The 71155-nt window shown below is 40.8% G+C and overlaps 5 protein-coding genes across 8 annotated transcripts in view; all 5 read left to right on the top strand.

The window, feature by feature from the left end:
• Nucleotides 1–5068, top strand: part of Fbp2 (fructose-bisphosphatase 2) — an 11583-nt gene extending 6515 nt beyond the window's left edge. For both annotated transcript variants that reach the window (XM_050144025.1, XM_050144024.1), the window contains exons 4-7: nt 1–134; nt 1107–1244; nt 2665–2784; nt 3953–5068. The exon at nt 1–134 is cut by the window's left edge and continues 7 nt beyond it. In XM_050144025.1, the coding sequence (XP_049999982.1) occupies nt 1–134; nt 1107–1244; nt 2665–2784; nt 3953–4150 (590 nt within the window). In that variant the 3' untranslated portion in view covers nt 4151–5068. The remainder of the gene's footprint in view (nt 135–1106; nt 1245–2664; nt 2785–3952) is intronic.
• Nucleotides 5069–13582: 8514 nt separating this feature from the next.
• On the top strand, nt 13583–17384 carry LOC126502915 (cathepsin M-like). The gene is made up of 7 exons (XM_050144287.1): nt 13583–13708; nt 13984–14106; nt 14458–14604; nt 15022–15246; nt 15627–15789; nt 16621–16738; nt 17285–17384. The coding sequence occupies exons 1-7, from the start codon at nt 13583–13585 to the stop codon at nt 17382–17384; spliced, it is 1002 nt and encodes a 333-aa protein (XP_050000244.1).
• A 17087-nt stretch (nt 17385–34471) lies between these two features.
• LOC126502785 (cathepsin 7-like) lies at nt 34472–66586 on the top strand. 2 transcript variants are annotated; one of them, XM_050144046.1, is made up of 8 exons: nt 34472–34530; nt 62511–62647; nt 62940–63062; nt 63146–63289; nt 63832–64056; nt 64523–64685; nt 65188–65305; nt 66243–66586. In XM_050144046.1, the coding sequence occupies exons 2-8, from the start codon at nt 62522–62524 to the stop codon at nt 66340–66342; spliced, it is 999 nt and encodes a 332-aa protein (XP_050000003.1). In that variant the 5' UTR covers nt 34472–34530; nt 62511–62521; the 3' UTR covers nt 66343–66586. The 2 variants fall into 2 exon arrangements, with proteins under 2 accessions (XP_050000003.1, XP_050000002.1); XM_050144045.1 differs by lacking the exon at nt 34472–34530 and adding an exon at nt 61404–61460.
• Nucleotides 34473–39774, top strand: LOC126502784 (cathepsin 7-like). The gene is made up of 8 exons (XM_050144044.1): nt 34473–34530; nt 35590–35726; nt 36019–36141; nt 36225–36371; nt 36931–37155; nt 37610–37772; nt 38370–38487; nt 39483–39774. The coding sequence occupies exons 2-8, from the start codon at nt 35601–35603 to the stop codon at nt 39580–39582; spliced, it is 1002 nt and encodes a 333-aa protein (XP_050000001.1). The 5' UTR covers nt 34473–34530; nt 35590–35600; the 3' UTR covers nt 39583–39774.
• A 3810-nt stretch (nt 66587–70396) lies between the features above and the next one.
• The window catches only part of LOC126502786 (cathepsin 8-like), a 4022-nt gene continuing 3263 nt past the window's right edge, over nt 70397–71155 (top strand). For both annotated transcript variants that reach the window (XM_050144047.1, XM_050144048.1), the window contains exons 1-3: nt 70397–70522; nt 70814–70936; nt 71061–71155. The exon at nt 71061–71155 is cut by the window's right edge and continues 52 nt beyond it. In XM_050144047.1, the coding sequence (XP_050000004.1) occupies nt 70397–70522; nt 70814–70936; nt 71061–71155 (344 nt within the window). The remainder of the gene's footprint in view (nt 70523–70813; nt 70937–71060) is intronic.

Genomic DNA, 71155 nt, shown 5'->3' with positions numbered 1-71155 from the left:
AGGATGAGCCTTCCGAGAAGGACGCCCTGCAGCCTGGCCGCAATATTGTGGCTGCTGGCTACGCGCTCTATGGCAGTGCAACCCTGGTGGCTCTTTCCACAGGGCAAGGAGTGGATCTCTTCATGCTGGACCCGGTAGGTGCTGAACGCATTTGTTCTTGGGGACTCCATGGGCTTCTGTGTTTGAATTCTTATTCCTTCGAATGATTTTTTTGATCATTTTGAGCACTTGATTTTGGAATTAGAGAACTATATCATGAAAAACATGTAATGTTTTGTATAAATAAATTTATTTTAACTGACACATTAAAGACACAAAATTGTTTATATCAAGTGGGTCCCAAGTAAGGTTGCCAATGTTTAAATAATGTTAATATATCCTTCAAACATTTCTTCTTTCTTTTTGGTGAGAACACTCAGTCTCCTTTTGCATAGTTTCTGTACACACAAATGCATAGACATGAATACACAGGTATGCACACACATGAATACACCTCACACATACATGAACACACACAAATAAAAGAAGTGAACTAAAGCATCAGACTGCCATGAAGTAAAGACGCACATAATGACTGAGTGATGGCCAGAAGCTACAGGCTTTGAACAAGGAAGACACGGTACTTAGAATAAAATGAAGTTGGGTTTCTTTGACAAGGAGGAAGATTTGTGGGAAAGGAGCTGGATGGGCTTATTAAGACACTTGTTTGGTGATCTAAGGGGGATGTGAGGAGGAAGAGGTTTGTTCTGGATGAGGTGTCATCTAGATGGTGCCCTGAAGATATTAAAATGGGGAAGAGAACCTGGGGATTAACAGATAGGTTGCTTAGAAATGACATTGACAAAAAATCCTCATAAAGGAAAAATTATCATGGCCTCTTTCCTTTGATCTGTTTTATTTCTTATTCCATTGTTGCTTGTACATATAATTTTATTCTTCCTATCACTTATGAAAATACCACATGGCAGGTTCCAGATGGCCCCAGGGAAGCCCAAGTTTCTCCCAGAAGGCTATTATCTTCTAGTATCTCCTGACTGTTGTGTGGTATGCTGCTAGCTTCCTTTCCCTGGCCTGGCTCACCTTTCTGAAGTCTCTTATTGCTCCAGGCTCTTGGAGAATTTGTGCTGGTGGAAAAAGACATCAAGATAAAGAAGAAAGGGAAAATTTTTAGCCTCAATGAGGGTTATGCCAAGTATTTTGATGCTGCCACCACTGAGTACGTGCAGAAGAAGAAATTCCCCGAGGTGAGTGGAGACAGCCTGGGACAAGAGCAGGGAGCTGGTGTGGTTAAGGTGCACTTAAATGGGGTCTGTGAGCAGTGTGTTACAGATTGCTTAAGGGCAATTTACACCCTCTGCATTCCTGGAGCTGAGGCCATGAGATTGGCTCGCAGAGGCGGTGAACATGCTTCCACCATATTGGACTGCTCAGAGCCAACAGGCAGGGCTGCGGAGTTGGTCCTAGCCCTCTTAGCATTAAAAAAAAGGCTCCCTAGTCAGAAAATGATTACAGATATATAATAAAGACAGATTCAGATGAAGATCTCTAAATGGGTCGCAGTGTTGGATAAATGAACTTGGACTTAGAGAGAGAGAAGAAAGAATACAGACAGTCATAGATTAAATGAGTAAAAATTGATGGAGGAAGGTAATTGGTTAATTATAATAAACCAACTGCTTGGCCTCATAGCTTAGAACATAGGTGGGTGGAATAAACAGAATAGGATGCTGGGCGGAAGAGGAAGTGAAGTCAAACTCTGCTCTGCTCCTGGAGAGACTCGACAACTCTGCTCTCTGGAGCAGAGACACCAGGATGGACGGAGGCTAGACTCTTCCCGGTAAGCGCACCTTGGGGTGCTTACACACATCATTAGAAATGGGCTAGTCTAGGTGCGAGAATTAGCCTATAAGGGCTAGAGTTCATGGGCCAAGCAGTTCTTAAATGAATACAGTTTGTGTGTTGTTATTTCGGGCATAAGCTAGCCAAGTGGCCGGGGTGTTGGGGATGCAGCCCCGCCGCTCCATATTTCAACAGAAAAATAATAAATATTAAAAAGTAATGAAGAAAAATAAGGCATGTAAAGATAGAAAATATACAGAAAATCTTTATTATGTATATTATTGTTGTTTCTTTGAATTTTTTGACTGAAGAGAGACATTTGATTTTGGGGGATGTTCCATCAAGCCACATTAACCTGGAAGGAATCCACAGGTTCTCATTTTCAGTGGAAACAAAAGCAGAACCTCTTTTCCAAAGCTACAAATGCTTAGACCTAAATTTAGAAGTCAAGATACCTTTATGTTTGTTTAACTTAGCAGCACCTTCTCCATTCTTGCTAGTCTTAGCTGGGGTCATCCTTGTGGATTCCTGGGAATTTCCCTAGCACCAGGTTTCTTCCTAACTCCATAATGGCTCTCTCTATCAAGATATCTCTATCATTGCTCCTCCATTCCATCCCTTCCATGATTTTACCTTCCCATTCCCTCATTTCCTCATCCTTCATCCTCTCCCCTTTTACCTTGAGTTTACCAGCAAGATCTCATCTATGCTAAATTGGGTGGTTCTCATCTCTTCCTTCTTTTATCCTATAGGGTAGCAGTATACATTATGGGGCCAGGTATGTGGGCTGGTGGTTTTCATCTCTTCCTTTTTTTTGTCCTATAGGATGGCAGTGCACCTTACGGGGCCAGGTATGTGGGCTCTATGGTGGCTGATGTGCATCGTACCCTGGTCTATGGAGGAATCTTTATGTACCCAGCCAACCAGAAAAGTCCTAAGGGCAAGGTAACTTCCTGTGTCCACTGGCTGCCATGACAGTCAGTGAGCTATTGGGATTCTTTTGCTACTGTTGTAGCTACAGGACCGCTCCTGATCACGTGTTTCCTTCGGAGCTCAGAGGAAGAGAAATACATTTGTTCCTCTGAGTAAGTTTTGAAGCAGCAGTAGGTTTGGGAAAGAACAGGCTAATGTGGCCAAGAAGGGCAAGTCTTACGAGCCCTCTGCTCCTCTGGCCTCAGGCCCATTGCTTGCTGCAGTCACAAGGTCATTTCCCACTTCTGTAGTCGTGTGCTCATCTCTCACTTTCTCTAGAGTCACAGGCTTTCATAGGCTGTGTCTGATTTTTATCAGCAGCACTGACTGACCATGGATTATTGACCCCCAGGGAATCAGTCTGTTTCACAGAGACAATGTAAGCATGGTCTTTGCGCTTGTTCTCGAAGGGTTTGCATGTACCCTGAGCTCCACACGGGAATTCAGAATAAAACCTTCTATTCAGATGGAAAAACCAAGGAGGCAGCATAGGCATAGTGTTACCAGACAGAGAGATGCGCTGCTTCCGATTCACTGGGCCGGTGGTGCCTCCTGAGAGGTTACCAGTCCATGGTACCCATAGGTGGATACCAGCTCATACATCAGGCTCCCATGGGCTGATGGCCCAGAGAAACACTCCTGTGTAGTGGCATTTCAATTGTATTTTAACAAGTAAACTTTGCCTGGCGATCAGAGAGTAAAACAGCCCCACTGGTCAGCTTTACAGACCAGAAAGTGGTAACACACACCTTTAATCCCAGTAGCCACACTAGTTGCTATAGATACCAGGTGATGCATGCCTTTTATTCTAATGGTGAACACCTTTAATCCTAGCCCTAGAGAGGAATATAAAACGGGAGGAGACAGCTCTCAGACACAGTCTCATTCTGAGATTCCAGGAGGTAGGATCACCATTTTGAGACTGAGGTTGAGATAGGAGCCAGTGGCTGTTTGCTTTGCCTTTCAGGTCTTTAGGGTGAACTCTAATTTCTGTCTCTGAATTTTCATTAATCATGTTTCATTCATGCTCAGGAGTCACACAGACAGCTAGCAGTTCACGCTGCTCTCAGTATTTAGGGGCACACCTTGGGCTGTCTGGCCATTTTAAAAATGTATGCCCTGTCCTTTTTTTCTTCTGCAGCTCCGGCTCCTGTATGAATGCAATCCCGTGGCCTATATTATCGAGCAGGCAGGAGGCATAGCAACCACAGGCACCCAGCCTGTCCTGGATGTGAAGCCTGAAAGTATTCACCAGCGAGTCCCCCTCATTTTGGGATCCCCGGAGGATGTGCAAGAGTACCTCGCCTGCGTGCAGAGAAACCAGGCAGGCAGGTCGTGAGCCCGAACTCATGAGTCCACTTCTCTTGGCCTCGCACTTCTTTGTATGAAGGGTTAGATGAATGATCAACAGAGACAGAAGGAAAGGTGAACAAGCCAAGTTTGCCGGGTCACTTTCAGAGCATCACCCTGCTGCTCAGGGCAGGTTTAGAAGTCAGAGGCGAAGATACAACCCAAGGGCTAAAATAAAAGCCTGAAAAGAATCCCTTTGGTGGTCTTCTGTCCTGGGCAAGGCAGATGGGCAAAGCAGGACTTTCAGTCTCCTGCCTCATATGCAGCATCTACCCAGCCACCCAAGGGTAAAGACACATGACAGTTAATTTAGCTACTTCTTCTGCCTATATGCATAGTGCACGCGCAGGCTTACAAATGTGGTGATTATTAGTAGAGATTTTGTGGTTTATTTTGGGCAGGTTTTGAGTTAGGAATCTCATGACCACTAAACACTGAGTTCTCCACTAAGCCCCTTTCAGTCTGTAAATTGGATAATTCACAGAAAATGTGGTTACCTTTTGGCAAATCCAGATGTCGCACATGGTTTATACTTAAATTGAATACTTACAGTTTTTAACTTCTCTGTGTTTATTTTTTTTGGAGAAAATATTTTAAGAGATCCTAGAGTCTAACAAAAATGAACTAGCCAAATGGTTCCACCTTTGCCCAAATTATGTCGAGACTAAACAAGTACTTATTTCTCTACAATATCAACTTGTTTTAATGATAGCTGATCTGTATGTGCAAGATTTCACAAGATTTCTACAGATTTGACAGTGACTAATCCAAAAGACAAGTGTTCCTGCAGCTCTGCAAAATATGGGTCCTCCACAGGATCAGATTCCCATTGGACTTGTCTAATAGATCTGTCAGCTGTACATTTACTGTATGATACCGTGGGCTCACCACAGGAATGGCAGGTTCAAAGCAGAGATATTTGTCACAGTCTATTAGACTGAATTAAAAATTGTCATGCACACAGGTTTGTCTAGCTGGCCTTTCTCTTTGTGAGTGTTCAGCTCACATTTACCAATCTGCTGACCTCAGAACCATGGAGAAGTCTGCATAAGAGGGCCACAGGAAAGGAAGACACACCAGAGTATTCTTACCACTCCTAGAGAATTGGAGGGAATCTTGTAGCATCAACAGCAATGGGCTTAGCTCCCACTGTAGGTGTGGCTCTCATCAGGGCACCTTCATCTTCTGGGGTTTGCATAAAGCCTGTGATATTAGCAGCAGAATTTTCGGGCAGATACCTATAACTTTGCTCCCTTTAAGGCAAAGGGAAAAGAGAAAAGAGACTCAGTTGCTCCCACCCATCTCTTGGCAAGCATGAGTTAAAACCACAATACCCTGCACTTTGCAGTGCACACTGAAGTCTGGGCTGTTATAAATCATCCCAGGAAGTAAAATGAACTGGAAAATTTGGAGCTAAAATAATTTTCCATGTTTTCAATGACAACCCAGAGGTCTTCCAGTCTATAAGAAATATTCACATGGAGAATTATGTGTTATATGCGGAATGGTTTACATATTCTCTGTGTGCAGAGAAACAGGGAGTTATCTGGAAACCATTGCAGCAGAAGGCTGTGCAAAGACTGGTTGTATAATGAGACCACTGATGGTCTACAGTGATTCTATCTTCCAATGTTGGTCTGAAGACAGTGAATTATCTCTACAATTGTCCTTTCCCATAACCTGAGCTGGAATGACAACATAGGTGTTGCAGTTACTACTTCCTCCTAAGGATAGGACTCCTAAATGCCTCCACATACAGAAATGTCCTTCACATATAGGAAGATTGATCAGTCATGTCACCAGTGCAGCCCAGGCTTTCCCAAGACTGGGAGAAGTCTAGTAGGTTCTGTTTACCCACTGACATCAGCTTGCCGATTTTTCAGAACATCTGACCTTCAAAAAGCATCTACATGACAGCTGCCATGGAGAGAGAAAGGGTTTCGTCTGCAGAGTCTACAGTAGTGTCTGACATCACACAGAGCAAAGCAGCACTTTGTTGGTCAAAGCGAGGATGCCAGCTTTTTCTTGGCTTTCCAATGGGCTCTGGATGATGGGGACGTGACTTGTAATAGTTGATCCTTCACAGGTGTCACATAGCCTTCCATTCTCCAGCCCATAGACCTGGGGACTTTACCCAACAGGGGTTTGGAAAACTCTTCCTTACTTGAGTTTCCAGCTTGTTAGGCACTTATCTGGGGAGTTCACAACTGAACATGAGCATTCAGCAGACTCAACTCAGAGGTTGACTAGGCAGAGGGACCGGTCCAGCTGCCTCTGATTTACTCATTAAAGTCTAGAGTCTCAGGATCCACAACCCTGACTCTTATCTCCTGCCCTTGCTTTGATTGGCTGGATCAGCAGTCATGTGGGACTTCAGGAGTTGAGATGGGCTCTAAGCCCATGTGAGGCAGGTATTGAGAGTTGGGGGACAGGTGAAGAAGTGGAGGATATTTATCCCCAAAGCCATGTTGGAGTTCATTTCTTTTCAACAGTATAGGAGGCTGGATAGGGGCTGAGCAGGCCAGAGGCTATGTATCAGTCTTCACGCTTTCTGAGGTTGAGTTACTTCTCAATTGGTGATGTCATGCTTTGTTTATCTGCTCAGCCCTTGATGGGCCTTTGACAGCCTTTATAACTGCGTCTTTCTGGTGCCACTGCCGTCTCACTAGGCCACAAATGCATTTCCAACCTCTGCTTTTAACTCTCTTGGGCACATGTTCAGAAGGCCTGCTGATGGGCGTCCAATTCGGCTTTCTCCTGGCTCTCACAAAGCAGGCACCACTGTGCTTTGCCTCCAGCCGTGACCAAGCTGACCAAACTGAAGTCAAGCCGTTAGGCATATGTTTTAACACAAAGATGACACATTTTACGCTCTGATAGTGTGTGTAGCTTTCTTCTTCTCAGTGCTCAGCCACTGCCGTCTCCCCAAAGGAGTCTCTGAGCAGAATGCTCTGGAAGCCACTGACCCTGTGTGACAGACACAGCCTCATCCCTCGCTTCAGGCGACATCTGAACAGCAACCGCGTGGCTATGTAGTCAGCACTCAAATATATGAAGGGATAAATCAGATAACAAACAGATGAACCCTGTGAAGAAGGTTTAGTGCTTTAGTTATATTATTCCTGAAACAGACACTGACCAGGTGGGAAGGAGAAGGTGAAGGAGATGAATGTAAAATGACGAACATCCAAGTCGAACCAAATGACAACAGCCACAAGAACACAACAGGAAGGGATACAGAACAACAGGCAGGAACCTATACCCTAAAACCCATCTACAGTTCAGATGTTGGATCAATGACCGGACTGTCAAATTCAGTCTATGTTAAAGGAACAATAATTTCTGACCTAACCTCTACCCCAATGACAAAGAAATAAAGCATCCTTGTGTTGCAGGAAATTTAATCGCATTGTGAACCTCGAGATTGCGTTATTTATTGGAAAAACCTGTTTCTAGTTGTGGTGTGGCTCAGCCCTAACACATACCTTTAATCCAAGAGCTGCTGACTGAATAAAGTCAGCCGTCGGTCAAGGCAGAGCAAGCGACCGGTTGACAGGAAATGAAGACAGGATTATTAAGAAAAATACCATAGAAAATAAGAGGGAGTTAGGGGATGGATAGAGAGACACAGGAAGTAGAAGGGAGGGATTTTGAGTTTGAGCAGTTTTGTTTGAGATGGCAGAGCAGAGGCAGAATTGAGGGTTTGCGAGCACTTTAGCAGATAAAGCAGGCTTTAAATGGAGGGAGGGGCTGAGGAAGTCAAGGTTAGCAGTTTATCAGGCAAGGATTTACAGTTCTAAAAGTGTGTGTACTCAGAACAGAGCATCCAGATCTATGGATAGACATTCCTAGAGCTAAAAGAGATGGACTAGAAGCCACAGTAATAGGGGCTTAGCATTCCACTCTCGTGGACGATCAGATCACCCAGATTAAAAACAAGACAAAACCCCGAGAAATTAAATTGAATCTTGGGCCAGATGGCAGTAACAGAGCCCACAGAACATTCTGTTCAACAGTGGCTGAAGACACATGCTTCTCATCAGCAAAGGAACATTCTTTAGGAAAGATCATGACAGGCCACAGAGAAATTGCAACAAATTTAAAAGTAATCAAAATCATATCAAGCATTTTTCTAACCACAATGCAATAAGGCTGAATATCAATATCAAGAGAGGACTCTGGAAAATATGAAAATACACAGAAACCAAACAATTTACTTTTCAACAACCAACGGATCAAGGAAGAAACCCTGAAGGAAAATATATGGAAAAGAAACTAGAGACTGTGGGATATAACAGGAGCAGTCTAGGAAATTTAAAATAATAGGCGTCTTTATCCAAACACAAGAAAAGAGGAAAGATCTCAATACATGTTCATCCTGTATTTTAAAGAATAAAAAAAATAACCCAAACCAAGAACAAGCTAAACCCAGACTTGGAAGAAGGAAAGAAATTAAATGAAATCCAGAGCAGAAATAAACCGCACAGAGGCCCAAACAGTATGAAGATCAGATAATCATTGCCTCAGCTGTGCACCAAACAATGCACCCACTAGTTCCCAGTGGATAGTCCTAACCTATGACCACATAGATGGTATCCATGAAAAGTCAGTGGGTCAGAGACTGGAGAGTCGGCTCAGGGATTGAAAGCATCTTCTGCTCTTTTGGAGAACTTGGGTTCAGTTCCCAGCACCCACATAGTAACTCACACCTGTCTATAACTCCAGTGCCAGGGCTTCTGACACCCTTACACAGGCATAATATCTATGAACACAAAATAAAAATAAATTATATATTAAGTCAGTGGATCAAACCAGGCATCAAGCCTTTAAGGCCAGCAATCAGGAGTCAGAGGGAGGAGGGTTGTATTGTGTTTGAGGTCAGCCTGATCTGCACAGTGAGTTTCAAAACAAAATAAAACTCAAACCAAACCACATAAACAGTCCCCCCTCCATACATGGGGTCATAAAACAAAGCACAAAGGTGTGAAAATGGTAGAGAGACAGCAGTAAAGAGGGAGGGACAATGGTTGTGGGAAGGCAAACAGGAGGGTGGAAGTGAGAAGAGACAAAAATCACTGTAATATATGTATGGAACTGTTAAATATTACATTTAATAAACAATGTAAAAACCAAAGCAATATTTGTGCTTATTTGGTTATAAACAGAGCCATTCCCTTGCCCCGAACCATTGGAATGGAATGAGGACCTGGTTGGTAGTCTTGGATACCAAACTTGGATGACATGGCCCTTGAAAGCACCTGTGTTTCAATTTTTGGTCTGCAGTTGATGGAACTGCATGGGAAGGGTTAGGAGAAGTGGCCTTATTGGAGGAGCTATGTCACTGGGGGTGGGCTTTGAGATTTCAAAAGTCTTGTGCTCTTCACCCCTTGCTTGTAGTGTAAGATGTGGGGATCCGAGGTCACAGTTCCTCCTGCCGCCATCATGGACTGTAAACTTCTGGAACCATAGTTTCATTAAGTGCTTTCTTTGGTAAGTTGCTTTGACCTTGGGGTTTTATCATAGCAACGGCAAAGTAATTAATACCTGCACATAGTATTAAACCAACTCCTAATGAGTTATCAGTATACTCAGATTAGTGTATCTCTCTGCCCTCCCCTGAGAAGCTTCTCTTTGCAGTAGATGCTGATTAACGTAGAGACCTACAACTGGCCAAGGTGCAGAGAACAGAAAAGTCTGGAGTGTTTAGTCATATGTGGAAAATAGATACCATATTCCTCCTTTAAACAGGCAACATTCATTATGGAAAAGTGTAGAGGAAGAGTGTAAGAGCCAGAGGTGGTTTATGACTACAGGAAACGGTTTTGTGGACACAGTAAGCAACTACAAATGTGAACTCACAGACAGTGACAGGATGCACTAGACCAGTGCAAACCAAAGCAAGACCAAATGCCAGCACAGAGAGGGTAGCTAGACACACAATCTTACCCCCAACCATGCTGCTATTGGCAACTTTTAGCTTCTTGGTGAGGGAGATTCAGTTTTCTCTAAGACTATAGACACTGGTTAGCTGACTATACCAGCAAAAAGGCAACATCCAAGAGTGTTTGGGCACCAAAAATTAGTGTTGATGGGTTTAGAAAATAAAGTCATGGATTTATGTGGGCAGGAAAGTGAGACAGACCTGGGAAGAGCGGGAGAGGACGGTGAGTGTGATCAAACCACATTGTACGGGACTCTCAAAGAGAACATCCCTGCAGCTGCCGCAGGCTGTGCTCTGTGCTGCACTTGAAACCATGCAAGAGGATTGGAAAGGACTCAGTTTTAGTTTAGAGGCTGATCAATGGGAGTCTGGCCCTGTTACAATGAGTATATGGTCAACACAAATTGACCTTGGTTTTTATTTATTTATTTATGTTTGGCGGGGGTGGTGGTGGCGGTGCAAGGTGGGAAGGTGAACCTGGAAGGATTGGGAGGTGAGCATAATCAGGTTGCACTGTACAAAATTCCCAAATAATTAATAAAAGTATTATGCTGGGAAAAAACCAGACAAAGAAGAGAACAGTTTCAGGACTGATTGATATAGTTTGCTAATGTTCTAGACATGAGGTTTCTTCCTTATTGGTGGACAGGGAAGGTCGTGTAACCAATGTGTTAATGAAAACATGTTATTTTCTGGGAAACCCCTATAAATTTTGCTGATGTCTGTGTTAGTGCAGAGTTCCAAGAGCTTCACGACCTCTTGTTTGCTCAGGTGTGGTGTTAACCCTTATCCTAGAGACCAACACCTGCCCACAGCGTATAAAGATCCATGGTTATTCAGCAGACAGATAACTTGTTGAAAATTTAGGCCAGGTCCAGGTCACTATGGGTTGAGCTGAGTACAAGCGAGAGACTTTGATGGTTTAGACACAGCTTCTGAATTCAAGCTGCATCCACTTCTCATGCGTGATGGAGGGCACCTTTAGTCCCTGACCAGCGTCCTACTGATGTGATGAGTGGTACAGGAGACTTTATTGAATGTCATTAAACATTCTATTTTCCTGACGAAACTGGGAGAAGTGGAATTTGCCCCCATCTTGGTTTGTAGCTAAGGAAAAGGGTGGGGATCTGAAAGTGCGAAAATAGCCCAGAAATAGAGAATCAGAGTTCAAGGGATGTCTGGCATGTATGACCAGACTTCAAATGGGTCACAGTGGAGGAGAAGAACCCTGATCAGATTTGAAGGGTGATCAGGTAGAAATAATGATTTGTGCTGACTTGATCTATTTTCACAGTAAGGACTAGCCTTCAGCAGCTCAGGAATTGTAAGGAAGCTACAGAGAAGGTGAAGTAATCACTCAGTTTGATTTTACTGTTTGAAGGGAGTAAAGCTTAATTTTCTGGGGCCAGTGATTGGCACTGGGAAAAATACACACCTTTAGGGGCTTTCTATCCTCTTCCTCTCCCCTCCCTCCCCCCTCTCCTCTTTATTTCTTTCCTTACCTTTACCCAGGTGTATCCTTCTGTGTATTTTTTCCTTACAGCTTAAATACCCCAGCAAAATCTCTTAAGCACCATGAAAATCACCACATTGCTGCATTCTATTTTTAAGTGAATGATTACAATGAATGCAAATAAAAACATGTTTTCCATATCCCTTACGTGATTAAACATTTTACATATCACAGGTGATGGATCTTGTTAGTGGCTGTCCAATGTAAATTGAAGTAAAGAAAAGCTAGACAGTTTCGGAGGACTCTGAGAGCAAAGATATTCATTTTTCCTCTTAGGTTTTAGCCCTTGAATATTGCTGTCTTGTGTAGGAATCGCCTTCCCCTAAAGATTCCTGTGAAAGCATCTGTTACACTGTGAGAGTGATGAAAAAGACTGCCCAAGGCCTGTGTTTCCTCAGAATATTACCTTAGATGTGAATTAAACAGGAACTGTGGTACTTGTTTACCAAGAAAAACTTATTTCTTGCTCTACCCATCAAGCAAAATCTCAGGCATCAAGTGATTGAATGTGGAAAGTCTAACCATCTGCTTCTCTAACAAGGTCCATAGGTTCAGCTCCACACAGGCCACTGAGGCAGCCCACACCTGCCTCTTCATGACAGGTGGGATCAGATCTCGTAAGAGCCTACAGTCCCAGAGCTTGGAATTCTACAGTCTAGACACCTGGAGCCCGGAGGCCCAATCTTGTAATAAACACACCAAATCAGAAAGGCAAGGTTGAGAGGTGGGGCCAGCTAGAGAGAGACTTGGGATTTAAAGCTTGCGTGAGGTGTGACTTGGCCATATCCTGCAACCTCAGTGACTTTTGACAAACTGTGGGGCGCACCAAGACAGCAGTGGTCACCACAGGTGAGGCCCGATCTCTGCTAGGGTGGAATGGGGGAGACACCGAAGGAGAGCCTTGGGAGAGTCCATGGAGAACCGGGCAGAGCCCCAGGAATGAGAATGTCTTCTCAACCTCTGCAGTCCTGTGTGGAGGTGGATGAGGGTGGGGAAGCCAGAGAGGAAATCAGGCACTGGGTCCAGGTTTGCATAGATTCCCAGTAAGTGCAAGACTGCTCCGGTCTAGAGTGACAGCTGGTACCATGTACAGTAGGGACATGCTTATTTCATTCTGGGTTCAGAGATCATTTTCCTGCATATTACCACGGGATTAAAAACTGTTTTTCATGACTGGCATGAGCAGAAGTGATAACAAGCAGAACAACAGAGGGCATGGTTTAAGAGACCAAGCGTGTCTTGTTCTGAAATCCTGGGAATGGCTTCCTCTATTTCTCCAACTTCACTGGTGGCTCTGTCTTACGATCTTATGAGGACAATTCCATGGTACCCTTTCCTCACTGGGGTAATGTGTGTGGATCCAAGATCCATGGGTGGGTCGAATGGATTAGGAGCTATAGACCTTCCCCTATATTTTAAGGAGGACTTAAGGGGTTCAGAAGCCCATCTCTTGATGCATGTTAGGCAAGGATAGAACAGCACACGGCTTCAATTCATGCAGTAACCTTGTGATTAGGATCAGATGCTTTGCAATAGAAGTTTGCTTCATTACAAATCCTAGGTTACCTGAGCCACAAGTTCATAGTTGTATAGGTTTTGAACTTCGAGTGTATTGTTATCCTTCTGATAAATTAAGTTTCTAGTATATATGGAGTTTGTATTCAGAATCCTAGAATTCTGGTCATATGCTGTACTTGTTTATCTATTTATTTATTTTATTCTTCTCTCATTAATTACACCCCGACTGCAGTTTCTCCTCTCACCACACTTCCTGTATTGAGTGGTGGAGAAACTCAGTACCATTCAGAGAGCCTTTAGTCCAAATACGTGTCTAGCCATTTCCAAAATCTGTGCATAAATATTTGGAAGAATAGTTTTTATCTACCATGGATGTTTTCATTTCTCAGGAAGGAGGAAGAAGACATTTAGAAGTCTCACTTCTCTCCCCATCTCTACATTCTTGCGACATGATTCCTGCTGTCTTTCTGGCCGTCCTGTGCTTGGGAAGGGCCTCATCTACTCCCTCACCTGATCCCACTCTGGATGCTGAATGGCAGCAGTGGAAGATAAAATATGGAAAAACTTACAGTCTGGTTGGTAATGTTGAAACCGTTCAGAGGGAACGCAGAGTGCTTACTGTTGGGGGCTATGGGCACAACAGAGGCCACAGAAACTGCCTTTCTCTGAAGAATTACCTATACAGATGAGCAATGGATGGTCAGGATCTCTGCTACTAGAGATGTGCCAAATGGTTTGTTTCAGTATCCCGAAATCTCTCTCTCTAGGTTCTCTTTACCTGTTGCAACTGGTATTTGGGCAGCTTGTGTATGGGTTAAAAATAAATATCATCCATTATTGTTATTTCCAGGAGGAAGAAGCACAGAAGAGAGCAGTATGGGAAGAAAATATGAAAATGATCAAATTGCACAATGGGGAGAATGGCCTGGGGAAGAATGGCTTCACCATGGAAATGAACGCCTTTGGTGACATGGTGAGCATGACATTGATAGTTGCACAATGTGCTGGGTGACATGGTGGGTGTGACATGCATTGATGCACAATGTGCTGGGTGACATGGTGGGTGTGACATGCATTGATGCACAATGTGTTGGGTGACACGTTGGGTGTGACATGCATAGCTGCACAATGTGTTGGGTGACACGTTGGGTGTGACATGCATTGATGCACAATGTGTTGGGTGACATGGTGGGTGTGACATGCACTACAATGTGTTGGGTGACATGTGCCGTGTTGGGTGTGACATGCATAGCTGCACAATGTGTTTTTCTCTCCAAATTGTTGCCGTCTTTGTTTTTAAAGATTTATGTGTTTTTCTTTAAAGACTGGTGAAGAATTCAGAAATTTGATGATGAATATCCCAGTCCCCACTCTCAAGAAAGGGAAAAACATCCAGAAACGTCTGGCTGGTGATGTGCCCAAATTTATAAACTGGAGAAAGAAAGGCTATGTCACCTCCGTGCGGAGACAGGTATTAGCATTTCACACGCTCATCAGTTAGGAGGTGACATGTCTGTATGAATCGAGTGAGTTTATTTTCTAATAATATTGTTATTCTTCTTGTGTTTTCATACAGTGCATACGAAACATCTTCATCCACCACTACCTTAGCCTTACAGCCCCACCTAGTGTCCCCGTCACATGTTAAGGGGTCACACCCCTTTTCATGCTGCCTCTAACCTGCAGACATCAGTAGGTCCTACCCTTGTGTGTGTGTGTGGCCAACCACTAGGACCTGAGCGAACAGACATCTGTCAAGTCTCCAAAGAGACTGATGTCCTCTCAGGCTTCCATCAACTGCCAGTGGCTCATTTTCTTACACAGGACTCGGCTCTCTGATTTTGTTTGCTGTTTGTTTGTGGATGATTGTCATGTCTTCTCTGTTTAGGGTAGGTGTACTGCTTGTTGGGCTTTTTCTGTGGCTGGTGCCATAGAAGGACAGATGTTCCGGAAAACCGGCAAACTGATTCCTCTGAGTGTCCAGAACCTAGTGGACTGTTCTAGACCTCAAGGTAACAGGGGCTGTTTTGGAGGCAATACATTCCTTGCCCTGCAGTATGTGAAAGAAAACGGAGGTCTGGAGTCCGAGGCAACCTATCCGTATGAAGAAAAGGCAAGTGGACCTGCTGTGCTATTGTTTCTTCAATCCTGTGATCACAGCACTACCTTAGCGTGGTTATCTATTGATGTGGTTTCCATGTAGCTGATCCTACTTCTGTAGACAAGGAGAACATTTAAAATCTTTATATGGAATATAAATTTCTTCACTATGAAAGTTTCTTATACACAGCAAGACCTAATGGGGTATCACTTGCAACATGAGAGCTAAGTCTCAGTTCCAAATTTTCCAGTAACATTTTATTTCCTGGGGTGATTTATAACAGCCCAGATATGGGGATGCTCAGCCGCAAGGCGAGGAATTTTGTTCTGACTCCTGTTCTCCAGGGCTCAGAGGGAAGTAACCCAGTCTTTTTAACTCTTTCTATTTTTAAGGAAGGGCCCTGCAGGTACAATCTGGAAAATTCTACTGCTAGTATCACAGGCCTTGTGTTAGTACCAAAGAGTGAAAAGGCCCTAATGAATCTTGTGGCAACTATAGGACCCATTTCTGTTGCACTCGACGCAAGACATGATTCCTTCCAGTTCTATAAAGGAGGTAAGCATGTGCTCTTCTAGATATTAATTGAAAATGTGGACACACCTATGGCAGGCATTTCTGTTCAACAGACCATTTTAGTTTATTTTTAGTTTTTAAATATTTATTTATTTATTTATTTATTTATTTATTATGTATATAATATTCTGTCTGGGTGTATGCCTGCAGGCCAGAAGAGGGCACCAGACCCCATTACAGATGGTTGTCAGCCACCATGTGGTTGCTGGGAATTGAACTCAGGTGGCTCTGTTTTATGATCTTATGGGGCTGGAGAGATGGCTCAGAGGTTAAGAGCACTGCCTGATTTTCCAAAGGTCCTGAGTTCAACAGACCATTTTAAAAAAAGTATCAAACATAATTTGAGTATGTGAGTTTCCATATTTTACAGGTATCCATTCAATAATATTATGTGTCATTGGTACTTGGCATGACCTCCCCTTTGCATGCAAACAATTAATAATCCATAAAATTTATTGTTTAACTTAATTTCTCGATTTTCTACGTGTGACATGTCTATAAGATTCTTCATGAGATGGCATTTCTAGAATAAACCTAAAGTGAAATGTGAATTAAGAAATTTATGCTCAGTGGTGCTTGCTGGTGATAGATCATCTTACATGCATATAGATAAGTGTTTATCAATACACTTATTATCACTTGGTTTTTTTCCTGATTCTAATGGGGACCTGTGCCAGGATTCCGGTCAATGACTTATCCGGTTGTCACTGGAGTTTGTATCATTTCAGTGACATCAGAAAATGCCTCCGTGATGGCTGCTGACTATTGTCAGGCTCCCGGGGCCTCCCCCTGGTCACCGATGCTATTTTCCAGGCATATATCATGAGCCAAACTGCAGTAGTACTACAGTCACCCATGCCATGCTAGTGGTCGGCTATGGCTTTGAAGGAAGAGAGGCAGACGGCAGGAAGTACTGGCTGGTCAAGAACAGGTACAGACTGCTCAGATTATTTGTATTCCAGGTTGGGAGGAGATTTTTCTGTTTCTAGAGGCAACTTTTGGGGTGGGAGTTCTTGTCTCCACGATCTTAGGCACTGAGCTATCTCCAGCCTCAATCCTGGCTTTCAGTGGATTCTGGACTTGAATTCCAGTCCTCTATGGCCAGAACTTGATCCTCTGAGCTGTCCCTATGCCCTGAGCAACCCGCTCATGCTGTGTGGTCACAGTGTTCATATTCAGCTACTGGTTTTGTTAGGTTCTAATATCACATCTGTGCCACTGATTTTCTAAAATCGGACACAAAAAATGTCACCTCCGGACCACCCATATGGATGGAAAGTTGTCCCATCTCTTCCTTGCTGTGGTTTTCACAGTCTTGTGTGAGGTTCCCAAGACTTGGTTTCTAAGAGTTGATCTTCTGCTTCTTCTGATGCTTTCTATTAAGCTGGCCTCTGGGTCAGTGCTCAAAAGAGGAGTTATTATAATAATCAACGGTGCTGTGTTATTTTTACTAAGGGGAAAACACATTTCCTTTCAGCATGGGTAAAAAGTGGGGCATTAGAGGCTACATGAAGATCGCCAAGGACCAGAAAAACCACTGTGGAATTGCTACATATGCCATGTACCCTACAGTGTGACCGGCTCGGTGGTGACAAGGAAGAAATGGACGAAAGACAGTATGTACAGAACAGGCACTTCCTTCTCCAAGCAAGCAGTCACTGCTCTGTGCATAAGACACTTCGGCCACTGATGAGCCAGTTGTGATGTGAATTTTGTGACATACTTACTCTAGTAAGACATGATCACTGCTGTAATTGATGCTGTACACTGATTTGTATTTGTGTTTTCTGTAATGACTTGATTTTTATATTTCACTATATCAAATGATGTCTTCTAAATTAAAGGTTTCTCTAAGTGTTTCTCAGTCATTTGAGATTCATCTATTGAAAATTCTGTTTAGATCTATACAACATTTTAAAATTGGATCATTTGTTATTGTTGTTTTGATATTCAGTTTCTTGAGTTCTCTTTATATATTTTGGATATTAGCTGCTGCTGTAAGGACTAGCTGTCAGCAGCTCAGGAATTGACAGGGAGCCATGAAGTTGGCAGACTAATCACTCAATTGACTTTGAGAGAGAGAGAGAGAACACTCACTTACTCACTCACTCATACACTTCTCCAACATATCAGGATTTCATCTAGAGTGCCGGTAATTGGCAAGCCTTCAGCAGGTCAGAGGAACGTAAGAGGAGATGTAGAGTAGACAACTACTGGACAGACAGACACACAAGGAATTTTCTTAGGACCAAGGCTCAGTTATTCATTATTGTTTTACTTTTCTTGTTTGTTCTACTCTATTCCCTTTCTGATCTGTTCTTCTATCCTGATGTGTTCCTGCTATATTTCCTGATGACTTCCTTCTACTACTTCCTGATGTCCACCGTCTGTTATTTTTCCCTTACAGCTTATATACTCCAGCAAACTTTTTCAAGCAGTATAAAAGTTACAATGTGGTTACATTCTATTTTTTTAGCGAACAAATGCAATGAATACAAGTAAAACCACAATGTTTTCCATATCCCTCACATGATCAAACATTTTACATATTACAGGTGAAAACCAAGTTATTTCCAAGAACCCACATACACCCATTTCCAAGCAATTTGTTATAGCTTAGCAAAATGTAAACAAGCAAGGTTATTTGTCTCAGCCAATTCATTTACTGGCAGGCTGCATTTTGCAGCTACAAAGACAGGACCAATCATTTTGTTATTTACCTCAAAAGATAATCTTACAATAATTTTAAAAGAATCACAAATCTACGCTTTTATATATGAAAACATTCAGCCAGGTCTTCTTTAAATCTTAGGGTGTGTGCCCATTCACCAACAGTTTTTAATCAAGAAGCTGAGGGAAGAAACTGGTACAAGAAAATAATCATCACCTTTGATCATGCACCCACCTTAACAGGAAAGGAACATCAGCTAGCAATAGCCAGGCTGCCATTGTTTTTATTCCCTGACCTTAATGAGCACCTAGCTCAATTATAAAAAGTGTGCCTTCCTAAACTTTAAATTGTTCCCCCAAGATTTTCTACCTCAAAGTCATTATCAAAAACATCCTAGCCCAACCTTAAGTCATTACTAAAAGCTTTGTTTTGGCTATGTTGCACACCGAAACCTGTGAACACATTCCCCAACATTCAGATGGAAAGAACTTGAACTAAGCTACCTCTGGAACTCAGTTGTCTTCATTGATTATCTCCTAACTCGTAAACCCTAGCTGTGACTCATTCTTGACTCTACTTTCTACCCTCTGCGGCTCGTGTACTCTCAGGGTCAGTGGCAACACTGTCTGTCTCCTGCCTTTATTTGTGTTACTTTTCCCACTAAACTAACGTCTACCACAATCCTTTACTACATTTGTTAGAAACCCTTGATCATCAAAACTCTATTCAAATTAACATTATCATATAAACTCATTACATCAGTTAAACAGTACAGCTTAAGAGGAAATAATCTTCATAATATTCCACAGGCAAAACTGCCCAGTAGAATAGGGTGTTTCCATAGACAACCACACTACATTAAAGCAGTGTAGATCCCCGCACACCCACTCACACCATTTCAGACACCAGAGAAAAACGTCAGCAACAAAACATGTAAAGGCGAAGCAGCAGCAAGAACTATTCTGGTGCCAGGCGGTGGTGGCGCACGCCTCTAATCCCAGCACTCGGGAGGCAGAGGCAGGCGGATCTCTGTGAGTTCGAGACCAGCCTGGTCTACAAGAGCTAGTTCCAGGACAGGCTCCAAAACCACAGAGAAACCCTGTCTCGAAAAACCAAAAAAAAAAAAAAAAAAAAAAAAAAAAAAAAACCAAAAAAAAAAAAAAAAAAAAAAAAAAAAAAAAAAAAAAAAAAAAAGAACTATTCTGGCGCTGAAGCCCTTAGGAGCTCACCTACCTGAGATCAACCCATTAGTGCTTACTCTCCAGTAAACCAATCTCTGGAATCTCGATTGCCACCTGCAGCTCCTCTGATGTAGCCACCTGCAATTGGGCCTCTATTGGATGTGGAGTTGGTAAAAATCTTAATCCTATTCTGTATGCTGCTGCCTTGTCTAAAGGATGGTGTCCTTTACCTTACAGAACTTTTCAGTTTTATAAGGTTGTATTTATCATCAGTTGAGCTTAGTGCCTACGCTATCAGTATTCTGTTCAGAAAGTCTTCTCCTGTGCCGATGAGTTCAAGGCTATTCTCCACTTCCGCTTCCAACAGTTTGTGTATCTGGTTTTATTTGGTGGATTTTTGATACGCTTGGATTTGAGTTTGCGGCAGGGTGAGAGATATGGATCTATTTACATTTTCTACATGTAGACATGATGTTTAACCACGCCATCTGTTGAAGATGCTATCTTTTTTTCCATTGTGTGTTTCTGACTTCTTTAGAAAAAAACAGGTGTCCATATATGTGTGTATATTTATGTCTGGGTTTTCAATTTGATCCCATGATCAACATGTTTATTTTTATGCCAATACCATTTAGTTTTTATTACTACAGCTCAGTAGCATAAGTTGAAATCTGGAATGATGAGATCTCCAGTAATTCTTTTTATTGTCTCAGGACTATTTTAGATAACTTATTTTTTCCATATAAAATTGAGAATTGTCCTTTCAAGGTCTGTGGAGAATTGTGTTGGAAATTGGATGAGGATTGTGTTGAATCTGTAGATCAATTTTGGTAGGATGGCTATTTTTAGTATGTTAACTCTACCAAGCCACTAGCATGAGGGATCTTTCTATCTTATGATATCTTCTTCAGTTTCTTTCTTCAATGTCTTAAGGTTTTTTTTTTAAATCATACAAGTCTTTCATTTGCTTGGTTAGAGTTATCCCAAGATATTTTATATTATTTGAAGCTATCGTAAAAGATCTTGCTGCCCTGATTTCTTCCTCATTCTGTTTGTCATTTGTATCTAGGAGGGTGTCTGACTTTTGTGAACTAATTTTGCATTTATCAGTTGTAAGTGTTCTCCACTAGAAATTTAAGGATCATTAGGTTTACTATCATACCATCTATAAACAGCAATATTAATTATCAGGGAAATGCAAATCAAAACTACTTTGAGATCCCATCTTACACCTGTTAGAATGGCTAAGATCAATAATACAAGAGACAGCCCATGTTGATGAGGATGTAGAGCAAAGGGAACACTTTTCAACAGCTGGGAGGAGTGCAAACTTGTACAGCCACTATTGGAATGAATGTTACATTTCCTATAATGTTGGGAATTGATGTACCTCAAGATCCAACTACACTACTCTTGAGCATATATTCAAAGGATACTCCATCCTGCTACACACACTTGCTGAACCATGTTCATTGTGACTTCATTGGTTTGTTTTATCTAATTTTGACATTATAGTTTTTATTTTTATCTTATTATATTTTACTTTGTTATATTTTTTAAAAAAATGAATGACTGAATCAATGAATGAAAACCTAGACACCAACGTAAAAGTGAACAACAGAACTGTCGTTTATACCTACTGGTCTAGGGAAAATCAGTTTACTCCAAAGGAGTGTCACTGGATATATTAAATAATCCACGGCAAGTCTCATGTTCAGGAGTAGTTGGTTGACATATAACGGACTCCACTGTGTGTGTGTGCGCGCACGCGCTTTTATTTATTTATAATTCGGTGTTTTATCCCCCTTCCTGGGATATTGTTTCACTTTTGCTATGCTTTGTGGGATTGTGTTGTCATGTTGAGTTTTTGTTTATTTTTCTGAGAAAGAAATTAAAGTTGAGTGGGTAGAGAAAGGGTGTCTGGAAGAACTTGGGAGAAGAATATAGTCAAAATACATCTAAATTTAAATAATAAAAACAAAATTAAATAAATAGAGGAGAGAATCTGGAAGAACTTAGAGGATGGGAAGAATAAGTCAAAATAGATTTAAATTTAAATAGTATAAACAAATTAAATAAATAGCTCCTTATAATATTCTGAGTTTCTTTGCTGTCTGTTGTAGTATTTCCCTGTTCGTTTCTGATTCTTATTGAGTCTGTGGATTTCACACCATGCATCCTAATCCTGCTCATCCTCATCCCCTTGCCTCTGTCTTTGTGACCCCCTCCTCAAAACAAAACAGAATTTAAAGGAATAGCCAAAAACAAAACAAAACAAGCAAAAAAAATCTCATCATGGAAGCTGTAGTATGGCCTAGTGAGTCACATAGTATACCCCTTTGAAATGGCTTGAGACCTTTGGCTTCTGCTACCCCATTGACAAAGGGCCCTCACTGGGACTCTGCCTGGATATCCTGTCATTGTTCTGTGTCATGGAGGTTCTGTAGCTTTGAATCTGCAGATCTGGCCCCTCCACATAATCCAGTAGCTCATAGATGAGGCAAATGTTGGACTAGACTAACTCATAGCCTAGGTTCTGGCCTTGGTTTGGTCAGCCTGCCATCATCCTGTCTTTGTCAGGTAGTGCCTGCTTTTAAAGCTATGTTTCTTGTATACACGAGCTAGAGAGATTTCACTTTTTGGTCTATTCGGTCTGTGTCTTTTGATTAGATATTTGAGGCTATTAATATTTAATATTATTATTGAAATGTTTGTGTTAATTGTGGTCATTATGTTGATTATTATTTTTTTTTAATGTGTGCTCACTGTATTTTGTGTTTTTAATCATGGTTTGTATTTCTGTCCACAGTCTCTTTTGGCCATACTCAGAGAAAGGAATCTCTTTCTATGTGACCAATTTCTCATGAATTGACACACTTCACAATGTAGGAAATATTCCTTTCCAATCTTTAACTTTCGTCCTTGATCTGCAAGGAGAGGAGGTATCCATCCTTCCAGTACCCAAGTCAGATGTCACCCTGAGTTCACATTGAAGTGCAAACCAGCCTTTAGCCACCAGGGGGTGCATAGTCTCTGTTTATTGGACTTAGGTATGGTTGCTGAATAGTATTAATGTCACCAAATGGTTTAACCTACATAATAATTTTGCACATCTTAACAAATTTTTTAATGGTCACTTTCATTTTGATCCAGAAAGGCAAAGTGGAAATAGTATTGTAGGCAGAGTGCCAGGGTATCCCTTTTTATGACTGATTCAAAGGATAACGTATAATAGCAATCTCCCCTGGTGTAAAAATTTATGGAATCTTTCTGGAGCCAGCAGTTAGTGATGAATTCCAGAAATCCATCAATAGCAATCCACTAGTTTGACTGCCAATAGGATATTTCTGTAAGTGCTTTCTGAAAAAAATGTTGACTTTCCACACAGATATTAGAATTGGGGGTGATTTCTGAAGACCTTCCTTGTTAGAGAGAGGAAGGAAATCAAATATTTTTCTTCTTCTTCTTCTTCTTCTTCTTCTTCTTCTTCTTCTTCTTCTTCTTCTTCTTCTTCTTCTTCTTCTTCTTCTTCTTCTTCTTCTTCCATTCAAATATTTACACTTACTTCCCTCCTTCCAATGCCCTCCCGCTCCCCCACACTCCCTCCTCCCTCTTCCTTCCTGCTTGAGAGAGGGCAGGGAACCCTGCCCTATGGGAAGTTCAAGGCCCTCCCCGCTATATACACTATACACTAGGGTCCCAAAAAAGCCAGAACATGCCATAAAAACAAGTTCCAGTGCCTTTATCAATGGCTTCTCAGTCATCCCCCATTGTCAGCCACAATCAGAGAGTCCGGTTTGATCACGTGCTCCTTCAGTCTGGGTCCAGCTGTATTTGGTGAGCTCCCATTAGAACAGGCACACTGCCTCAGATGGTGGACCAACCCTTCGCGGTACTGACTTCCTTGCTTGTCTTCTCCCTCCTTCCTTGGACAGCAGAGGAGAGGGTGCCTGAACTGTCCTTGCCCCACTGTCACACTGATGATTATCTCAAATATCACCATAGACTCTTCGTCCGGCAACGGATGGAGATAGAGACAAGACCCTCATCAGAGCAACGGTCTGAGCTCCCAAGATCCCGTTGAAAGGCAGAAGGAAATCAAATCTTCAGCCTGGCTGTAAACAGCCTTTGGCTGGCTCTTTTCCTTTTTAAGGACCTCTATAAAGACCACACAGTAAGCTATGTAAGATGATTTAGGTTTCTCTCCATCTGACTTGGAATGTGTCCAGGACAGTCCTTCAAAATGATGCCCACAAAATGAGTCCATCATGGGGATGGAGAGGTGACTGCAAAGTTTGCTGTTCGATAACAAACGATCATTTACAATCATCAGAGAAGATTAACCACACATCTGAAGAGGCGTTTACTTCGTCCACACCCGAGCAAAGAGCTGATGCAGCCTGTGAAAATGCTCCCTCCTGGCTGAGACATGAAATTATCAAAAGATCCTAGACAGCAGAACTCACGAGCCACACTTAAGAGCAAAAACAAATTAAAGCTGATTTTTTGTGGCATGTAGAATATAATTCTCTTTTTTACAGTACTGCATCATGAAGCTCAGGGGAGAGTCCTGGGGTAAGGAGGGATGTTGTGCTTTGTGCAAAGTCCTCTGCACTTTGTGTGTGACTCAAAAAGAAGAAGAAAGGGAAGAAAGTAACCAATCTGTTAGGGAAAAACCTGACATGAATTCTCCATGGGACTGGGTTTGACATTTCATAACAAGAGGCCATTTTGGAAGCCTGGCCACCCTTGGTGCAAGAAGGGTGCTTTCCTTTACACGTGAAATGACTTTTTGTGGCTAGGGCTTCAGAGCAGCAGTGATTCTTCCAGGGCAGTGAAGCCTGGTGGTGGTTTTCAGATGTGGAGGATGTTCCTGTGACTCATCCCGCAACAGTTCTTATATGCAAGGCAAGATACCCCTCATGAGTAATTTTTCATTGTTTGATTTGACAGATGAGTTTATTTCACCAAGGAAGAGCACAGGTGTGAACTTACGTGGAGAGACTATACAGCAGAAGGAAGTTGGATGTGAACCTCCCACCCACCTGAACCGTGTGTGAGAGCAGCAGAGCAGGTGTGTCCTTTGCCCCAGTGATGATGCTCCTGAACCGAGCGTGAGAACACTAGCAAGGCTCTGAGTCGGCAGAGCAGGGGTGCTCTTTGCTCCAGTGATGATGTTCCCTGTTGACGACCATTTTCCTGTTGGTTGGGTCTATCGTTTAAGGCTCAGAAAGTGCCTCACCTCAGGAACCAAATTCCTGACTCACTGGGATTCAGAGTGATGAAGTTCTGTACAAATCACAATCCCAAAGATCTTAGACAACAACGAGGACCCTAAGAGAGACATACATGGATCTAATCTACGGGTAGTAGAAAAAGACAGGATCTACTGAGTAAATTGGGAGCATGGGGACCTTGGGAGGGGTTTGAAGCAGAGGGGAGAGGCAGAGAGGGAAGCAGAGAAAAATGTAGAGCTCAATAAAAATCAATAAAAAAATGTGTACAATGGTACCACCAGCTATTTTTTCAGTATGGATGAAGAAAATTTCACAAGATACCAAGGCTAGATTAAGTGACACTGGCAATATGGCACTGAGAGATGGAGAAGCAGCTTTCTCCAGGAACCTCCCTGGTAGATTGCTTAGTCCCAAGTGGTCAACCCCAAACACTGGTGTGTAAGATCACCAACATGGAATCACTGTGCTGTGTGATGTGTGTGTGTTTAATATATTTTTACATAAGTAGCAATGGTAATTAAGGAAGAAATCAAGAATTTGAGAAGGAGTGGGGGATATGCAAGGGTATCAGGGGAAATGGAGAAGTAAAATGATGCAAACATAATATTCATATATAAAATTCAGAGAAAAATAAATATTAAAAATGTATTTGTTAGTAAATTTTGAGAAAATGGAAATTTTTAATCACTATATTCTTGGTACATTTGATGCTTTCCTTTTTCTGGATGTTTCTCCATTTCTAGGAATTAATTTATTACATTATTTTTATTGTAATATTGTTTGGAAGATAGTAACAAATGTTGTGGGTAAGCACACACAATACACACAATAGATTGCCATATGTGTATGGATTCATAAAACAAGGGAATTATTGTTAATTATGCAATAAAATATGGACTTACATAGAGCAATAGTGGACATTAGTGAATTTGAATAATGTCTGTGTGGCTTGAGGCTTAATATCTTGGGTTTAAGATATATTACTATAAAAGATTCATTGGATGTGCATACACACACAAACATACACAGAGACAGAGAAACAGACACACATGCACACATACTCACACATGGAGATAATATGAAACAGTTACTGTGTAATGGAACAACTGTATATGACCCCAGAGGCTAACAAAACATCCAGCACCAGTAATGAGTTACTTCTTTTGTAAGTATTAGCCAGTAAGGTTCCCTATACCTCAAACATTATAGGCTATAGCCAATTCTCTTGAAATTTTTAATTAAATAATAAAAAATAAACAAAACAAAATAATAAATAAATAAAAAATATTACCTGAAAAAAAGAATAAGCCATGTGATTTCTAATAGTGATTTATGAATAATTTTATCAGATGTTCAATTTGTTGCCTGAAGTATCTGTCAGTAATGAGAATGTGTTTGGTTCATACAAGATCTGGTTGGTAGAGATTAACATTGAAGTTGGAGAAAACAAATCACTGAAAGGAAAAGAGCCCAAGAAGGAAAACACACACACACACACACACACACACACACACACACACACACAACAGAGACCCATTAATTCTCACACTCAGGAATCACATGAAAATACTCAACTGGAAGTCATAATACATATGAAGAGGACCCAGTGCAGACCTGTCCTAGACATGCTTCCTCAGTCTCTATGAACTCACATGAGCTTTGCTCATGTTGATTTAAGAGGACCTTTTTAATATCCATCTACTCTGGCTCATACTACCATTGCCTAGCATATCTTGAAGGCACTGCACCACTGTAGATGAAGGTTTGTGCCTGTCTTGATGTTTCTATTTCTCTTTGAATAGTGCACAGAGTACATTTCTGTACCAAAGATGCTAGAACATAGGGGTGAAGACCATATGTATGCACCAGCTCTATTTTTCCATGTTCAGTGAGTTGTGTAGACCTTGTCTTCAGCAATGTAGCTTGCTGTTAGTTTGTGGAGAGCAGCCTATAGTCTTAACATTAGCCTGGGTTGTTTTGGGGACTCCTATGAATACCCTTTGACCAACAACTCTATTAGATGAAACCCAATTCAGGTACTGTCCAGTTGGGGCTATGTCTCCTCCTTTATTTGGCAATTTCATTTAGATTACTTCCATATATGTACATATTTTAGGAAGTTTCTATTGAATTATATTCTCATACTACCACTCAGATGTCCCTTAATTCCCCCCCCCATGCTGTTTTCTACCCACCTCTCATTTTATCCTCCAGTTCAAGCCCCTAGTCATCCATAACTATCTATTCTATTTTTCTTTCCTAACGCGATCTACCTGTTTCCTCTAGTCCCTTACTTTATACCTAACTTCTGTGGCTCTAGAGGTTGTAGCTTGGTTATCATAGACTTAACAACTAATATCCACTTTTAAGCAAACACATGTCATATGTATATTTCTGAATTGGGGATACCTCACTCAGGATGATGTTTTCTAGCTCTGATTATTTGTCTTAAAATTCCAAGATATCATTTTTACATGGCTAAGTAATAATCCATCGTGTAAATTAACCAAATATTATTTACTCATTCTTGTGAGGGACATCTGGAGTGTTTCTAATTCCTGGCTATTATGAATAGAGCAGCAGTGAACATGGGTAAGCAAGTGTCTCTGTGGTAGGATGAAGCATCCTTTGGGTATATGACCAATAGTCGCAACTAGATCTTGAGAAAGACTGGTTTTCATAATCCTTAGGGATGGCACACTGAGTTTTGTAGTGACATTATAAGTTTTCATTCTTACCAACATTGTACGAGTGATCCCCTTACTCCAAATTCTTGTTGTTCTGGTGCAGAGATGGGGTGAGACTGGAGAACTGTGTTTGGAGGAGAGGAGGGAGTGCCTCAACTATCTTACCTGTTTCCCTAATCCATTCAGCTGGTGTGTTTATAGGGAATTGCCTGCTGTTGTAGGGTCCTTGGGATAATGGGATGGGGGGGGCAGGAAGGAAGGTTGGAGAAGGTTTCTGTGATCCTTTGGGGATGGGAGTCAGGCAGGAAAGAAAAACTGCTGCAGATGTTCTACTACAGATCAAAGGATGAGATTGGAGGGACTGGGACTGGAGGAGCAGAAGGAGAGATGAAAAGATAGCCTACTGCTTCCCTGGTAGGAGTGGCCTTTGCCTGAAGGAGGTCCCTGCTAGAGCTGGGGCTGGGAAGAAGGAAGGAGTTGCAGGAGGTAAATTAGGATCCACAGGAAATGGGGTCAAGGGGCGAAGAAGGCTGTAGCAAGTGTTCTTTTGTAGAGCTGGGAAGGTGCTGATGGATTGGGTGGAAAGAAAGTCAGCTTTTAAAGATTTAAACATATAGCTTCTTAAGATTTGCGATCTTTAAGATTTAAGGCATTAAATTTAGCATTTTAATCTTGAGCTTAAGACAACTTTTCTGCTAAGTAACAGAATGTTTAGAAGTACCTCAGAAATGATCACAGAAAATCCTGAAGGAGAAAACATTTGAGTTTTTCCATATAAGTATGAGAAATTACATATTCAGTTGATACCATAAATAAAACAAAAATGTAGCACAGAGCTGTACCAATAAAACCAACTTGGTACTGGAACATGAAACAGACAAGTAAATGAACGGAATGGAGTAGAGGAGTCGGATATAAGTGAGCACACCTGTACCTACGTTACTTTTTACCAGGATGCAAAAAGAGGTACATTGAAAAAAAAAACCAGCATCATCAACATATGGTGGTGGAAAGCCTTTACTGGCAGAAAAATGAAACTGGATGCTTGTATTTCATCCTGAACACAACTCAACCCTCAACAGATTAAAGATCTGAGCCTAAACCCTCAGGAATGGAAACTTTCAGAAAAGAGTAGGATGTATAAACTTCACCCTAGCAGCACAGGAAGGCCTATCTCCAGGACTGTGTAGCACAGGAACTAAGATCGACTTCTGACAAACAGGAGTTTACTCGAGTACAGTTTCTGTGCAGCAAAGAAAACTTTGAGTTGAGTTGAGGCAGCCCACACCATGGGAAATAATACTCACCGGCTGTACATCCCACAGAAGATTAGTGTCTTTATTAAAGCATGCAAGCTCTTCCTTCAGCTATGATTCTGATGAGTTTTCATCTGTATGACTTGGACTTTTTCTCTTGTAGCATAGTTTTCAATACACTTTCTACCTTATGCATACTTAGTGTTTTAATTGTGATATGCTCTGGTGTATCACAGAAAAGATATGTGTGATCTTTTCTGGCACTGTCTACTTGGTGTTCTCTGTGCTTCTTGTAGATGTATGGATATGTCTTTCCTTAGTTTGACTTTTCTCCAACAATGCTGAAGACCTGGTCGATGCCATTGATTTGGGATTCTTCTCCCTCTTTCATGTCTAAAGTGAGAAGGTTTGTGCTTTTCACTATGAGTGACATTTTCTCTATGTTGCTTTCCTGTGTTTTACTTTTTTCACATTCCTTGCTGATTTGGTCTAGATTCTCTAATTTATTTTTGAGTCCTGATATTCTGTCTTCTGTTTGATTAATTATACTTGTAAGTTATTCCTTTGAATTTCCTGCCTTTCTTTTAGTTTTATTTTCATTTCAGATTGAGTCATCTTCAGTGTACTATCTTATCTACTTAGTGCATGGTATTTTCAAATCCTGTCTTGTCTTTGTCATTTTCACCATGCTTTGTGTTTTCTTGGGCATCACCCATGCCTTTATTCTTCTTAATTTCATTCTCCTTAATTTCAGTTATCTATTTTTTTGAGTCTACTTTAAACTCTTTGAATTTGTTGTTGAAGTTTATGACTGTTCTTTTAAGTTATGCATCTTAGGAGCCATCCTATGAAACCTAGGTCCTTTCCACCAAATGAGTTGTCATAAATGTCAGTGAGTAACCAACAGGACTTTAAATGTCTGGGGATTTGGAAGACTTCAGAAATGATTCATATTGATAAAAGATGGAAATTTTGGAATAATCTACCAAGAAACAACACTTGAAATAGTCTTAGTGATATGATTATGTGTTGTTTTAATGAATGAAGGCTTCAGGTTTACAATGTGCCTAAGCTAGGCATTTTCCTCCATTGTTACTCTCTTGAGTTCCTTCCTGATTTATATCACTTATTTGTCTGATTTATACCACTTATATGTCTAATTTATATCACTTATATGTCTACTATGTAGAGAGAAAATCATATATATTAAGTTCACATTTGTAGAAAGCCTGAAATCACAGAGTGTCCAAGTAGCCTGATAAACACTGAGAGATATTGTATCGTATTTATCACTTTGAACTTTGACAATGGATCTGTAAGTTTTGCTTCATATGGTGAGATTATGTCAGCTTGACACAAGCTAGGGTTATTTGGGAAGAAGAGACTTCAATTGAGAAATGACTCTATCACAATGGTATGTTTGAAAGTCTTTGGAGCATTTTTATTTTATTAATGATTGATGTGGGAGGATCCAGCCTGTGTGTGGGGTTACCGCTGGACCAGTATCTTTGAATTGTTGAAGCTGAGTGAACAAACCACGGAGAACAAAGTAGATGCAAGATTCCTCCAGGATCTCTGCTTCTGTCTTTGCCCCCAGGCCTCTACTCCATTTCTTGCTACAGCTCCCTTCAGTGGTAGAAGGATATGTTGTTGGTCATGATGTTTATCATAGCAACAGAAGAGCTGCTGATACAAAGTTATTGTGAAGAGTAGATCAAATCATAACAACACTGTTTGGAAAGAGCCAGGAACACAGATTCTCAATGTAGGGTAAGAATTTTTGTTCCAGTGATCAAGGTGCCAATAGCATGATGTTGGAAGCAGCACAATTTGAAAATTTAAGGAATATGATTTTTGATGTTTAGAGAACCTGAAAGTAAATATGAAAGACAAAAAATTAGATTAGTTTTTCTTATAAAATGCATTCCCTTTTCCAATTACCCCCTTCTCCAATGTTCCACCTCCCACCAATGATAGCTGCCCACATTGTGTTCAGAGTCTCATGGACTCCCTTGTCTCATGACTTGAAAGAAGATTTCCAAGGCCTGATACTGAACAATCTATGGCTGTTTGTGGAGAGCAGTCCTTGTGCCATAAACTCTATTTAAAAACACTCTATACATGAACATGCAAACCAACACTACACACAAGCAAATAGGATTGCACTTTTTGTTAATTTTACCTAGCTGTGATACCTATGGATCACTACAATGGCTACCATAGAGAGATATTCCCAAAAGTACCATACTGGTGCTTTTATCTTGGTGGTAACCAACTGCTGTTTCATTGGAAGTATGGTCCATCATTAGAGGAACTGGCTACTGGTACTGTAAACCTTGTCAACTACCTGTATCTGTTTCTGCCCTATATGACCACAGGTCTTATACCTTAGATGAGAACATACTACTACCATTTTCTTAAACTAAAATTTTTTAATTGTGGTCTAAGTATTTAACTTGACATCAAGAGATAAGTATAGATCTCATCAAGGTAGTTTTCTAGTAATAATGTCTGAATCAAGTTGATACATTTACAGAGCAAACTCTATACCTGAGGCTCTAGAAAAGTCATAAAGTAGAGGACAGAAACAATGTTAAGAACTAGTGGAAATGGATTTCTACTGATAGATAGTATCTTCTATTACAGGGAAGCTGAACTCTTGAAATCTCAGCAATGTGGTTAGTTAAACAAGACCTGTACTATGACATTGCCAATTGTTTTGGCAATATGCATTGGGTGAGATTTCGAAAGGATCCCCTAGATGAGGAGATACAGGCAATCAGTTGTTGCTGAAAGAGAGAAAGAAGTAGTTTTCTTCAAGACAAGCTCCCTGATAGGTATCCCAATCATATGTGATCAGCTTTAATTACAAATCTATTGTAACAATGCTAAATGGATTAATAATATGCATATTTATACATATGTAAGAAAAATAAAGATGGGGTTATGAAATTCACAGGAAGTAGGTGGGCATGTAAGGTTTGTAAGAAGCAGGAATATTGTAAATATAGTACTTGTGTATGAAATTCTTAACAAATTAAAAGGTATATTTCTTTGCAAACTTTGAGAAAGTGGATGATTTGCGTCATTATATGTAAATGTGCAGATTGTGATAATTTTGTTCTGCATGCTATTTCATTTCTTGAAATTAAGCTGTTACATTATTTGCCCAATACTCTAGGCGCACAGGGGCAATAATATTCATTGCAATATTGTTTGGAAGATATTGATAAAAATGGAAGTGTTCATCAGTATATGTATGTAGATTGTTAAATGGGTTTAGATTTATATAATAACAGGATTGTGTCCATGCAATGAAAACAAAGCAGAGAGAGAGAGAGAGAACGGAGTTACCCATAATGAGGAACAATGCTCATACTATACCTCAGATGTCAACAAATATAAGTCCCAGTGCCTTAAATAGATTCTTTTGAAGGCCTTAGCCAATGTGGCCGCTTAGACCCACAGACTGTATAAGCTACAGCCATCGTCTTGGTTACCCAAAAGAACTTGATGGTAAGACCCTGCTGTTGAAAACAAAACCCACCTAAAGTCATAGAACAAGGGTAAAAGAACCTGGTATTGAACTAGAAGCTTCATTTCTGCTAGATAGCCTTCATAGGGCTGGAAGGTGCTATTCATGGTACTATTGTAGAAAAGAACCATGAGTATTACCTTGCAGTGAACCCTGTGAAGTACAATGATTGAGCCGACATGACATTCCAACTGGTGCAATAGTGGCATGAACATCACAGGTGTAGCCAATCAATTTCTGATTAGATTTAAGTCCTACTTCACAAGATGAAACCAATAACTGGCACTATTATTGGGCTGAAAACCTATGACTACACAGATTATAGGCCCCAGGATAGAATCTACAACTGCAATGCTTCCAAACAGACATGATATTAAATGAACTCCTACCAGCTTATTATATTCCAAAATTAATGCATCTCTCAGCCCTTTCTTTTATGGAAGCTTCTATTTGAGGTGGATGTCAAGTCACAAAATGACCGATAACTGGTCATGCAGACTTAAGAACTACATCAGGATTACCAGGAAATGGGACATACACTCATCTCCTCTTCCTCTATGGTTCAGAGATCACTGTAGAAAGGTGGTGGGAAAGAATGAGAGCCAGAGGCTTTAGATGACTAAAAGGAAACAGTGTCTCCAGGACACAACAGCACAGCTGTACCAATGAAGTCACAGGTAATGTCAAAGCATACAGCAGCCCTGCGTTAAGTCAAGCAAAACAATTCCCAGCTTGGACAAGGCAGCTAGGCATGAAGTCTCACCCTAGTCAGGGAGCTATTGACAAGTTTTTTGCTTCTGGGAGAGTCAGAGTCATTGTTCTTTAATACTGTAGCTCTGAGAAGCCAATCATATTAGTGAAAGGGAATACACCCAAGAATATTTAGATAGCAAAATTAGTCCTGATGCTTTAAAAAATGTCACAACATAAGGCTAATAGTTAAGGATGTATTCATTTGGAAGTGTAGGTAGAGGGGCTAAGTGTGAGCTAAATAACTCTCAAAAAACAAATCAGAGAAAAGGATCATTTCTCTAGCTTCTTCTTAATGTTCTAGACACTGAGCGTCCTGACCTGTAGTGATTGACTGTGGAAGGCCCTGTTACCAGTGTACTAAAGCCAACATGTTATTCACTGAGAACACTGTCTAATTCTTGATAGTGTTTTGGTTAGACCTGGTTCTTCAGAGTTCCAACAGCTTCAGTGTGTCCTTTTCTCTTGTCTGAAAACTTTACTATTATCCTTGAGATTCTGTCGTAGAATGGCAATCAGAGGACAGGTTGAAAATTCAGGCAAGATTGCTGTAGGATGATCTGTGGTAGGGTTGAGTACATGTGAGAAATTCTGATGATTCAGGACAGACTTGTAAGTATCAGGCAGCATTCACCCTTCATGCATCATAAACAGAGGGCAATAGACTCTCCTTTGAGACAAGTGATGGCAGGGTCGACTTTTTAAAATGTCGAGTGTTACCCCCACATCACAAACTCTCAAAAAGGACTGGCCCCACCTCACTGTCTTTTCCACTTCATTGTTCACCCACTGTGATCAAGAATTTTTTGCCTACATGTGTCTGGTGTAGGAGGTCCTTCTGTATTTGTGTGGAGGCTGAGGATTCATGGAGACAGGAACTTGCTCTTTCAGTCTGAAGATTTGGAAGAGGTAAAGGGTCTCTCTAGTGGTTGGCTACTTTGCTTTTCTGATCTTCTGCTAAAATCCAAATGTCTGTCTCTGGGATTTTATTATTCACGCTATAGGAAATGTAAAATTGTAATTTTCAGAAAATTCTGAAATTGAGTCACCAAGCATTTTTCTTTCAAGAAAAATGAATTATTGATAAACCCCTTTACCTCTTCAATTAGAATGACATTGAGGAAGAATAAGTCTAACAGATTAACAGGTTATTTCTTTTATGTATCAAACTAGAAGAAAACACCCACTCCCCTGGGATAGGTAAGATCAGATCTCAGTAGGAGCCTGGAGGCCCAATCTAGTCACATGATAGTCAGTCAGTAGAAGGGAAGGACTGATTGAGAGGGCGGACTCACCAGAGATGTGGGATTTAAAGCCAGGCTGAGGTGTTGCTGGACCAGGTTCTGACACCTCAGCAACCTCAGAAGAGCTTCTGGAGTGGAGTGAAGGAACAGAGGTCCTCACAGGTGAGGCCTTGCTTCTGCCACAGTAGACTAGGAATTGACCCTGGAGGAGAGCCTTGAGGAACTCCACGGAAAATCAGGCAGATCCCCAGAAATGAGAATATCTTCTCAACCCCAACAGCTGTGAGGTTGAGGAAGCAGATGGTGTAGAAGTCAGAGGGTAAACCTGGGTTCTCCTAGGTCCAGGTTTGTATAGGTTGCAACTCAGTGCAATCTGGTCCTGGCCAGAGAGAGTGACAGCTGATATGCACACCAGCGCCATGCTCATCTCATCCTGAGCCTACAGAGATCGTTGTATGACACATCAGCGCTGGACAAATTGTTCTTTTTCTGATTGACATGTGCAGAATGAGTAGCAGGTGGCGTGTCACTTGCCAGTTCTCCTAGGGAATGTTGCTTAAGAGACCCAGCAAGGCCTGAACCTAGGACTTTAGTGTTGTCTGTCTAACTCCCAATCATCATGGTTTCTCTAGCTTCCATTGGCTTTTCTGTTTGGGATTTTTTCCTCATTGATGCAATGAGTGTATTTCAAAGTCTCAATGGTCTGATAGAGTACTAGAAACTTTGATTTTTCCCCATATTTTCTAAGCAGGAAAATCTAGAATATTTCCACTCAAGAGAGAATGTTTCAAACAGCCCATATGCTGCTCAGTATTAAAGGTTCTCATGCAGTGTGATTTCAAGTCCTGGGGAAATTTGTACTTAGGATAAGATGCCATGTAAGAGAAGATTTTTACCATTACAAATCCTATGTTCACTTTATCCAAGCTCCTAGATATGTGACTTTTGAATTTGATGTCCATGCTCATCTTTCTGATCATGTCAATTTGCAGTACACAGCAGTTTCCAGGAATTTCTAGAATTTTTCTCACAGTTTCTGTAATTTTATGTAAAAACTAAATGCTATCCATGATATTTCCAGTTCAAACTCATGTTTAGCTATTTCAGAAATCTTTGAGTCAGTATTTGGGAGAGTAGTTGGAATAATTTTATCTGGCACAAATGGCTTAATTTCTCAAGAGTGTTGGTGTGTTCTCCTTTTCATTTTTCTTCTCTCTACAGGTGTTTGAGACATGATTGCTGCTGTCTTCTTAACCATCCTGTGCTTGGGACTGGCCCCAGCTGCTCCAACACCAGATTACAGTTTGGATGCTGAGTGGGAGGAGTGGAAGAGGAACTTTGAGAAAACATACAGCCAAGTAGGTCACATGGACACCCGAAGCAGTGTCTTTGTAGAGCACGTTCATTGCTGTTGGGGGTCCATGGATATAACAGAGACCATAGATGCCATCCCTACTTGAGGTATCAATGTAACAGAAGATGAGCACAAGATGGCCACTGTCTCTGCTCATTGGGTGTTGAGAGTGGCTTGCTTTAGGGTCTTGAGATTTCTCTCTACACCGTCTAGGCATATGCAGCAGCCAGTCCCCGTGGTCAGGTAGTGCAGGGGTGTAATTAGAAATGAATGTCATTCATTCTGTTTATTTCCAGGAGGAAGAAAGACATCGGAGAGCAATATGGGAAGACAATGTCAAGATGATCAAACTGCTCAGTGAGGAGAATGGCCTGGGGATGAACAACGTCACCGTAGAGATGAATGAATTTGGTGACATGGTGAGTGTGACTCAAACTGTCCCGCACTCGTTCTTTTCCTCTTCTGTTGTTTAAATTGAGTCTTTATGTGCTGTTCCCTGAAGACTGGTGAAGAGATGAGGGAAATGATGAAGGGGAGTTCAGTTCTGACTCTAAAGAATGGGAAACACATCCAGAAACGAGGAGATACCAACATCCCCAAAACTTTGGATTGGAGAACACAAGGCTATGTAACCCCCGTGCAGAGACAGGTATGACATCACATGACTGTCTTCTACTGGGGATGCAACAAGCTATTGACATGTATGTATTTGACTGGTATGACACGCTATTGACCAAACTTGTTTTCATATCTTGAATACCACAGGTATTGTCCTTAGAATTCTGTTGCTAGTAACAAATGTTTCTTGGTTGTCCCCCAAAATGAGGAATCCCTAATTCATGTCTTAGCAATTATGGGGCCTATCCAGGTGTAGAATGTATATCTAGCATTTCCACACACTACTTATTTACTCTTTAACCTCCTTCTAGTGGTCCCACTATATCTCTCTCCAGACTTAGGTACTTAGGTTCTTCCATTAATGACATTCATCACACCTGGCAACAAGTATATCAAGCCTTTATGTGCATCCATGTGTGTTTGTGTGGCCACCCACTGGGGCATAAGACACCTCTCCATGGAGACTGACTCTTCTCACCTAGGCATCTATCAAATGCTAATAGTTCATTTTTGATAAGGACTCAACTGCTTGAGTTTTTGCTGGCTATTAGTATTTGTTTGTGGATAACAATATTATCTTTCCTACTCAGGGAGATTGTGGTGCTTGTTGGGCTTTTGCTGTGGCTGGTGCCATAGAAGGACAACTGTTCAAGAAAACAGGAAAACTGACCCCATTGAGTGCCCAGAACCTAATTGACTGCTCTAGATCTTTTGGTACTACTGGTTGTAAAGGAGGCAGGCTCTATAATGCCTTCCAATATGTAAAGAACAATGGAGGTCTGGAGGCTGAGGCAACCTATCCATATGAAGCAAAGGTAAGTGGACTTACTGGGTTGTCATTTCAGTTAGGCTGGTGCAAGGGGGAAAAGGCAGAAATAATCCATTGCCTTCACTGTTCCCATTGAATGTAGACTCTTTCTGCATAGCACCAATGTTGACCATGCAGTATCCACCATGGCACAGTTGCCTGATTTCATGGTTCCATGTAGGTGTTCCTGCTTCTCTACACATGGAGAATGTGCAAAGCATTCCACATATAATACAGATTTCTGCACCATGAAAATTTCTTATAGATAGAGGTGTCATTGAAGACATGGGAGCTGATTTTCAGTTCCAATTATCCTAGTAACATTTCCCTTCCTGGAATGATTTATGATAGTGCAGATGTAGGGTTGGTTCTCTGCAAAGTGCCAAGGGTTATGGTTCTGGCTTTTGCTCTCCGGAAGGTAGAGGAAGTAACCAAATCCTTTAACTGTTCACCTTTTTAAGGAAGGACGCTGCAGGTACCGTGCTGAACGTTCTGTTGTCAAGGTTGCCCGCTTTTACGTTGTCCCAAGGAATGAAGACGCCCTACTGAAGGCTTTAGTAACTCATGGGCCCATTGCTGTTGGAATTGATGCTGGACATGAATCTTTTAAAAAATATACGGGAGGTAAGTATGTGTTTTTCTAGATATTAGTGAAGAATGCTTGTGACCCTTTGGGATGTGCCAAGTTGATATCTTAACAATGTGTAAAATTTGATGTGAGTGTTAGGGTTTATAAATTTTACACTTGTTAGTGCAGTAATCACATGTACTGTTTCTACATGACAAGACATACCTATGCACGTGTGTACTTCATTCTTTATCATATTGTTTAGCTTTGTTTACTCTACTTTTCTCTACTTGGTGTATATTAATACATGCATCTGTTGCCTTTCTAAAACTGCATTCTAAAGAGTGCCTTCAATGAAAAGGTCTATGTTCAGTTATGATTTCTTGGAATGTGATTCTATTAGCAAAAACCAAAGATATGAAAGAGTAATTTTATGTTAATAAGGGGAAGTGCTTTTCAACAAAGTTATGTTCATTTTATTTTGTTTTAGGATTTTGATGAGAATTTATAATCAGGATTTCTGTCAAGAATGGTTTCTATTTTTATTGGAATTTCTGTCATTACTGTCCAATTAGAATATGTCACACTTATTGTTGTTGACCATGGTCATATCAGGTTCCTGGTGCCTTTTACTCCACTGATTTTCTTTTTAGGTATGTACCATGAGCCAAACTGCAGACGTGATTCTTCTACGCATTCGGTGCTGTTGGTTGGCTTTGGCTATGAAGGCAAAGAGTCAGAGGGCAAGAAATACTGGCTGATAAAGAACAGGTATAAATAGCTACCACTGTTTGTATTTTAGGTTTCAAATGGAACTTTCTGCTTGTAGTGATAGTTTAGGTAGAAGTCATAGAAAGCATTGTCACAATTAAGTTGAAAAAGCAACATTTTTTCCCTTTTAGTGCTCAAATGTATGTGTTATGTGTGTGAATTTGTTTATGTGTTTGTATGTGTGCGTGTGTATTTGTAGATAGGTCTGATATTGACATTAATTGTCTTTCTAACTTGTCCTCCTTATGTATTGAGGAGTTGAGTATCACTGATCCTAGAGTTTTCTGGTTTTGGTAGTGTGCTCATTCAGTTTGTTCTAGTTACATTGGGCTTCTGTAATTACATGTTGGCTGCAGAACCATCCTAGTTTTAAAAAGCGATTTTCATTTGTTGTGAGTGTGTGTCTGTGTGAGTGAATGCTATGTGAGAACAGATGCTCATGTAGACCAGACAAAGACACTACATTCCTTACAGCTTCAGTTACAGGGGGGTGTGAATGAGTTCACACTGGGGCTCTGCTGGTGAGAACTTTTGTCCTGTGGAGGAACTCCAAGTGCTCCTAGGCACTGAGATTGTCTTCACCCTCATTTAAGCTTCCAGAGGAACTTGGACTCAAACCCCAAACCTTACCCTTGCATGATCTGGCTTTATTGTCTGATCCCTATCTTCTGGAGCACTAACATATAATATATGAATGAAAACAGAGTTCAGATTCTGTCATTGATTTCCTTGGCAATCAATATAATCTTTGTGTCATTGATTTTCTATTTATCATTGGTTATTTCTGAACAACCTGTGGGTAGAAGACGTCCTAACTTTCCCTGCTGTGACTTTTGCTGTCCTCTGTAAGATAACTCTTGGTACTCTGGAATTGACTCTACCTTTTCTGATTCTTTCTATTGCATTGGCCTCTGGCTCTGTGTTCATAAGTGGAGTTATTGTAATAATCCACTCTGCCATATCTTTTCTACTAAATGGAAAACTCAATTTTTCAGCCATGGTGAAAGTTGGGGAGAGAAAGGCTACATGAAGATTCCCAGAGACCAGAACAACTACTGTGGCATCGCTTCCTATGCCATGTACCCTGTATTGTGAGCTGCCTGGTGATAAAAAAGGAGGGGAAGATATTAGGGCAAGACATACAGAAGAACCCCCGTCTTCAAAGCATCCAGCCTCTGCTGTGTGCAGAAGACACTGCAGCCATTGAGAAGCCAGGGTAGGATGTGAAATCTAGGATGTTTCTCTAGTAAGACATGGCTGCTGCTGTCACTGCTGCGCTGCACTCATTCGTGTCGTGGATTCCTGTCAGGACTTGATTTTAACATTTTCACTGTACTAAATGGTGTCTTTAAAAATAAAAGTTAAATTCAATTATAGTGTCTACTTTTTCTTTTTTGTGAGGTGGCTTTTTTAATGTTCAAACATGACATTTGTCTTAAAGCCAGAATTAAATGTGGTGCTGGTGTTCTAGAAGGAAGAGTGGATGACTTCTCTGATGGATGATCTTCAGTCATTGGCTGCAGTCTGCATGCAGAGTTCTATTTATGTACTAGCAATCCTGCTCTGAAGGACTATATAAAAACTTCTGGATTTGATATTTTTAGTTGACATGAATTCACCCAATTCCAATTTTTTACCACTCTGTAGAATGTGATGTTACTGTGTCCCCAATGCATTGTGTTGGGCTCTTACTCTTCCTTTCCAGCAACCCAATCCTGTACTAGCTTCCCTGAGTCATAGAAATCAAGGTGACCATGTCTGCAATTACAGGTATTATCTTCCAGAATGTTCAGTGCTACAGTGTGCTGAGTGCTGACAGCTATTTCAATATAGGCTTTTGCTGTTACGGTCTTATTCTCCCATTGTCCATAGTTGATAATCCTCAAGCTTACCTATCTAATGCATTCAACTTTGCCATACACATGTATGTTCAAAACATAACATATATATGCCACTATATATGTGTTCCTTTGGTATACACTATTTAGTACTTTCTGTGGGCCCAAGCATGTAGTGCAGGTATTAGAATGCTTTCTCAGGTCATAATAAATCATAAGCATAGTTAGATTTCTTTTCAGTTTCTTAATGCTTGACTTCAGAGACTGGCTATTGGGTCTTACCTGCATGAGCATCATGGAGAGATAACTCAGGGCATGGTCTTCTGTAATCTAGATGAATTAGTAAATCGGCTTATCTAGAATCCTCTTTATCATGTAGGTTAATTGTTAGCAGGCTGTGAAGGTTTCACCAGCACAATATCTTACAATGACACAAGTGATATTAAAGACTATGTTGGGACAAGAAGGTCAGAGAGCAATAAGGACGGCCCATCCAATGAGGAAAGTAATGCTTAAACTGGGTGTTTCATTCACGGAGACTCGTCTGACTCAGGAGGTATTGACCTACTCTTTTGCACACTCAAGAATTCCATATAAACTTTAAACAAAAAACCATTACACACATATACATATATTATACATACACACACATATACATATATTATACATACACACACACACACACTCACACAGCCTGGTACAGACCTGTGTGTGGCCCTATGCTTGCTGCTTTGTCTCTGTGAATTCATACAAGCTTGGCTCACGTTGATTTTGTAAGTCTCATTTCATTGCTGTCCTCCAATATCTCTGATTCTTACACTTTTTCTGCCAATTCTTCTACTGGGTTTCCTCAGCTCTGATGGGGAAGGTTTTTGGATGAGTATTCCAAGGTCTCTCACTCTCTGTGTAATTTTGGCTGTGGATCTCTGTATTTGATCACATCTGATATAGGAAGGAGCGTCTCTGATGATGGCTAAACAAGGCACTGATGAGTGAGCATAGCAGAAAATCATTAGAAGTCATTTTATGTGTTTTTGTTTATTTGTTTGTTTGTTTTTAGGCTAGTGGTATTTGGTTTTACTTTCTGTAGATGGAGACTGCTTGTTCATTCTCAACCACCCAGACCTGAAACAATCACACAGAAACTGTATTAATTACAATATTGTTTGGCCAATGACTCTAGTATATTTCTAGATAGCTCTTATATCTTAAATTAACCCATTTCTATGCATCTATATGTCACCACTAGGCTGTGCCTTACTGGAACTGGCATGTTACTCCTTCAGCAGCTACGTGGCATCTCCTTGACTCTGTCTACTTTCTTCCTACATTCAGATTAGTTTTCCAGCCTCGCTCTATTCTGCCCTGTCATAGACCCAAGCAACTTATTTATTCATTAACCAACAAAGCACCACATAGAAGAGGGGCTTCTCACATCAACTTTCTATCTCGTTAAATCTTTGTCACTCAAGCACTGTTAATTATCGCTTCCATCTTGTGGAGTGGACCTTAATTAAGTCAAATAAGATATTGGTTGGTCACTCCCACAAACTTTGTGCCATCATCGACCTAGCAAATCTTTGGCAATGTGGCTTGCTGTCATTTTGTGGAGAGCAATCTATTGTCTCATTAACAGCCTTTGTTGTCTGGAATTCCCAAGGGACCCCTTAGTTCAACAACTAGATGTAACCCAGTATAAATACTGGAAGCTTCATTTGGTGGGAAGAGATAGATATTTGTCTCATTATTTGACACTTTTATTTAGATCATCTTTATATCTTTGGAAGTTTCTGCTGTATTAGGTTTCCATACTATCCCTCATATGCCCCTTTATCTTAGCGTCTCTCTCCTTACTTGATTCCTCAATTCCCATCTCTCTTCCTCCTCTGTACTTGTTCCACCAATTGCAGCTGCTTCCCATCCATCCATAATTATCTTTTCTCTTCCTCCTTCCTAACAAGATGTATTTGTATCTTCTAGTCTCTTACCCTATATGCCTTCTGGAATTTGCCAAGATTGGAATTTGGTTATCATTGATTTAACAGCTGGCATCAATATATAAGAGAACATATACCATATTTTTATTTCTTTGTTGTATGGGATGCTTCACTCAGGATGACTCTTTTTCTAGTCCTATCCATTTGCCTGCAAATTTTATGATGCCATTTTTAATGGCCGAGTAAAACTCCATTGTACAAATGTACCATATTTCATTATCCATTCTTCTGTTAGAGGGCATTTAGGTTGTTTCCAATTCCTGGCCATTATAAATAGAGCAGCAATGAACATGGTTGAGAAAATGTATCTGTGGTAGGATTAAGTGTCCTTTGGGTATTTGCCCAAATGTGGTATAGCTGGATCTTGGGGTAGATTAATTCATATCTTCTGAGGAACTGGTGGTAAGGTTGCTACAGGGAAGCCGGGTGGCGGTGGTGGCGCACGCCTTTAATCCCAGCACTCGGGAGGCAGAGGCAGGCGGATCTCTGTGAGTTTGAGGCCAGCCTGGTCTACAAGAGCTAGTTCCAGGACAGGAACCAAAAAGCTATGGAGAAACTCTGTCTCGAAAAATAAAAAAAAAAAAAAAATTGCTACAGGGCTTTTTGATGAGACCAGAACCCAGGCAAGAATGGCCTGTGTGTTCCCAGGGAGTATCTGCTTGAGCTGGGGAATGAGGCAAAGCAATAGGTTTAGGGAATGATGTTTAGAGGAAAAATCTGTGTGTGCCAGTAGAAATGGGTTCAGTGGGGGAAATGGAGGCCACAGCAGGTGTTCTGCTTTAGAGCTGAGCATCACAGTGGATTTGGAGAAGACGGAAAGTTGAAGGCTGGAGTTAGCTTATGTACTTCCCTGCCCAGAGTGGCCAGTGTGGCCAGTGTGTTCCCAGAGAGTGCCTGCCGGAGATGCGGGCTGGGATAGAGCAAAGTGTCAGGAGAAGGAACTTAAGTGGGGAAGATCTGAGGGATCCATCAGGAATGGGTATGGTGGCAGGGCGTGGGGAAGGAGGAAGGCTGCATTCTGAGGACCTGGGAATGAGACTGGGGGATTGTATTGGAGGAGCAGGGGGAGAGGCGAAGATCTGCGTCCATATACCTATTTTCCTGCTCAGAGTGGTCTCTGAGTTTTATTTCTTGAGCCGTTCATTCTATATCTTTTGATTAGATAATTAAAGAAATTTAACTATAATTAAAATGTGTATGTTAATTGTGGTCATTATACTGTTGAGTTTTATTGTTTGTTTCTCCTTGGTACTTATTTTGTGTTTTAGTTGTTATGGCTCCTATTTTTTTTCCATAGTCTTGTGGCTATGCTCATTCCTCTTTTTAGCATGAAATAAAATTTCCTGTATTTTCTTCTGGTTTTGTGTGTACACGTGTTTTCAGGCTGTTTATATAATGGAAAAGTTTTTCATTCCCATTCAGCTATGGTGAACAGTTTTGCTGGGTAGACTTGTTTAGATAGACTTTTATGGTACTTAACTTTTGGAATGCATCACACTAGGCTCTTCTAACTTTCAAAGTTTTCATTGAAAAATCAGTTACTGTTCTGGTGAGTTTTATCTGACTTGAATTCTTTCACTTGTGGCTTTCAGTACACTTTTTTGTCCATTATTATTAATCTGTTGATTATGGTGCCAGGGAGCATTTCTTTTCAGGACTTGCCTTTTTGGTGTTTTCGGTGTTTGTAGCTATATGGGCATGTCCTTCCTTAGTTTGAGGAAGTTTTCTGCAATGATATTAAGTGCCTGGTCTATACTATTTATTTGTGATTTTTCTTCTTCCTCTATGCATAGAATTAGAAAGTTTGGACTTTTCTTGATGTTTGACATTTCTTGTATGTTACTTCCCATTGTTTTAATTTTTTAATATTCCTTGCTCATTTGGTCTAGATTTTCTTCTTTATCTTTGAGTCCTGATAATATATCCTCATTTTAAACCATTGTATTGTGTAAAGCTTTCCTTTGAACTCTCTGGGTTTTTCAGTTCTATCTTTATTTCAGGTTGAGTCCTCTTCGATGTTTCTATCTACTTAGTGCATTCCATGTTCAAATCCTGTATTGTCTCTGTCATTTCTTTCAGCCCCGTGTTTGTATTTTCTTGGGCATCACTTAAGCTTTTATTCTCCTTAAATCATTTCTAGTCAATTTCCTTTAGCTGTCTTTGTGTCTTCTTTAAACTCTTAGAATTTGTTGATGAAGTTCATAATGTTCCTTTATATTCTGAGACCTGTTGGTCATCTTGGAAATTCTCATGGAAAATATTTCTACAGAACTATTAGATATTAGAGGGGAGATACTGGCGTGCTCTTTCAAACTGTTTGTACTTTATGTGATGAAATCCAGACTTGCAGACTTCTTGTGACAGTTCCATGTCTGATATGGACAGAGAAGGTTGGGGCAGAAGAGAAGATGTACAAATAGGTTGACCCTAGAGATTATACATCAGTTAGGGGGCCAGAGTTATAGGGATTGGCATGTAGGATGTGTATCCTGATCCAAACATTGAGTGTGAGGGTAGATATGGCTGCCTGGAAAGGTTAGTTATGGCATGAGAGAACCTGTGGGTTGGGGACAGGTAGGACATGTCCTTGTCAAAACCTAGTGGTTACTTGTGGCATAGGTAAGTGCGATCAGATTTGGTTATACACTGGGTGATAGGGTAAAGGTGATCAGGTAAATCATCAGGCTAGACCCTGGACAGGACGAACAGTATCTGTGTTATTCAAAAGCTTGGATCATTCCTTATTCATTAAATCATTGACTGTGGAGAATTTTTCCTCCCTGGCTTGATGCTTTGGGGAATATTGGTTTTGATATGGAAATAGGAGGGATATTCAATGTATATGACCTCAGGAATGACTCTTTTGCCTTCTTTGAGTTGTTCCATTTATCCATGTTGACATGTTGATATTATTTCCTTGGTCTTGTTGTCCTGGAGAAAGAAGCAAAGGGACTTTGAACCTATACCTCTAGGCTCTACCAAATAGGGTATGGACTGTGAAGAATTATTGTGTAGGAGTGTTTTAGTTTGGGTCTTTATTGCTGCAAAAGAAAAGACACTATGACCAAGGCAACACTTAAAAGGAAATCATTTATCTGGGGTGGGTTGGTTACAGTTTCAGAGGTCCAGTTCATTATCACATGACAGGCAGCACGGTAGTGAGCAGGCAGACATGGTGCTGGAGCTGAGAGCGCTACATCTTCCAGGCAACAGGAAGTTGATTCACTGTCACACGGAGGGAAGTTTGAGCAAAAGAGACCTGAAAACCCACCCCCACCGTGACACATTTCTTCTAGCAAGGCCGCACCTCCTAATAGTGTCACTCTCTTTGGGAGGCATTTTCTTTCAAACCACAACAAGGAGATCTCCCCATGAACAGACAAGCAGCTGAGTAAAATAGCATCTTATCACTTTAGCTGAAATTCATGAGTGGTACAGCCATTTTAGACTGAAAATTATGATAATAGAAGTGCCCCAAATCTTCCTCTCTTTTCAATCATGAGTCTGATCTTATGGTCCTAAACACTCAAATTTACCCATCTCCTTTATACTGAAGGGCAATGGCAGGATCCCTTAATCCAGTCACTCTGGGGACAATAGTAATGGGAAGAAATCTGCTTCCGGGAGCTTCAGTTCCTCCATTGTTTCCATTGCAGTTTGGGCAGGTTCCACGAAGGTGGCCTCTTCTCTGAGCACAATCATTTTAAAGTGTCCTTTCAGCCCAGAGTTGAATCATATTCCTGGCTTACTTAGACTGTGTCTTCATCCTGACAGCTTTTGTCAAGCTGTCTTTCATCATAGCCATTCATTCCCTTAACATCTAACTTTTTCTGCTCTAGATTTTGAAAAATGAAGAATGTAGCTTGAACTAAAGCAGGCAGAGTCATGCTTGGTCCAACCATCACCTTTTCATACTTCCTATGAACGTCTGCATCTAACTGTGTTAAAACTGCCTTTTAGGAGTTCATATTCTTTCTGTATCATGGCTCTGTGTTGGTATGTATTCCCACTACATCCCATATCTAATGTGGAATAACTGAGAGTATTTGAAGGGTTTAATTTTAATATTTCTATGATTCTTCATGGTGCAGTAAATAAAATTACTGCTGAGATATTTTTTGATCTCTGTTCTTGATCTGAATGCTGATGGCTTCATTCTTGTTGGGATGTTACCTACTCTCTCTCCTTTGCCCTAAGAAGTAAAGTATTGCTTTCTTTTTTCTATTTCATTAACATTACATCTCTTTTTTTGGCTTTCAGGGTCTCTTCTAGTGTTGCATTGCACCCTCCCAGACTAATTTACATATCTGGTTTAGGTGATCAAAGGACAGGAAATTGTCTGGATTATAGGTAGAGATTCCCAGGTTATTTTGATTTCTTTCGTTTCTGACAGCAGAAAGGAGATGCAGACTACTGTAATCCCATTCTTGTCTCCAGGCACTTCCCTGTCAGGAAGCATTCCTTCTGGGGTGGGAATCTTAGTAAGATGGGTATCTTACTAGTTGGACCTTTAAATAATAAATATGTACAGGTTCTCCTGAGCAGGAGAGGTTTGAAATTGCTGGAAGTCAGGATGATTATTTGAGGATCTGTCACTGAGTGGTGACATCTTGTAAGAGGACAATTCCCTTTCTGATCCTTTACTTTCCTTCTAAGATTCCTGTCCATGTCAGACTACTCAGTAGCTAAACCTCCAAAGCCCACCCTTCAGTATTTAGCTAATTCTGGGTGATCTCAAAGGTCAGAGAAGACTTAGACTCAGCATTTCTGAGGGCTTCCCTTTGTTCTTCAGTATATGTCTAATTTTGTGATGACTATATTTAAGACTGCCATCTGGTGACCAATTCAACCTACTTTCAGATGACTTTGACAAAGCACAGTCCAACACATGCTTTCTGAACACTACAGTGTCTGGTTTTCTATGTGTTCAAGAAGCAAGACAACAGGGACCAGAAGGTATCATGACTTCTTTGATGTTCATCTGCTAAGTGAAGATGAAGATGGGAAAGCTCATTTGATTCCTTCTTTGATTTCCCAGTCATGTATCCAGAAAGGCTGCTCTGATCAATGTGGTCAGGGATCTATCAGTGCTATCCAGTGCGATCCAATTTAATGTCCCTGGGATAAGTTCCTAAGACAGATGCAGTTTGCAGTCTGTGCTTTCTCAAGACCACTGTCCTGGCCCTTGCTATTTTTACTGATACACTAGATATGTGTGATGTTTCATTCCAGAAAGCATATCAATTACTTCATGACTTTTTCTGCAGAAGGATGGGACAAAGTAAGATTAGCTTTGTGTGTGTGTGTGTGTGTGTGTGTGTGTGTGTGTGTGAGAGAGAGAGAGAGAGAGAGAGAGAGAAAGAGAGAGAGAGAGTCTATAATGAGGCTTAGGGACCTTTTTATTTGTCTGATGAAAACTATGGAGACTTTCCGTCTCATGCAGAGGGGAAGTGAAGCCCATTTTCTAGAAATAATAGATTTATTAAGTAAGAAAGCACCAGATTCTTGGTTGGAGACTTCCTTGCTGCCTGAGGGGAAAGGAAAAGGTTATGATACCTCAGGGGAAATAGACAAGAATCCCCTCTGCTCAGGGACTCCATGGTCCCACGTCCAATCCCTCTCAGACTTGGGAAAGGACAGGCGAAGATGGGGGTTTAATTGACAAACAAGGAACCAGAGCTACTGTTTGTCTTAGTTTTTCTTGTGCTTTTTCATATGTCTCTAAGAAAAAGTATTACCTCGCTGTCAGGGGACAGGTGCTTTCATTTCTCTGAAATGTCGTCTCTTTGCCTCTGACCAGTTTATCAGAAGCTACTCATTTTCTACTCTAGGAAAAGTCTTTCCAGCCTTCCACGCTTTGCCCTCTCTCTCCAGCACTCAAGCCCAGTGTCTCCCTGAACAGTGGGAGATTACACTGCTCTGCAAGCCAGGGCTTTGTCAGCAGGGGTCGCTTAGTGACTGTTGACTGGTCAGGATTGGCTGACTAACATTATCATCACTAAATGGTTTAATTTGCTTTCTGTTTGTTGCCTTTCTGTTTCCTTTTCCACGGTCTTTTACAGAGACCACAATAAGCTAATGATCATTCTTTCCAATTCTGTTTTGGCATGGCAGGTATTAGACTTGAATGATTTCAGATCAATTCTCCAAAAATATACTCAAAAGATAAGGCTGGAAAGACTGGACAACATTTAAGAGCACATACTGCTCTTACAGAGGATACAAGTTCAACTCCCAGCACTTACATAAGACATTTCACAACTACTTGCAACTGAAGAGCTAGGGGGACCTGACCTCTGTCTGCAGCCACATTACGTACCTCCCTCATTCATACACATGATCAAAAACACCAATATTTAAGAAAATATGAGTCAACTGAGGCATACACAAATGGATTTTTCTTCAATGATTTAAAAAAGAAATGGGAAGGAAAGGCAAGGTCACTTCACTTAGCCAGATTTTATTGATATCAAAATCACATGTGTCACCAGACAAACAGGTAAAGAAATATTCCCTGTGTAGCAATGTGAACTGGAGCTAGAGTCTGATTCTGCCTAGACGATTAGGGTTCTATGTTTGGGGTATGGGACAGTTCCACTTTTCTTTCTGGATTGTCTGGTTTGGGTTAATGGATTGGACAGTTTTGAGGAATTATTCCATTGTGTATGATTTACCACAGGAAGTCCAGTAATTGGAGATTTGGAACTCCCATAGATTGATTTCTGCCTATTGGAGAAAGTATGAGAAGTCTGTGCCATGGGGAAGAAGGACTCAGAAAAACACCATCTCTTTAGAATTGGTTTTACTTTCTTATCTGCTTATTTATATTTTGAGTATTTCAGGTAATAAATTTTGATCACATTGTTTTCCTGATCCTCCAACTCTTTTCTATGATATCTTTCTAATCCACCCACTTTCTTGCTCTTTTTCTCTCTGGAAAAAAAAATCACCAAACCAGAACCAAAACAAACGAAGCCAAAACAAATCAAACTGAAATAGCAGAAACAACAGAGAAGCTCAGTTTGGGTTGCCCAACTACTCCTGAGCTCTGAAATGTGTGTGAGTAACCCAGAGTTACTCCACTGAAGGAAACTGATCTTCCCTCTCCCAAGAGCTACCTGTTTCAAACAGCTTCTTTCCCAGGAGTGAGACCCTGTGACCACTTTCCACTTTCTGTGTTGGGATTTTGTCTAGCTTGAGTTTGTGCAGGCCTTGTGCATAGTGTCACAGTCAGTGTGAGTTCGTACATGCGTCATCCCTGACACATTCAAGAACTCTGTTTCCTGGGAGCTGTCAACCACCTCTGGCTCTTACAGTCTTTCCGTTTCCTCCTTTGCATAGATTCCTAAGTCTTGTGGGGAGGGGTGTAGGGAAGACAAGCCTTGAGGGTGGATTTCTCCAAAGTCTTTCCCTTTCTCTGCACTGTCATGGTGTAGAAGATCACCACGTGAAACAAGCTACATGACTCCCATGATCTCTCAGCTGAACTGTTTCTGTCTTAGCGTGTAACATTAGGCTTCTTGAGTTTGCATCTACAAACCACTTATGTGAGCTTCTTTTCTCATTGTTGTGAGAGAACATTTTACCAAAGTAACTTGGAAAAAGCAGAATCTAACTCAGATTAGATAGGTAGAGACTGTAATGGAAGGAAGGGAAGTCCTGACTGTGTGGGTGGGAAGAAGCTGGTCCCATTACACTGACAGTGAGAAGTGAAAAAAAACAAAAAACAAAAAACAAAGAATGTTAGTGTTCAGCTCACTCTCTCCTTTTTTAAAATTGAGAATAGATTCATCTGTCATATTCCCTACTGATCCCAGTTTCCCCTCCTTCCCCTCCTCCTGGATTCCCCCCTTTGCTCTTCCCAGATCCACTCCCCCTCTGTTTCCCTTAAGAAAAGAGCAGGTCTCCAAGAAAACACAGTCAAACTGACAAAACAAGACACAATAAGGCAAGGCGGAACCCTCATACTGAGACTGGCCAAGAGGAGGAAGAGCCCCAGTAGCAGGCAAATGAGTCAGAGGCACACCTGATCCTCCTTTCAAGAGTCCCACAAAACCCCCAGCCCAACAGCTATGATATCCTCTGAGGACCTGGTGCAGGCTCATGCAGCCACATGTCTGACATTTCAGTCTCTGAGTCCATATGAGCCCTGCCTCGTTGATTCCGTGGCCCATGTCCTCCTGGTGACCTCTATGTCCTCTTCATTTACTCTGGGATCCCAACCCAGTGTAGTGCTGCCAGCCACATCATGTTCTTAGATGCCAGAACAAACCATTTTGGGAACATGCTAAGAGCAAGTCCAGAGGTGTTTCCATGGTGATTATTAGTCCCCATGACATTGACAAAGGAAGTTTGATGTTATAAGTTCTCCCCATTAAGATAACAACCAAACACATCTGATTTAGCCGATACTCTAATAATCTACTTAAGACTTGCTTCCTCTGGTATTGAAAAATCTATTCAGCCCATGCCAGTATCTGCAGTTTTATAGGTCCCAAGAATGTCCAAGTGTCCACAGTTTCTTCCAAGACTCAGTGCAGTCTCTGAACTTTGAGGTCTCACAAAATTAAAAAAAAAAAAGCATGATCCCAACTCCCAGAAGGAGAAACAGAAGGATAATGATAAGGACAGAATATGTGCTACCTAAACCCAGTAGGACAAACACCAAATCCTGAAACCATGTTTTTTTTTCTATTTGTGACTTTTGATGTAATAATTTGGGATCCAGTAGCCAAAGAGATTTGTGCCTTCCCAAGTTTACCACATATGGCTAATTTCTTTCTTCTAAGAAGGTGGGGAGACCTTATTTTCCATAATCAGGAAAAACCTCTCCACAACATCAATAAAGGATAAGTTTTCAAGTATTCTCACCACACTTTCCCAGAAGAAGTGATATACATATCTGGCTGAAAGGAACTTAAAATTCTCATACAATCCCCTTGAAGGGGCAGGGTTAACCTCCTAATTTCCAGGTGACTGTTCTCTCTGTTTCGTAGGTGATGAAGGCTCTCAGGGTCATAGAGAACTTTAAGTTCATCTCTACTGTGAGTGAATATTCAGTATTAATGATGAGGAATTGGTGAACCCAACTCTCTTTTAGGGAGAAAATAGACACACTTACTTCCTTTGTTTTCATAGAGAGAGCATCCAATGTTTGCTTAGGGTTTTTTTTTTTTTTAAATCAATCCATTCAACAATGGAAGCATTTGAGTACAACGGAGCTTTTCTGTTATATTCTGATGCCTGTTGATGCACTATGGCACACTTTTAAATTTATAAAACAATATAGGCCAATGGAATTTACTTTTTGTCTTTTCACTGGTTGTATTTACTTAGACTTCTTAGGGATCACTTCTGAGCCCTCTTATAATCTTGCTGGCTGCTTTGGCCCTGTTTTCACTTCCAAGTGTTCTATTGTACTAATTAAGGGCAACAGCCAAAAGGACAGAGATTCAAACAAATTTACATACCCACAATGAAATTAAATTATTATCATAAGTTCAGGCTGAAAAGGAAGAGAAAGCACAGGCTGTACAATTATATTTTCTTAGAAAGCTGTTAGATTTGCTTTTCAATACCAAGTCATCTTTTTTACTTAGTAAGGAAGATTATACGAAATACAAACCCAAAAAAGGTGTTTATATCTCTCCCATGTGAGTAAGTAGAAAGTGCAGCCTAACAAGTGGAACACTCAACTGAGTAATAAATTATCAATAGAACAAAAGAACCCACATTTCAAACTCTTAGAAAAATCAAAGTAAGAATTTATTATTCCATGTTCTCTTCTATCAGGTTCAGTGTATCTGGCTTTATATTGTGATCCACTTAGATTTGGCTTTTGTATCCTAGACATAGATCTGTTTACATTCTTCTACCTTCTGACATCCAGTTAGGCCAGTACCATTTGCTGAAGATGCTTTATTTTTTCTATTGAATAATTTTGGCTCCTTTGTAAAATACCAGGTATACATAGGTGTGTGGATTTACATCTGGGTCTTCAATTTTATTCCATTGATCTACATCTTTGCTTTCTTGCCAATACCATGTAACTTTTACTACTATAACTCTGTATTAGAGCTTGAAATCAGACATGATGATAACTCCAAAAGTTTTTTTTTATTGTACAGGATTGTTTTAGCTTTTGTTTTTCCATATGAATTTGAGTATTGTTTTTTCAAGGTCTGTAAAGAATTGTGTTGGAATATTAATGGTGATAGCATTGAATCTGTAGATTGCTTTTGGCAAGATAGCAATTTTTACTATGCTAGTCTTGCCGATCCATGAGCATGGAAGACATTTCCATCTCCTAATATCTTCTCCAATTTCTTTCTTCAAAGACTTGAAGTTCTGACAATTCCCTGAATGGAGCACCGGTCATGGAGGTACATAGATTGACAATTAATAAATGGGAGCCCATGAAACAAAAGTTTCTGTAAGACAAAAGTCACCAACAATAAGACAAAATGGCAATCTACAAATTGGGAAAAGATCTTCTTTAACTACATGTGACAGTGGGATGATTTCTAAAATTCATAAAGAACTCAAGAAAGTAGATATCAAAAAATGAAATAATCCAATTTAAAAATGGAGTGCAGATCTAAACAGAGAATTCTCAACAGAAGTACCTCAAAAGACTGAAAAACACTTAAAGAAATATTCAACATCCTTAGTCAACATGGAAATACAAATCAAAATGACACTGAGATTCCATCTTACACCAGTCAAAATGAATAAGATCAGAACACAAATGACAGCTCATATTTGAGAGGATGTGGAGCAAGGAGAACACTTCTTTATTGCTGGTGGGAATGCATGCTTGTACTTAAGTCAATATGATGGTTTCTCAGAAAACAGACTCAATCTACCACAAGACCCAGTTGTATTAGTCTTGGGCATGTACCCATGGGATGTTCAATCATACCACAAGGACACTTGTTCAACCCTGTTCATAGCAGCATTATTCACATAGCCAAAACATTGGAACAACCTAGATGTTCCTCAACTGAGGAATGGGTAAAGAAAGGGGTGTATTTACACAACAGAGCAAGGAAGACTCAAAGGGGACATTCAGATCCCCCTGGGAAGGGGAAATAAAAGAGATTTTTTTGAGTGGACTGTAGGCAGGTGGGGACGGGAACATCAGTGATCATGTTGGTGGAAATGGAGGTAAAGAGTACTGAAGAGACTACTGGAAAAGGGGTACATTTCAGGGTCAGACAGAAGCCTGGCCCAAGGGACTCTCTAAAGAATCTACAAGGAGGATCCCAGCTAAGACTACTAGTAATTGAGGATACATAACCTAAACCGGCCATATTCCATGATCAGGAAAGAGTATAAATTGAGGGACTAGGAAACCAACCCAGCCACAGAAACTTTAATCTACAGTCTGTCCTGCCTATGGGTTGTGCTTGGTTAAGGGTGGTCTAGAGATTGAGGGAGTGGCCAACCAATTACTGGTCTAGCCTAAAACCCAGGCCAGGAGAGTAAGGTCAGCCTGGCACTGCCTGGAGGATCAGGACTCACAGGTTGGATGACCTAGGACAGAACCAAATGTGGTTGGAGAAAAAAGTCAATGCAAAGATGTCTAATGAAATTATGCTATAATTATAGATTGGTGCCTAGACTAATTGCCATCAGAGAGACTTCATCTGGCAACTGAAGGGAACAGCTGCAGAGACCTGATGTGTGTTTCCTCTCTGTATGCTGTGAATACCATTGGTTAATAAAGAACTGTCTTGAGCCTGCACAGAGCAGAATAGAGGTAGGTGGGAAAAACTAAGCTGAATGCTGGGAGAAAGAAGGCAAAGTCAGGAGAAGCCATGTAGCCCTGCTGGAGATAGACATAAAAACTTTACCCGGTACACCACAGCCTTATGGCAATACACAGATTAATGAAGATGGGTTAATTTAGAATATGGATTAGCCAGAAATATTTAAGCTATTGGGCAAACAGTATTGCAAGTAATATGGTTTCTGTGTGATTATTTTGCAGCTGAGCAGCCAGGAACTAACTAGCAGCCTCCTACAACAGAGACCCAGTGTAAAACATTAGTCAGAGCTTGGGGGAATTCTGCTGAAGAGGAGGAGGAAGGATTGTAGGACCCAGAGATGTCATGGATATCATAAGAAAACCCACAGAATCAACTAACCTGTGCTCAAAGTGGCTTTCAGAGACTGAACTGACATCCAAGAAGCCTGCATGGGACTGGTCTAGGCCCTTTTCATATATGTGACAGTTGAATAGCTTGGTCTTCTGTGAGAACAGGGGCTGTCTCTGATTTATATGCTGGCTTTTGGGACCCTAATCCTCATACTGAGTGGCCTTGCCCAGCCTTAATTTGTGGGGAGGTGCTTAGTCTTACTGCTTCTTAGTATTTCATGTTTTGTTGATATCCATGAGAGGTGTGCCCTTTCTCTTAGAGTAGCAGTGATGCATGATTGGCAAGGAGTAGCCCCTGGAACCTGGTCAGGGTTTTCGAATGTGAAGGGTGTTCCCTGAAACTCATCCCTGAACAGTTCCTATATTTAGAGCAAGATCACCATAACTGACTTTTAATTGTTTGATTTGACAGATGAGTTCATTTCACTGAGGAAAAGCACAGGTGTGAACTTACGTAGGGAGACTATACAGCAGAAGGAAATTGGACTCCCACCCACCTGAACCGTGTGTGAGAGCAGCAGAGTAGGTGTGCTCTTTGCTCCAGTGATGATGCTCCTGAACCAAGCGTGAGAACACTAGCAAGGCTCTGAGTCGGCAGAGCAGGTGTGCTCTTTGCTCCAGTGATGATGCTCCTGAACCGAGCGTGAGAACACTAGCAAGGCTCTGAGTCGGCAGAGCAGGTGTGTCCTTTGCCCCAATGATGATGTTCCTGTTGACGACCATTTTCCTGTTGGTTTTGTCTATCGTTTAAGGCTCAGGGGCCAAATCCCTGACTCATTGGGATTCAGAGTGATAGAAGTTCTGTACTTCCTACCTACCCTCCTCGTAGCTCACGTGTTCTCTTAAGACGGTGCTTGGCTGTATTTGTTTGAGTTTGAAGAATACGTGTATTTGGTACTTAAGGTAACAACATATAGTACCTTTCTATATTACAGAAAGAAATGAGACTAGGGTGTTCATTCAGCCCTATGTGTGTATCCAGAGAGATTGTGTGTGAGCAGCTTCACTATGTACGTCCTTTAGCAGTGAGCAGGATAAGAGTTCATCATGTTAGAGTCTGTACTGAGATCTCACTCTTCTGTCATGAGTGTGTTTAAGGTGTGAGTGTTTCTAATAGAATTGTACTGCACTTGCTGTGATCACATTGTTGTGAAAACCTAATTTAAGACTCAGAAATGTTAGACTGCTATTCTTTTACATTTTCTCCTCTTCCTTTCCCTAGTCAGATCCTGTGTTAGCACTAGCACCAATGAATTGTCAAGTCTTTTATCAAACATTTTATTTGTTTAATTATGTGACTGAGATTTCCTCATTTTCTTTTTCTTGATTGCCAGCTGCTGTGGTATTTTGGTGAGATTTCTCATGCCTGAGCTAAGAGAAGCACCGGTGTCCATTCTATGGAACTTTAGGCTACAGTATCACTGTTTTCCCTGATCTCTGTTCAGAGAAGCCATGAGGATTTACCAGAGATGATGACCAGCATTAGTGAGCACAAAGCCTCTTGCTGAGGTGGGGAACTTCTTTGGGGGGAACACACAAGCCTCAACTATTGTTGATCAAATCTGTCTAGAAAGTGTTGGTCTGTGCTCTGTGGGCATCTGTCAGCACCATTCTCAAGGTCATCGTTAAGTACTGTTGTCAGTACTCAGTGTGTGTCTCTGCATCTATGTGTGTTTCATGACTTTCTGCTTTGCTCCTTTTCTTCTGTTTTTATTGTTTATTTTGTCTTCTTTTGTTTTTTATTTCATCTAATTTCATATCGTTATTATTATTTAGATGCCTATTTGCATCCTCAGGCATGGATTTTGGTCCATGTAGAAGTAGGTAGAGTCTGGATGGAGTTGGGGAAGGAGAAACCATAATCAGAAGTATTGTCTTAAAAATATACTCTCCATAAAAATATTAAAACAAAAATGAAAAGAAATAAGTTTTGTGGTCTCCATAAACTCAGGAAGCAACTGGTAAACTGGGCTGTGATTAATAATAATATCTACACTTTAGATATTATTAGATATTATTAGTATATTGTGTCCAAGTCACCATGCTGTGAACTTTTGTATGCATCATTTTATTCTCATAGCAGTCCTATAAGGTGGTGCTCCTACTTTTGTAATTTAGTAGGCCAAAAATCGCAGTGGGTGCAGGAAATCGTCTAAGGCTATGTTGATAGGCTAATAGTCTGCTTTTCTGATGACTGAATCACTTCAAGGGCTAAAGCCTAACTAGTAGACATCGGCTGTGAATGCTTTGTCTAATCCCCCATAATGCCCTGTGTCCTATATTCCCTTTCCCAACAGGCAACGGAATATCTTTAAAAGTAATTTGAAAATGGATGGGTCACCAAAGTCTCTGCAATAACCTAAAGAGAAAAGAAAAGTGTGTATGATTATATAAGCAGAAAGAAAAATTGTGAGGGAATTTATACTGAAACAGTTCTGTAAAATTATAATGTAGGCAAAAGAAAGAAAAACATGGTGTGGTTTGATGATTAATATCCTCATAAGCTTGGGTATTTGAACACCGAGTTCCCAGTTGGAGAGGTTTCATAAGTACAATCTTGATAGAGATGATGTCACTGGGATGAGTTTTGAGACTATATAGCCTCATTCTACTTCCAGTTTATTCTCTCCTTTGCTTCATGCTTTTCTTTTAAAAATTTATACCCCACACCTCTACCTATCGATGCTTAAATATAAAGCATATCTGAGTCATAGAAGATGGAGAAATGAAACTGGTACTGACCTAGAATTTTCATTTCTATCGGATGGCCTTCATAGGTCTGGAAGATACTATACACACTACTACTACAGAAAAGTAAACATCAGTATTGCCTATTAGTGAACCCTATGAGGTACAATAATTATTGCACTACCGTGACGTGTCCAGTGGTGCAATAGTTGCATGACCATTATTGGTCTAACCAATCAATATCTGGTTGGACTTAAGTCTTGCTTCATAAGATGAAGTCCATAATTAGCACCATTATTTGGCTGAAAATCTATGACTAGACAGATCATAGGCCCCAAGAGTAAATATACTTTTATAATGCTACTGATTAGTCATGCTATTTAATGAACCCATATTGACTTATTATACCCCCAAATTAATACATATCTCAAGCCATTTATAGAAGCTTCTACTTGCTGTGGTTGGTGATTATCACAAAGACCTAGAACTGGCAAAGAAGACTAAGATGCTGCAAAATGCTCAGCTGGAAATGGGACATATATAGAACAACTGCTCCTTCATGGTTCAGCCATCACTGTGGCAGGAAAGTATGAGAGCTAGAAATATTTGATGACCACAGGGAAACAAAGTCTTCTGGACAAGACGGGGAGGCTGCAGAGATGAACTCACAGGTAATGTCACAGCACACACTAGACCTGTGTAAGCCAAGAACAAATCTCTACTTGGACAAGGCAACTAGGCATAAAGTCTCACCACTAGGCATGGAGCTATTGACAAGTCTTGCTGCTGGGAGAGAGAGAGAGAGTTATTGTTCACTAAGACTGTAGCCCCAGCTAAGCCAGTACATCAGTGAAAGACCAAGAATATTTAGGCAGAACAATTAGTTTTGATGGTTTAGAAAATGTCCCAGTGATGTAGGTGGGTCATGAGATTAGTAGTTAAGGATGTGCAGGTCTGAGAGGGGTTCATAGAGGGGGCTGAGTGTGAGAAAAATAAGTCCCAAAGAACTAATTAGAAAAAAAGAACATAGTTCCAGGGATCATTGCTGTAGCTTCTTTTTTTAATTTTTTTTTAGGACAGACTTCTGAGTATCAGGCAGCATTCACCCTTCATGCATCATAAATAGAAGGAAGCAGGAAGCTTTGTCCAGATTCTTCTTTGACACAAGCAGTAGCACAATAAACTTTGATTAATGTCAACCTGTGTTCTTTTTTTCTCCATGAACTCTGGAAAAGGATTGGCCTCACTGCAGTGTCCCTCTACTTGAGACAAGGATTTACTACATATATATGTCACTGTTCAGGGACCGTTAATTTGAAATTCTTGAGTGCTATTAGGATAATGGGTAAGAAATGATTTCACAGACTTTCTCTACACAGAAAGGATCTTCACACTCTAGCATTTTATTTGAATGTATGCTTCTCAGTACTTATAATAGGGTGCTATCGTTGCATTTTGGTTCTTTAGCTTATAGCCCATTTTCTATTGCTGTGATAACTATCATGACCAAAACCAGCCATGAGGAGTAAAGAGATTATTTGGTTTTCAGGTTATAATCTATTATTGGGAGAAGCAAAAGGCTTCCATACGTGTGAGAATGGTCAAGGTCATAACTGCCAAGGATGTGCAGTTCTCCAGAGGTTCCAGTTGCTAATAAGGTTTGCCTGGCAACAAATATCATTTCATAGTCACAGGTTGAGTTTTGAGGAGGAATTTCTTGATATGACTTTCTGTCTCAAAACATATTTAATTTTTTAAAATTCAGTTGTGAGGTTATAGGTGTAAGAAAGAAATCATACGAGGAATACTAATAAAATAGCATTGAGGTTCCCAGTGTCATTCTGAGCTTTATAAACAGGCATCTCCTCTCATTTCTACAACTACCATTTACAGGGCCCCCCAAACTTCAGTGGAGGTCAGCACTAACCTGTGGGCTTGAGAAAACTTAAATGTCTGGATGCAATTTCCTGAAGCTCTGGTTTTGCACATCTTGGGTAGATTTAAGAATTATGCTTTCCAGCTGGGTGATGTTGGCACACACCTTTAATTCCAGCACTCAGGGAGGCGGGGCAAGTGGATCTCTGTGTGTTTGAGGCTAGCCTGGTCTACAGAGTGACTTCCAGAACAGCCTGAGATACACAGAGAAACCCTGTCTTGAAAAACAAAACAAAACAAAACCAACAAAAAGATTTCCTAGCAAGATCTTAGGGATGGAGTCGCCACTGATCATATAAAAATCCGTGAACGGATGATGAGGTGTCTTCTATGACCAAACTTGTTCATGCTTCACTTTAGTGAAGCACGCAGATGAAGGGTGGTCCTATTTTTCTAATGTGGGGTAAGAATGTCAAGTAAGGTCGTGCTAGAGCAGCTTAGAAAGGGCAAGTGAGGTTTAGATCCTTTCGCCTTGTTCCTGGACCACACTTGATTCTTGAGGCCATCTGAGAAAATTCCTAGGTCTCTATAAGAATATGGTCATGATTTGAAGAAGATGCTCGCTCATCTGGTGCCATATTGGATAGCAAAAAAAGATATTCTGTGACACTCAATACATCATTACTAGGAAAAATTTACTAAGGGTCTGCTCAATAGATGAGTTTGCTCAACATACATCCATATAGCAGATTTACAGACAAAGAGAAGTATGGAGATCTGAAAATGCAACAATATTGCAACAAAACAGCATCAGAGTTGAAGGATTGGCTGGATGAACAGATATTCAGGGTTCTTGCTGCAGACAGACAAGGATGAGTAGACTTCACCTGGGTCACCGTGGAGGAAGGGAACCATGATCAGATTTGGAGGGTTATCAGATAGCAATAATGATTTGTGGTGACTCGGCTTATCAGTGTTCTTCAAGGGAATGAGATAGTGAGGACGTGCATAGACATTGTTAGCAGAAACTCAAAACTCCAAATGGAGCGTTCCAGGTTTATTAAGCAAGTAATGAATACTTAGGCATGTACAAGATTTATGACCATTATACTGGGTTATTCTATATGACATAAATATTCATCACCGTTTGTATTACATTTAGAAATGTATTGATAGAGTTTAGATTTTGTGAAAATTTGGTAGTGTAGGATATAGAGTAGATAGGTATCATACACTTTTCTCCTCATCAAAGGAACCAATAAAATGTCATATTGATTACAGAAACAGAATATATTTGTGTTAATTTAACATAAAATTTCATAACTTGATTAAGGAGGATATTTTGACAGTAGGTACAGGGGACTGATTTATTTCCTAATGGTCCCTCTTCCAAATTTTCTAAAGTAGAAATTTCCTCTAACATGGCAATGGTCAGGAAAAACATTCCATGTATGGCAGCAGGCAAAATACTAAATGGAGAAAATGAAGCAAGGGGTACTGAGGGTGAGGACAGGGATAGGTGGATTGTTATTAATTAGTCTGTAGCTTCCCAAAAGCTGATGAAATCTTCCCAGAGATCTACTTGGTGATTTTGCACAATGATGGTGTCCCAAGGGACACTTAGATTTATATCTAAAATGTAAATGTTGAAATTTCAGGTGATACATGTGTTGCTGAATGAAACTATTGACAGGTGATGGTGCCTGGCAATGAGTGTTCAACTTTACCTCCAGCAGGGAAATGTGGGAAAGTTTCATGAGACCATGCACACTAGGGCCTTCATTTCCCTCCTCCTCTTTGGTCTTGAGAAACATTCACTATATGGAGTCACCCCTCCAACTTTAGGCTTCTCCTGAAATCTAGCTCTGTTCCTCTGTAACACTGAAAAGAAGGCATGCCAATGTTAGTGTTCTCAAAGCATCCCAATGTACCTATGGAATAAACATGAACTACAAGTGTAGAATATGCTGACAGCATGCTCCATGGCAACCTAATCCTCTTATTCTAAACTACGTGCAAGGCTGAAATCCTACAAAGCTTTTCCGGGAAACATCCGAAATCGTCAATTTTGAGCATTTGCTGAGAAAAAATGGCAGGATGTTGTGCGATGCACAGCCTCAAGGTTGGTTCAGCAACTTCCTTTCTGAAAATCCACAAGTTCAGCCATCATCCACAGGAAGCAGTCCACATCCACATCTCTAGGACAGGTAAGATTGAATCTCATTAGGAGCCTGGAGGCCCAATCCAGTTACCACCGTAGCCAATCAGAAGAAGGGAAATGTTGATGAAAAAGGGCTGACTAGACAGAGACTTAGGATTTAAAGTCCGAGTGAGGTGTTGATGGGCCAGATCCTGACACTTCAGCAACCTCAGAAGAGCTTCTGCAGCGCACGGAGGAAACAGTGGTTGACACAGGTGAGGACCTGCTTCCAACAAGGCTGAAAAGGAATTGATCCTGGAGTAGAAGCCTTGAAAGACTCCATGGAGAACCAGGCAGATTCCTAGGAATGAGAATATCTTCTCAACTTCAGCAGCCCTGCTGTGTGGAGGTAGAAAAGGTCAGGGAATCCAGAGAGAAAACCAGACCCCTCCGGGGTCCAAGTTTGTATAGGTTCCAATTCAGTGCAAGTCTGGTCCTGGCCAGAGAGAGTGGCAGCAGAAACCATCCACACCAGGATCATTTTAATCTCATTCTCAGCCTACAGAGATTATTTTCTGAACACCACCACTAGAAAGAAGTTTCTTTCTATGATAGTCAAGTACAGAAGTATAAGGCTGCATTCCTCTAGTCAAGATCTATAGGATCTATAGGAAGCATGACTTTTGAGACCCAGCTGGGCCTGATTCTGAAATTTTAAGAAGTCTTTATCTAGTAGCCTATCGTAAGTGGTGGCTATGGTTTCCAGGGGGCTTTTCCATATGAGCCTTTTCTGCAGAGTCAGAGTGTGTGGCAAAGTTCCAGTTATGCCTGGACTACTAGTAACTTTGATCTACCCATATGAAGGAGGGGCAGTCTACGATGCTTTCTTTTAAGAGGGAATGTTTCTAACAAGCCCATCTCCTGATCCTTATTAATACAGGACACGATGTAATGTGAACCCCAGATTCTTTGGATCAGATGCCACACCAGAGAAGTTTTGTATTATTACAAATACTCAGTTAACTGTTGCAAGACCCTAGTTATGGAAGATTTGAATTTTGATACCCATAGTCATCTTTCTGATCATGTCAATTTGCAGTACACGGCAGTTTCCTTGAATTTCTAGAATTTTTTTTCCACAGGCAATTTTATGTAAAAACTAAATGCTATCCATGACATTTCCAGTTCAAACTCATGTTTAGCTATTTCAAAAATCTTTGAGTCAGTATTTGGGAGAGTAGTTGGAATAATTTTATCTGGCACAAATGGCTTAATTTCTCAAGAGTGTTGGCGTGTTCTCCTCTTCATTTTTCTCCTCTCTACAGGTGTTTGAGACATGATTGCTGCTGTCTTCTTAACCATCCTGTGCTTGGGACTGGCCTCAGCTGCTCCAACACCAGATTACAGTTTGGATGCTGAGTGGGAGGAGTGGAAGAGGAACTTTGAGAAAACATACAGCCAAGTAGGTCACATGGACACCCGAAGCAGTGTCTTTGTAGAGCACGTTCATTGCTGTTGGGGGTCCATGGATATAACAGAGACCATAGATGCCATCCCTACTTGAGGTATCAATGTAACAGAAGATAAGCACAAAGTGGCCACTGTCTCTGCTCATTGGGTGTTGAGAGTGGCTTGCTTTAGGGTCTTGAGATTTCTCTCTACAACGTCTATGCATATGCAGCAGCCAGTCCCCGTGGTCAGGTAGTGCAGGGGTGTAATTAGAAATGAATGCCATTCATTCTGTTTATTTCCAGGAGGAAGAAAGACATCGGAGAGCAATATGGGAAGACAATGTCAAGATGATCAAACTGCTCAGTGAGGAGAATGGCCTGGGGATGAACAACGTCACCGTAGAGATGAATGAATTTGGTGACATGGTGAGTGTGACTCAAACTGTCCCGCACTCGTTCTTTTCCTCTTCTGTTGTTTAAATTGAGTCTTTATGTGCTGTTCCCTGAAGACTGGTGAAGAGATGAGGGAAATGATGAAGGGGAGTTCAGTTCTGACTCTAAAGAATGGGAAACCCATCCAGAAACGAGAGATCACAGTCCCAAAATTTTTGGATTGGAGGACAAAAGGCTATGTCGCCCCTGTGCGGAGACAGGTATGACAACATCACTTGACTTCTTCCTCAACTACTGGGATGGAGCAAGTTATTGACATGCCTATCTTGTTTGAATGTAGTACAACATGCTATTCACCAAACACATTCTTGTAACTTGAATGCCACTGGTACTGTAATTACCATTCTGTCGCTAGTAACTAATGTTTCCTGGTTGTCCCAATGAATGAGCAATCCCTACATCATGCCTTAGCAATTATATGACCCATTCACAGATAAATTCCGTGTACTACTTACCCTTAATCCTCCATCAATAGTCCAACTACATCTCTTACCAGACTTAATTTCTTCCAATTATAACATTTATTGCATCAGACATCCAATAGATCATGGTGTTATGTGTATCTGTGTTTTTGTGTGGCTACTCACTGGGGCATAAGACACCTTTCAATGGAGATCGATCATTCTTACTTAGGCATCAATCAAATGCCAATAGTCCATTTTTTGATAAAGCATTCAATATCTTAAGTTATTATTGCAGTTAGTATTTGTTTGTGAATGACAATATTTTCTTCCCACCTTAGCTAGGTTGTGGTGCTTGTTGGGCTTTTACTGTGGCTGCTTCCATAGAAGGACAACTGTTTAAGAAAACAGGCAAAATGATCCCACTGAGTGTCCAGAACCTAATAGACTGTTCTAGATCTTATGGCACTAATGGCTGCCAAGGAGGCAAAGTTTATAGTGCCTTCCAGTATGTAAAGAACATTGGAGGTTTGGAGGCTGAAGCAACCTATCCATATGAAGCAAAGGTAAGTGAGTTTACAGGGTGGTCATTTAGATTTCACTGGGGTAAGCAGAAAATGGCAGAAATAATCCTTTGTTTTCAGAGGTCACATTGAATGTACAACCTCTCTTTTACACAACCAGTTCTGCCAAATAGTATCCACCATTGCATGCTTCTCTGATTCCATTGTTCAATGTAGGTGTTCTTGATTCTCTGCACATGGAGAATGTGCAAACCATTCCACATGTAATACAGATTTCTGTACCATGAAAGTTTCTTATAGATAGGTAGCCCAATGAGGTGTCACTGAAGCCATAAGAGCTAATTTTCAGTTTCAAATCTCCTAGTAACATTTCCCTTCCTGGAATGATTTATAACAGTCCAGATGTGGGGTTGGTCCTCTGCAAAGTGCCAAGTGTTGTGGTTCTGACTTTTGCTCTCCAGAAGGTAAATGGAAGTAACCAAATCTTTTAACTCTTTACTTTTTAAAGGAAGGACGCTGCAGGTACCGTGCTGAACGGTCTGTTGTCAAGATTGCCCGCTTTTACGTTGTCCCAAGGAATGAAGAAGCCCTACTGAATGCTTTAGTAACTCATGGGCCCATTGCTGTTGGAATTGATGCTGAACATGAATCTTTTAAAAAATATACGGGAGGTAAGTATGTGTTTTTCTAGATATTAGTGAAGAGTGCTTGTGACCCTTTGGGACATTCTGGGTTGATGCCCTAATAATGTATAAAATTTGATGTGAGCATTAGTGTTTGTAAATTTTTCACTTGTCCATGCAATAATCATGTGTGTTGTCACTATGTGACATGACATCTCTATCCATGTGAACCCTTCATTATCCATCATTATTGTTTAACTTTATTTACTTCATTTTTCTCTACCAGGCATATTTTTAAGTTGTTGAATAATTGTTTTTTTCAGAACTGAATTATAAAGAATGTCTTTCATTAAGTAATTTATGTTCAGTTAGGGTTTCCTGAATCAGGTTCTATTAGTGAAAACACAAACTATGAAAAAGTCATCTTATATGGGTGTAGAGAAAGACTTTCTGTGATTTTAGTGCAATTGTAACATGCCTCATTTACTATTGTTGACCATGGCCACTATCAAGTTCCTGGAGCCCTTCCCTTCCTCAATTTATTTTTCAGGTATATACCATGAGCCTAAATGCAGACGTAATTCTCCTAACCATGGTATGCTGTTGGTCGGCTATGGCTTTGAAGGCAAAGAGTCAGAGGGCAGGAAATATTGGCTGGTCAAGAACAGGTATAAATTGATGAAATTATTTGTAGTTTAGTTTTCAAATGAGGTTTATGTTTATAGTGAGAGTTTATGTAGAAGTCACAGAAAGCAGTTACAATTAAGTTGAAAAGGAATGTGTGTGTGTGTGTGTGTGTGTGTGTGTGTGTGTGTAGACCTGATGCTGATATCAGTTTTCTTCCTTAGTTCTTATATATTGAAGAAGAAAGGGTTACTGGTCCTAGAGTTTTCTATTTTTGGTAGTGTGCTTATCCAGTTTGTTCTAGTAATGGCTGACTTCGTCAGTTACAGATTGACTGCAGAAACATCCTAGTTTTTTTAAAAGTTACTTTCATTTGTTGTAAGTGTGTGTCTGTATGAGTGAATGCTGCATGTGAGCAGATGCTCATGCAGACCAAATGAAGACACCACAGTCTCTACGGCTTCAGTTACAGGGGAGCGTGAGCTCACTGATTTGGCTGTGCTGGGAGGGAACTTTGGTCATGTGCAAGAGCTCCAAGTGCTCGTAGGCACTGAAACATATCTTCAGCCTCATTTCGGCTTTAAGGAGAACTTGGGCTCACACCCCAAACCTTACGCTTGTGTAATCTGAATTTACTTTCTGATCGCTGTCTTCTGGAGCAAATAACATATAATATAGGAACAGAGACTTTAGAGTCTGTCGCTGCTTTCCTTGGCAATCAATATAATCTTCGTATCATCGATTTTCTATTTTTCATCGTTTTTTTCTGAGCAACCTGTGGATGGAAGATGCCCTAATTTTTCCTGCTGTGACTTTTGCTGTCCTCTGTGAGATAATTCTTGGTACTCTGGAATCGATTCTCTGCCTTTTCTAATGCTTTCTATTGCATTGATCTCTGGCTCAGTGCTCAAATGCGGAGCTATTGCAATGATCTGCTCTGTCGTGTCCTTTCTACTAAGTGGAAAACCTGATTTCTTTCAGCCATGGAGACAACTGGGGAGAGAAAGGCTACATGAAGATTCCCAGAGACCAGAACAACTACTGTGGCATCGCTTCCTATGCCATGTACCCTATGTTGTGAGCTGCTTGGTGATAAGAAGGAGGGGAAGATATTAGGGAAACACATACAGAAGAACCCCATCCTCTTTAAATTAGGCAACCTCTGCTGTGTGCAGAAGACACTATAGACATTGAAAAGCCAGGGTAGGAGGTAAAATCTGGTATGTTTGCTCTAGTAAGACATGATTGCTGCTGTAACTGATGTTCTGTACCGATTTGTGTCTTGAATTCCTCTGGTGACTTGATTGCTAACTGTTCCAATGTACCAAATGATGCCTTTAAAAATAAACATTAAATTCAAATGTAGTGTCTACTCTTTGAATTTTTGTGAGGTGACAGTTTTATGGTCAAACACAGTATTTGTCTTGAAGACAGAACTGACTGTGGTGCTGGTGTTCTAGGAGGAAGAGTGGGTGGTTCCTCTGTGATGGATGGCTTTTCATCGTTGTTTCTGGTTTGCTTGCAGAGTTCTATTTGCACATCACCAACAGTGGTATGAAAGATTTTTATGAAAACTCTTGGCTTCTGTGTGGTATGATGGCACCTTGTACTGCTCCACCATATTGCTGGGTGTAACTCTCCCTTGTTCAGCATCTCAGTCTTGTACCAGCTTCCCTGTGACTGTGTCAGCGACATCAAAGTGACCATGTCTGCAGTTACAATAACACATATACAGAAGGACTTCTAACATCAATACAATATATCCTGAGTATAGTTTCTTTTTTAATTAATTAGATTTTTGTTCTTAAAAACATTTTCATTTATTTTTCATACCAACCATAGTAGTTTAGCAGTTTCACCTCCCTCCTCTCCTCCCAGTACCCCCACATTTTCATCTACCCTTTTCCCCTTCCATTCCTCCTCTATCTCCATTTAGAAAGGAGCAGTGACACAGATCTGAGAAGCGTTTGGAGAGGGGGAGGTGGTTAGCTTTGAAGCCTTTGATAGGCATGCTACAATCCTTACAACCATAGACATTATTTCCTAAGCTGTCGGTTGTTCTTCACATACTGGTGGTGATGCTCTATTGCTGAAACAACATTTACATTATCTCCCTGAACACAAGTTCAAACCAGAGAGGATTTTAGCGATGAATGTGGAAGTAGATATGGGCTACCACCCCTAACCTTAACATAGGCATATTGAAAGAGAAAGCAAACAAATGCAGCCATCAGTGAGCAAACCCAATATGATGCCTCCAAGTAATGACAAATTACAGAATGAGTAAAGGAGGAGATTTGACAACAGCTATGGGAGGTCAAGTTTTCTTAATATCCCCACCTTTTAATATAACTACAATGGAAATTTCTTTCAGTATGCCTATGTTAAAAAAACTACTCAGCCCATAGACATAGACAAATTTTTACACAGAAAAAAATGAAATGGTGGATGCTGAATTTGGGAGAGGGGGATAGTGAATTATTGTTTAACAAGCACAGAGTGTTCCCAAAGAAAAGAAAACCCATTAATAGAGCTGTTTGGTATAAACAGAGACTCTGCTTTGTTTTCCCAGTCACCCCTAGCCAAATAATCTCACAGAAACTATATTAATTACAGCACTGTTTGACCTATTATCTCAGGCTTATTATTAACTTACTCTTACATCTTAAATTAACCCATTTCTATTATTTTGTATTTTACCACAAGGCTCATGATTTGTTACCTCTTGCATCTTGGGTGGCTACATGGTGTCTGCCTGACTGCCTTCTTTTCTTCTCTGTCTCTGCTTTGATTTCCTGCCTTGTCATATTCTGCCCTGTCATAGGCCAAAGCAGCTTCTATATTAACCAATGGTAATAAAACATATTCATAGTATACAAAGGGTAACCGCACATTAACTGGCAAATAGTTGTACAACAAAGGGGCATGTATGTGGGGCTCCTTATATGAAGCAATGTCTAAAGTAATACATGTGTCATTCAACTCAAACTTGCATATGACTGCCCGATGCAATCTCCAAATGCAAAAATCATCAGACAGTATCATGATATCCAGAGTGCCTTTGTCATGAATCCCTTTCCTGTTTGTGGATTACCTACCCTTATGTTTCTTGTGAGAGCCAGTTGTGTTCCACCTTAACACAGGGAAACAGCATCCCCAGGGTTTGTATTCTCACAGCATCCCTCTGTAGCTGTGGACTAATGAAATACTAAGCTAGAACATACTCATTCCATTCTATGGATAGCAAAACCTCTCACTCCAATCTAAAGTAACTGTTTGTTCTGGATAGTTTTATGTCAACGAGGCACAGGCTAGAGTCATCAGAGAGGAGCAAGCTTCAATTGAGGAAATGCCTCCACAAGACTGGGCTGTAGGTAAGCCTGGAAGGCATTTTCTTAATTGGTGATTTATTTGGGGAGTGCCAAACCCATTATGCATGGGGCCATCTCTGGGGTGTTAATCCCGAGTTCCATAAAAAAGCAGGCTGAGCCAGCCATGATGAGCAAGCCAATAAGCAGCATCTCTTCATGGCTTCTGCATCAGCTCCTGCCTCCAGGTCCCTGCTCTGCTTGAGTTCCTGTCCTGACTTCCTCTGATGAACTTTGAGGAGGAAGCACATGCTGAATAAACCCTTCCCCCTCAAGCTTCTTTGTTCATGGTGTTTCGCCACAGCTATAGTAACACTAAGACGTTGTATGGTTGACAACTTTACCAGGAAACTTGTTTTTTATTTTATTTTATTTATTTTATTTTTGAGTCATCTGTTTACAAAAAGCATCATGTATCATGTGATCCTTCAAGGAACAAAGGCTGGTTCTCTGCCTTCTTCTGATAAGGTCCACACAGTCTCCTGAGGCAGCCCACACCCACCCCTCCAGGACATCTGGGATCAGATCTCAGTACTTGTCCCAGAACCTGGAGGCCCAATCCAGTCACCAGCATAGCCAATCAGAAGGGCAAGACTGACTTACTGGCCAGAAACTTTGTATTTAAGGCCCAAGTGAATCTCAGCCATTCAAGATCCTGGGATCTCATCCAAGCCTTAAACTGAGTCTGTGGAAAGCATTGAGGCATCAGAAGTCTTCCCGGTAAGGCCACACCTCTTCTAAGACAGAATGATAAGGGACAGGGAATGAGAGGATCCTTCTGGAGAATTGGGCAGGAATGAAACTATACGTTTAACATCTGCAACTCTACTGTGTGGAGGTGGAAGTGGGTAGAAAAACAAAAGGGAAAAACAGCCCCCCCATGGGTTAACTTGGCATTGGTTCCCATAAAGTCCAAGTCTGTGGCTTTTTATAGAGAGTCATTCATCTGATTCTTGTGCTTCAGGTATCATTTCCTTCTCTCCCTGAACCAACAGGGATCATCTTCTTGCACACTGCCCCTGGGGAAATTGGAACATTCTTCACTGACATATGTAGAAGTATTGGTAGATTGTATGGCCCTCAATAAGTCTTATAGTGAGTGTTGTTTAAGAAACACATTAAGTCGTGACTTGAATCCAAAAGTGATTATACCTTGTATCCCACCTACACTGGTTTTCAGTGGCTTTTCCCTGTCATCCTTTCATCACTGAAGTAGAGAATAAAGTATGTAATCACAAAGGTGGAATCAAGGGAATCATATTGATCCTCCTTATATTTTCGAAAAACAACAGTTCAGAAAATTTTCATTCAAGAGGGGGGTTTTCATGACAAGCCTACATAACGATGATTAGGTGGGGATATGATTGTTGTTGGGCCACAACTCTTGGGGTTACCTTATGGTTAGGATCAAACACCACATAGGACAAGCTTCATGTCATACAACTCCATGTACTAAGCCCCCAGTTGTGTAACTTTTTAATTTTGAGGCGTGTGGACGTCCTTCTGACAATAAAAGCTTGTAGCACATAGGCTGTTTGGACACACACTTTGCATTTTGGTGGAGCATCTAAATACCTCCATGGTATCTTTATCCAAAATATGTATTTATTCATTTCCAAAGTCTGTGGATAAATATTTGCAATAGTACTTCAGGTAATTTTCTGCACCATGGATGTCTTTGTTTCTCAGGAAGGAGTAAGAGTTATTTTAGAAGCGTTGCTGTCGTCCCAGTTCTATTTCTCCTCCTCGTTCTCCAGGTCGTGAGAGATGACTCTTTTTGTCTTCCTGGCCATCCTGTGCTTGGGAGTGGCCACAGCTGCTCCCTCATCTGATCACAGTTTGGATTCTGAATGGCAGGAGTGGAAGATAAAATATGGAAAAAACTACAGCCTGGTGGGTAATATAAAAACTGTCCAGAGCGGCCCCACAGAGAATGGTCCGTGTTGTTGGGGTTTGTGGGTGCGACAGAGGCCAGAGAGACCACCTCAGCAATTGCCCGAAGCTGTGCACAGAGAGCACAAGGTGACCAGGATCTCTGTTCTTAGGTGTTTGGAGAATGGCTTCTGATGCAGTGTCCCGAGATCTGTCTCACGACCTCTAGTCACCGCTGGCAGTGAGTCCCCTTGGTCAGCTTGTGTAGCGGTTTGATCAGAAAGAAATGTCATCCATTATGTCTATTTCCAGGAGGAAGAAGGACAGAGGAGAACAGTATGGGAAGAAAATAAGAAAATGGTTCTCCAGCACAATATGGAATATAACCAGGGGAAGAAAGGCTTCACCATGGAAATGAATGCCTTTGGTGACATGGTGACTGTGATTTGCATTGCTTTATTTACATTGTGGTTTTTGTTGGTTTGTTATTTTGTTTTTTATTTCAATTCATTATGTGAAGTCTTATGCTTTTTAATGATTTATGTTCTTTTCCGTGAAGACTGGTGAAGAATTCAGGAAAATGATGACTGATATTCCAGTTCAGACTCTTAGGAAGAGGAGAAGTATCCAGCAACGTAGGGTCAGCTATGTCCC

Source organism: Alexandromys fortis, unplaced genomic scaffold (assembly GCF_014885135.2).
Source record: "Alexandromys fortis isolate MF-2015 unplaced genomic scaffold, M_Fortis_MF-2015_v1.1 scaffold_1, whole genome shotgun sequence".
Taxonomy (NCBI): domain Eukaryota; kingdom Metazoa; phylum Chordata; class Mammalia; order Rodentia; family Cricetidae; genus Alexandromys; species Alexandromys fortis.
Note: the sequence above shows the minus strand (reverse complement) of the source record. Positions and strands in the feature narration are given on the sequence as shown.

Bases quoted from the DNA above. Each gene is read 5' to 3' on its own strand.
- LOC126502915 (XM_050144287.1), top strand. From the start codon at position 13,583: ATGATTCCTGCTGTCTTTCTGGCCGTCCTGTGCTTGGGAAGGGCCTCA. The intron at 14,107-14,457 runs GTGAGCATGACA...TTTTCTTTAAAG, and splicing joins TGAACGCCTTTGGTGACATG to ACTGGTGAAGAATTCAGAAA. The intron at 16,739-17,284 runs GTACAGACTGCT...ATTTCCTTTCAG, and splicing joins TACTGGCTGGTCAAGAACAG to CATGGGTAAAAAGTGGGGCA.
- LOC126502784 (XM_050144044.1), top strand. From the start codon at position 35,601: ATGATTGCTGCTGTCTTCTTAACCATCCTGTGCTTGGGACTGGCCCCA. The intron at 35,727-36,018 runs GTAGGTCACATG...GTTTATTTCCAG, and splicing joins TTGAGAAAACATACAGCCAA to GAGGAAGAAAGACATCGGAG. The intron at 38,488-39,482 runs GTATAAATAGCT...TCAATTTTTCAG, and splicing joins TACTGGCTGATAAAGAACAG to CCATGGTGAAAGTTGGGGAG.
- LOC126502785 (XM_050144046.1), top strand. From the start codon at position 62,522: ATGATTGCTGCTGTCTTCTTAACCATCCTGTGCTTGGGACTGGCCTCA. The intron at 62,648-62,939 runs GTAGGTCACATG...GTTTATTTCCAG, and splicing joins TTGAGAAAACATACAGCCAA to GAGGAAGAAAGACATCGGAG. The intron at 63,290-63,831 runs GTATGACAACAT...TTCCCACCTTAG, and splicing joins TCGCCCCTGTGCGGAGACAG to CTAGGTTGTGGTGCTTGTTG.